At 41.9% G+C, this 72,089-nt stretch overlaps 1 protein-coding gene and 1 gene segment (V, D, J or C); one reads left to right on the top strand and one right to left on the bottom strand.

The window, feature by feature from the left end:
- Nucleotides 1-2,697, top strand: part of LOC115457791 (dolichyl-diphosphooligosaccharide--protein glycosyltransferase subunit DAD1) — a 5,576-nt gene extending 2,879 nt beyond the window's left edge. The window contains exons 2-3 of one of the 2 annotated variants that reach the window (XM_030187390.1): nt 1-66; nt 2,536-2,697. The exon at nt 1-66 is cut by the window's left edge and continues 104 nt beyond it. In XM_030187390.1, coding sequence (XP_030043250.1) covers nt 1-27 — 27 coding nt within the window. In that variant the 3' untranslated portion in view covers nt 28-66; nt 2,536-2,697. The remainder of the gene's footprint in view (nt 67-2,535) is intronic. The other variant, XM_030187389.1, reaches the window with a different exon arrangement.
- Nucleotides 2,698-28,620: 25,923 nt separating this feature from the next.
- LOC115457316 lies at nt 28,621-57,589 on the bottom strand. The segment is given in 6 exon segments: nt 28,621-28,678; nt 30,074-30,181; nt 33,262-33,315; nt 35,169-35,435; nt 55,539-55,650; nt 57,536-57,589. Coding segments are annotated over 5 exon segments (594 nt in total).
- Nucleotides 57,590-72,089: the final 14,500 nt, after the last annotated feature.

Genomic DNA, 72,089 nt, shown 5'->3' with positions numbered 1-72,089 from the left:
CTTGTCGTCGTCAACTTCGTTGGTTGAGTAACAGGGAAAAGGCAAAGCTGCAAGAGACACAGGTAGGGGAACGGGGAAAGATGAGAGAGGGGTGTACAATGGAAAAGAGCTGCAAAAATAAATTACCTGCTTCTAGGTCTTATATTTGTACGTCTAGCCTGTTCCCATTTTTTGCCTTCTGATTAGCAATGCCACAGTAGCCTTTTGATACCTGATTTCACCCTTGCTTCTTCTGTTGCTGTGGATCTTTTATGCTTGTTCTGGGCATTTGTTAAGTCTCACAATAGAAATTGTGAAGGCACATAAAGGTTAGAAAACATGTGTCTGTGGAGTGGCATTTTAGAAAGGATGTCTTCTGTTCCAACACCAGCAACCTCTCTGTGCCACAAGGTCAACAGTCCAGGGAGGGGAGGGAACCCGGAGTCCTGGATATGCCCTAGCTGGTAGATGAGGGACCCAGGGTCACTGAGTATCATCAGAAATTACCCACGACAGGGCTACCAGCACACCCCTGGCTCCACTGTTCTCCAGAACAGACTGGGACAGGAGCTAATAATCAGTCACTAAGAAGAGCTGCACGATCTCTCCACCATCCGCTAAGAGACAGAGAAAATACTGAACATGCCAGGCTGCACGATACCCTTAAGGGGGGGCGGATTACTTGGGACTATTTTCTCTGTCTCCTTCCGCTGGTGGATGGACATAACCCATTGGGTCTGGACTGGTCTGGTGTGATTAAAGGAAAGAAAATTATCAGGTAAGAACATAGTTTTTCCATGTGGCGTGGCATTTTAGAAAGGATGTCTTATGTTCTGCTAATATTTTAGAACAGGGTCTGCTAATGTAGATCTCCTAAAATCCCCGGAGAAATGGCTCATAAATGTTTATATCCAGGCCCAAACGTGCATTTCTGCTCGACCTGTCCTCACACAGCCTGGTGAAATTTGGGGGCAGTGGTTGACATCAAACACTTGGGGGATTGAGTGGGTGACTTCCCCTAATCCCTGTCCCGGATTGTTGCTTAATAGGAGCATGTGTTGAAACTAGATGAGTGTTTCCCCAAGTCCAGTCCTGGAGGTACCCCTTGCCAGTCAGGTTTTCAGGATATCCACAATGAATATGCATGAACCTGATTAGCATACACTGCCTCCATTATATGCAAATCTCTTTCATGCATGTTCGTTGTGGATATCCTGAAAACCTGTTTGGCAAGGGGTACTCCAGGACCGGACTTGGGGGAAATGCTGACGTAGATGTCCACTATCGCTCTTTTAGGACATAAGTGTTCTGCACTTGTCTCGCTCAGACCTCACCCCCTTGCTAATTTGCACATGCTTCGGTTTTAGATATGTATATCCTGGCTTTCTTAAGTGGGAAGTTAAACTTTTATCTTGTATAAACATCTGAAAGTGCCAGTTTATACTACTACTACTACTTATCATTTCTAAAGCGCTGTACACTTGAACATGAAGAGACAGTCCCTGCTCGACAGAGCTTACAATCTAATTAGGACAGACAAACAGGACAAATAAGGGATAAGGACAAAGGGTAGCAAAATTCTGGAATCCCAAAGAGTAGCAACATTCCGGAATCCCAAAGATTATCAAGATTCTGGAACTCCAAAGTAAAGAATCCGGAACCCCAAAAAGTAGCAAGATTCCGAGCAGAATCCCAAAGAGTAGCAACATTCCGGAATGCCAAAGATTATCAAGATTCTGGAACTCCAAAGTAAAGAATCCGGAACCCCAAAAAGTAGCAAGATTCCGAGCAGAATCCCAAAGAGTAGCAACATTCCGGAATCCCAAAGATTATCAAGATTCTGGAACTCCAAAGTAAAGAATCCGGAACCCCAAAAAGTAGCACGATTCCGAGCAGAATCCCAAAGAGTAGCAACATTCCGGAATCCCAAAGATTATCAAGATTCTGGAACTCCAAAGTAAAGAATCCGGAACCCCAAAAAGTAGCAAGATTCCGTGCAGAATCCCAAAGACTACTACTACTGATCATTTCTATAGTGCTACTAGACGTACGCAGTGCTGTACACTTGAACATGAAGACACAGTTCCTGCTCGACAGAGCTTACAATCTAATTAGGACAGACAAACAGGACAAATAAGGGATAAGGACAAAGAGTAGCAAGATTCCGGAATCCCAAAGAGTAGCAAGATTCCGTGCAGAATCCCAAAGAGCAGCAAGATTCTGGAACCCCAAAAAGTAGCAAGACTCCATGCAGAATCCCAAAGACTACTACTACTTATCATTTCTAAAGCGCTACTAGACGTACGCAGCACTGTACACTTGAACATGAAGAGACAGTCCCTGCTCGACAGAGCTTACAATCTAATTAGGACAGACAAGCAGGACAAACAAGAGATAAGGGAATATTAAAGTTTATGCATCTTATTGTACAATTTTAAGCACATTTGTATCAGTATCTACAAAGGAAATCGGGGGTGGGGGGAGAGAATTATCTAATAATATTTTAGTGTGTTCTTTCACAGTTCTGGTTTCTCTTTTCTTTTTTTTTGTTGTTCTAGCCGGTTTCCAGTTTAATGACTTCTCTAATGGAAATGTTGCAGGCCGTGATCTCAGACTACGCGCAAATCTTTTGAAACAACTGCCGGCACTGTTCAACTGTCTGACACTGTTGACTGCCAACACGTTTTTTTTTCTAAATAAAATATCATTTTTATGCTGCTGGAGTCTCCCTCTTGTTTTCCGTTCTGATTCACTTAAGAGTTCTTCTAGGAGTGGTCACAGTATCGGAAGGGTCACAGATAATGTCACATGCATAGGCCTGCCTGCAGCTGCTTGCGATGGAAGTGAGGACTAGGACATCTGTGTACAGACCTGGAAAATGCTGCAATCTGGAGCACTCCAGCACCCAGGAACCGTGATCTCTGTAGATGCCTGTAATCTTACTATAATAAAACGCAACCTCAACGTTCTGAGGACACTGACGTCACTGAAGTCAGTCAGTCTCCCAGAACGGTTCGTGGATTCATGGTGGTGAAGCCACCCCACTGACCCGTGCCCCGCCCTCGCGTCAAACGTCATGACGTCGAGGGCAGGAAAAAAAACTCAACTAAATGGTTCGCACCCACGCAGGGGGAGGAGGAGTAGTTTCCCTACTCCTCCCCCTGCCAACCCACCCGCGGAAAGGCACCAAACCTCAAAAAATACAAGCCCCGCCCACAGATACGTACACCCCCCCCCCCAAAGCTGCAGCTGAAAACAAGGACCTCCAACACCCCCCTCCCCCCCCCCCCCCCGGAACAACCCCCTCCTGAGACACCCACCTTCACGTTGCTTTGCCGGCGGGGGACCCGAAACCCCGCCAGCACAAGCCCTGTCTGCTCACTACGGCGACATCTTCGGCGTTCCTAGCCTGTGGAGGCAGGGCTTCTGTGCGTCGGACGTCCTGCACGTGCATGACGTCAGACGCACAGAACTCCGCCCTGCACAGCTACCAACGCCAAAGATGACGCTGTAGTCAGCACACAGGACTTGTGGTGGCGGGGTTCCGGGTCCCCCGCCGCCAAACCAACGCGAAGGTGGGTGCGGTGGGTCGGATGGCTGCGGCCGGCTGCATCGCCGTGGGTGGGTGGGATGGCGCCGGGAGGGGGGGCATCGCACCTCACAGGCAACAGCAAAATGAGGAAAACCTTGCTAGCACCCGTTTCATTTGTGTCAGAAACGGGCCTTTTTTACTAGTTGTTAATAAGAAAGCCTTCAGAACTTTAAAGAGACGGGACAATGCTTTTCTGTACAGCTTCTCTGCTCCAATTTTAGTAGTACCCCTCTGTCCTACCCTGCAGTCGATTCTAGATCCAGTCCAGTTAGGAACATTTTATGTAACAACCATTTGAAACTATGGCCATCCTTCATACACTGTGAAAGATTTGAGTGAGTTAATGTTTTATTCATTAGATTAGCTGTTTTATCTCACACTTTCTTGTGCTTTAAATGAAAAAGCTAAGATTGTCTGGCTTCCTTGGTTCATTAAACACAGGGCACTATTGAAAGCCATTTCTACAGGTAACAGGTGTTTTTACAACTGTCCACCCTACATATAGAGAAAAGTATATCTTCATAGGTTCAGTAGACACAGACCTCTGCCCAGGAGAGAGGGCAGGGTTTGAAGCTAGGTGTATTCTGTAGCTTCTCGAACATGTATGCATTTTTTTTACTCAGATGTACATGTACCTGCACAAAAAGTGCATCGTGAAGAGTCTTCCCCCTCCCCAGGTAATCGTTAAAGAGAAAGGAAGTGCAAGCTTTCCCTTCGAAGGTGGTTAGTTGGTACTCTTTAAGCTGCCAATTCATATTTAGGGGATTGTTTACTAAAGCTTAGCTCGAGTTATCTTCAGCAGGGCCCGTTTTATTCCTACATAAGTATATAAGCACTACTACTAATGCATGGGATATGCATAAAGGAATCCTGTGCAGTAGGAATGGATCCTCAGAAGCTTAGCCGAAATTGGGTGGCGGAGCAGGTGGGGGAAGAGAGGTTGGTGGTTGGGAGGCGAGGATAGAGGAGGGCAGACTTATACGGTCTGTGCCAGAGCCGGTGATGAGAGGCGGGACTGGTGGTTGGGAGGCGGGAAATACTGCTGGGCAGACTTGTACGGTCTGTGCCCTGAAAAAGGCAGGTACAAATCAAGGTAAGGTATACACATACGAGTTTATCTTGCTGGGCAGACTGGCTGGACCATGCAGGTCTTTTTCTGCCGTCATCTACTATGTTAACATTTGTATAGCGCTACCAGGCATACACAGCGCTGAACATGAGACACAGAGACAGTCCCTGCTCAAAGAGCTTACAATCTAGGTAAAAACAGACAGCAAGACATTTACGGGCAAGGGAATTACTGGTAAAGAGGAACAGGAGAGAAGGAGGGCAAATGAGTAGGGTTAGGAGCCAAAGGCAGCAGTGAAAAGGTGGATTTTCAGCATAGATTTAAAAACAGGTAGAGATGGAGCTAGACGTATGGGCTCAGGAAGGCTGTTCCAGGCATAAGGTGCCGCAAGACAAAAAGAACGAAGTCTGGAGTTAGCGGTGGAGGAGAAGGGGGACGATAAGAGAAAAGGCCAAGGGTCCATCAAGCCCAGCTTCCTGTCTCCGACAGCGGCCAATCCAGGCTTCAAGAACCCAGCAACCCCCCCCCCCCCCCCAAAAAAAAAAAAAAAATAACGTTCAATGGACTTTTCCCTCAGGAATCTGTCCAAACCCCCTTTAAATCCCGTAAGGCCAGCTGCTGTCACTACATTCTCCGGCAACGAGTTCCAGAGTCTAACTACACACTGAGTAAAGAAAAACTTTCTCCTGGTTGTTTTAAATCTACCATATTCTAGCTTCATCTTGTTGCATATAACTCGAACTAAGCTTTAGTAAACAATGTCCTTAGTGTTTATGAAAGTTTATAAATAATGTAACCCCCCCCCCCCCCCTTCACTGAAAGAAGTTACCAGAGTAGAATGCATGTGTTATAATTTATACTTTTATAAAATTTGCTATACTGCTGGAGGAGTGGCCTAGTGGTTAGTGCAGTGGACTTTGATCCTGGGGAACTGAGTTCAATTCCCACTGCAGCTCCTTGTGACTCTGGGCAAGTCACTTAACCCTCCATTGCCCCTGGTACAAAATAAGTACCTGAATATATGTAAACCGCTTTGAATGTAGTTGCAAAAACCTCAAAAGGCGGTATATCAAGTCCCATTTCCCTAACTGACGGGCAGAGCGGAGTGGCCTACAAGTTCGTAAAAACAGAACAAGGAAAGGAACTACAATTTTTTGATAGGTCAACAAACCAATCTCACGGGAAGGGACAGAGTGGGGCAGAAGAAAGGGTGGGGGAAAGCCAAACTGTTTCCTGCGGACCCCCAATCAGGTGCCATTACCTTAGGCCTCTCTGAAGAGCCAGGATTGTAATTCACATTTAAATTTTTTGAGAGAGAGCCTGCTCCAGTTAAAATGTGTGAGCCTATGGTGGCCACCAGGTGGCGCTGCTTGACCAACATTAGGTGTTGAATGTCTGTGAATGATGGGGGGGGGGGGGGGGGGGAGAGAGAGAGGTAGCAGTTGCTCTGTGGAGTTCAGTCCTACATCCCAAAAGGCAGGGGGTAGATGACATCACGGGCCCATTTTGAAAGATTTGTCCAGGAGGTACAATAAGTTAGGCTCCACTTTTGGTTTGTTGAGAGATACTGAGTGTCTGTGTGGTGCTGAATGTTATACAGACGGACATATTTTTAATTTCAAGGGTGCTACCTGGTACGCACAGTGTTATATAGATACAGGAGAGAGAGTCCCTGCTTTGTAGTGTACACCATCTAAATAAAACCCAAAGATGTGTTTCGTGTTCTGCCCACATCTGTCCCTGTTCTCTGGTAACTCCTCCAGGATCACACGCGGTCACTGCCAGAAGCTGGGATTTGAACTCCCCAGGGTCACACACACAGTCAGTGACTGAGGACAGGATTAGCACTGAGGCAGAGGGAGATAAAGTGACTCCTCCAGGGTCATACACAGTCACTGCCAGAAGCTGGGATTAGAACTCCCCAGGGTCACACAAACAGTCAGTGACAGAGCATAGGATTAGCACCGAGGTAGAGGGAGATAAAGTGACTCCCCTGAGTCCCATACAGTCACTGCCAGGCTCACACACAGTTCTTGCTTCCAAAATGTGTTTGGTCGCTATGTTAGTCCACCGGAATTCACAGAAATAATTGTTGAATGAAAACAAAGAATATATTGGTCAATATTCAACTGGTGACTGTATTTGAGCACTTGTACCAAATATCCAGGTCTGATCTGAATGATCCTGGCCATCAGGGATTAGTAGGCCCTGGCTGATAGGATCTGCATAAGGGGATGTGCTATGTTCCCCCCCTCCCCCTCCCCCCCCAGGAACACTCCTAGTAGGCCTTTCCTGGGCCTAGCTTTCTATTCCCTGGTAGTCAAGTGGTCTTCAAGGCAGGAACAATGCCCAGTTGGGGCGGTCTGGGATGGCTCCAGCATTAAAATGGTCACTGTGACATCTGGTGGGAGTCTTGTGGTAGTACCTCAAGAGTGCCACTAGAGGGCAGGAGCGACAGCATCAATCCTGCCCCAAAGACCATTTGACCACCAGGGAATGGAAAGGAAGGCCTATGGGGTGGGGACTACTGGAAAAGGACATGGTTTGTTGGGGGAGAGAGGGGAGCTTTAATTTGTCAGTTTCTGGGAAACTATCGTCCAGTTTCCAGTTTACCATCAAGCTCATTTTCAAAGCACTTAGCCTCCCAAAGTTCCATAGAAACCTATGGAACTTAGCCTCCCAAAGTGCTTTGAAAATATGCCTCCATGTGTATCTAAAATATTGGAAACTGTTGTGTTTTTAAGCAACTGCAATCCTACGTGGAGATGAAAAATTTATTACATCCGAGACAATCAGGTTTTAGAAAAGGTTACAGCACAGAAACGATACTAACGTCATTTTTAAGTGAAATCCATTCTGGACTAGATCAAGGATATATTGTACTAGTTGTTTCACTTGATCTGTCCGCAGCTTTTGATCTGATAGATCATACTGTATTATTACAACGGCTAAAGGAAATTGGGATTTCGGGTACTATTTATGACTGGTTTGCCTCTGACCTTACAAATCATTTGTTCAAAGTTATTCAGAATCAATCTACTTCAAATTCATACTTCGGTTTTTGTGGGGTACCACAAGGATCGGTTTTATCGCCTATGTTATTTAATTTATACGTTAGTCAGCTTTCATTGCTCATCCAGTCTTTAGGTATTCGTTTTTATTCATATGCGGACGACTTCCTACTTCTACTACTACTACTACTTAACATTTCTAGAGCGCTACTAGGGTTACGCAGCGCTGTACAAATTAACAAAGAAGGACAGTCCCTGCTCAAAGGAGCTTACAATCTAAAGGACGAAATGTCAAGTTGGGGAAGTCAAGATTTCCTGAATAGAGGTGTAGTGGTTAGGTGCCGAAAGCGACATTGAAGAGGTGGGTTTTGAGCAAGGACTTGGGAGTTTGTTCCAAGCATGGGGTGAGGCGAGGCAGAAAGGGCGGAGCCTGGAGTTGGCAGTGGTGGTGAAGGGTACTGAAAGGAGGGCTTTGTCTTGGAAGCGGAGGTTACGGGTAGGGACGTAAGGGGAGATGAGGATAGAGAGGTAAGGAGGGGCTGCAGATCGAGTGCATTTGTAGGTTAGTAGGAGAAGCTTGAACTGTATGCGGTACCTAATTCACTATGTGAAGGCAATAAACATTGATCTAACGCCGATTCAAACCTGCGTTGAGAAGGTGGCCGAATGGCTAACGAAGCATAAATTAGTACTAAATCCAGAAAAAACGATAACCTCATGGGTAACGGGTCCAGGATCTATTCCATCTCTAACACCTATTTTGTTTGGTAAACAAATACCTACAGTTCAGTCATTTAGGTACCTTGGTATTACTGTTGATTCTTCCCTATCCTTTAATGAGAAAATATCCGATGTGATAAAGAAATCCTTCCATCAACTACGTAAATTACGCTCGATTAGAAACTTCATAGATAAATCCTCTTTGCGTACACTAACTTACGCCTATATTTTATCACTTTTAGATTATTGTAATATAGTGTACGTAGGTCTTTCAAAACTTACTCTAAAACGATTACAGATGATACAAAATACAGCAGCTCATATTATCTGTAGAGCTTCAAAACATGACAGGATCACTCCATTGTTATATCAATTGCACTGGCTTCCAGTAGAAGCAAGGATAAAATTCAGACACTGACACACAAAGCTTTTTATTCATCTTGTCCATCATATCTGTCTAACCTTACTATCCCCTATACACCAACTCGGACACTTCGGTCATTGACAGATAATAGACGTGTAATTCCATCCCCATCTAAAGCTAGATGGGAATCAACACGAACATCGGCATTTTTTTCCTTAGCTCCCTCACTTTGGAATTGTCTTCCTAAAGAACTTAGGCTTCAAGATTCTTATACTCATTTTCGTAAAGCTCTAAAAACACATTTCTTTTGGTAGTCATTTGAAAAAAAAAAAAAAAACGCTTAAAGTAGAAATAAAGGAAAAAAAAACTTTTAGTTTTTTGATTTTTATCAATGTTTTTATGATTATAGCTTGTGTAATCTGTATGTGTTGATTTTTTGCAGTGCTTTTCTATCATAAATGGATTTCAGAGTATGTTTATTTATTGTCTTAATGTCATTTTAGTGTTATTGCATATTGTAAACCGTTCTGATTTACCTTTGTAATAAGTGACGGTCTAGTAAATAAATAAACGATATGAATGCTGGAGAATTTTCAGTGCTTGCACTCTGATAGTTAGCCAGGCAAAGTTAGGACTGATTTCTTTGTAATCTTTATGTGCCTGATTAGCTCTGCGGGCAGCGACTCCTCCCTGTCCACCCCTCACCTGCCTACTTTCAAAATGACCCATTTGTGCCAATATTCAGCAGTCTTACTGCTGCTATATATTGCCGGTTTGTCTGCTGAGTGCAATTTAAGCAAGCGAGATCCTTTCCTACCCACTAAATTCATTTGTTCTATTGGGGCCCATAAAGTAATAACTTTTCATTGGACCAACAATGCATTTCACATTTCTTGAGCAGCTTTCAAGAGTAGACTGTTGGTTAGTAAAGTGGGCTGAGAACAGGCTGTGGATCCTTGTGACCCTGAGCAAGTCACTTAACCCTTCATTGCCCTAGGTGCAACAAAAATGTTAGATTGTGAGCCCCCCTAGAGATAAGAGAAATACCTGTATGTAATAGTAATCCACATTGTATCATAGAAAGGTGCATGACCCGTTAGATCAGTGGCTTCACAACCAGGGAAGCCTAAATCATCTCTCACTGTACATAAGTACAAAAGTATTGCCATACTGGGGACAGACCGAAGGTCCATCAAGCCCAGCATCCTGTTTCCAACAGCGGCCAATCCAGGTCACAAGTACCTGGCCAAAACAGTACAATACATTTTATGCTGCTTATCCTAGAAATAAGCAGTGGATTTTCCCCCAAGTCCATTTTAATAATGGCTTATGGACTTTTCTTTTAGGAAGCTATCCAAACCTTTTTTTAAAACCCTGCTAAGCTAACTGCTTTTACTACATTCTGATTGTCCTTATGATCCTGGGCAAATAACTTAACTCACCATTACCTTATGTAAAAACTTTAGATAGTAAGCTCTCCACAGGCAGGAACCTATTAGCTGTATCTTACTGCAACAGGCATGACCTAAAAATCCCTTCCTCAGCTCAGTAGAGAACAGAGACCTGACCAGAAAACTTCAAGACATGTAATAATGTTTTTTTTTTAGTTAGCAGGAATCACATTTACTTTTTATTTATTTCATCTCGCTTCTTTTTCACTGTTGAGAATATGTACTTTATTTTTAGTAAACATCTCTCGCTCTGCAAGTTTCCAGCTGTTGCAGAATCAATTACATCTTCATTGCAACAACCAAAAGCAGCAGGCCTTATCTTGCAGTGCTGTGGTGTGTTCGCACCCACATGTAGGGGAGGGGGGGATGGGACCAGCTCGTTCAAGTTTAACATCTTATGTGCAGCAACACTTCAAACAACCCACATCCGGGGACTATCTTCTGAACTGTGTGTGGGGGGGGGGGGGGGGGGGGGGGGACCTGGGTCTCTTAGCAAAACAAGAAAAAAATGCATGAGAAGAGGGAAAATAAAAATTCAAAGAGAAAAAGTATATGAGAACTACTTATGTATTTAAATAAAAGTAAATTTTTCCTTAATATAAAGTTATATGGTGTAACTCGTATATGGGACAGTGAGGGGAGGTTGGCATTTTTTTGTAAATATTAAGTTATGCATTGTAACTTGTATGGGGGATAGTGAGGGAAGGGGGTGTTTTAGCCTTAATAAAAAGTTATATGGTATAATTCGTATATGGGGGACAGTGAGGGGAGAAGCATTTTATCCTTAATATAAAGTTGTATGGTGGAACTTGTGTATAGGGGACAGTGAGGAGGAGGGGTTGTCCTTAAAATAAGAATAGCCATACTCGGTCAGACCAACGGTCAATGTAGCCCGGTATCCTGCTTCCATCAGTAACCAATCCAAGTCACAGGTACCTGGGAGAAACCCAGTTAGTAGCAAGATTCCATGCAATCAGTCCTGGGGCAAGCAGTAGCTTCCCCCATGTCCATCTCAGTAACAGACTATGGACTTTTCCTCCAGGAACTTGACCAAACCTTTTTAAAACCCAGATACACGAACCACTGTTACCACGTCCTCTGGCAATCAGTTTGTTTTTTTTAAAGTAATTTCCATGTAATTTCATTGAGTGTCCCCCTGATTTTCGTACTTTTTGAAAGAGTGAAAAATGGATTCGCTTTTACCCGTTGAAGGCCACTCAGGATTTTAAAGACCTCAATCATATCCCACCTCAGCTGTTTTCTTTTCCAAGCTGAAGAGCCCTAACCTCTTTAGCCTTTCCTCATATGAGAGGAGTTCCATCCCCTGTATCATTTTGGTTGCTCTTTTTTAAACCTTTTCTTTAAGTTTAAATATTCTTTATTAAAGTTTTAGAAGTAACAAAACAAAAGAACAAAGCCACGGCAACAATATTGGTACGTAAAAATACCAAAAGTTGTTCTGGCATACCTAGAAGTCATACAATTAGGAATTTTAAAGCTTATGTTTACAATATTTAAGTTTAAGGAAATGAGGAATATTATTCAACTTCTCCGCAATTTTAGCTTCATAAAACAGAGAGTATTCTACCAAAAATCAAACGAAACTTCGCCGTTATCTTTCCATTCTGATAATACTAGCCGTTAAACCCATAAAAACGGGCGGGATTTCCAGCTACCCTCCTCGCCGCCACTCCCTCCCCCCTCCGTGCCTGGCCCCCTGCACTGAGCTGACAGCACCTCTCAACTCCGTGTGAAAGCGCTGTAGGCAGCAGCAGATCGCTCTGCTGCTGCCTGCAGCGCTTCCACACGGAGGTGAGAGGCGCTATCAGGTTAGTGCAGGGGGCCCGATACGGAGAGGGGCAGGAGTGGCGGCAGGGATGGGGAGGGGTGGAGGTTGGTTTGCGCCATGCTCCTTTCCAGGCGGCAGTGGCGGCGTCCGACAATTCGACTCCGTTTCCCTCTCTGTTTCGCCCTCTGACGTCATGACGTCTTGACGCGAGGGCGGGACAGAGAGGGAAGTCTGTTCTGCGCATTTGCAGATGAGTACGGTCACTTGCCGTTTATATGTTTGATTGTTTTAAGGGCTATAGCCATAAGAATATCAAATCATTTCTTTTGTGTTGGTGATAGGTAACGTTGGCAAACAAGTGATCTGAAGATAATTGTATGGAAGTCTAGTTTGATCTGTAAATGAAGGTAGTGTAGAAATTCTATCCCAAACTAGAATCCAAAGTAATTGTAAGTTTATAGAGCATGTGGTCAAGAGGACCAGCACAGATTAGAAGTATTATTACTGAGGGGAGATATGGTAGAGGTCTATAAAATAATGAGTGCAGTGGAACGGGTAGACGTGGATCATTTGTTTACTCTTTCCAAAAATACTAGGACTAGGGGGCATGCGATGAAGCTACCATGTACTAAATTTAAAACGAATCGCAGAAAATGTTTCTTCACTCAACGTGTAATTAAACTGTGGTAAAGGCGGTTAGCTTAGCAGGGTTTAAAAAGGGTCTGGACAGCTTCCTAAAGGAAAAGTTCATAGACCATTATTAAATTGACTTGGGGAAAATCCATTGCTTATTTCTGGGATAAGCAGCATAAAATGTATTGAGCTTTTTTGGGATCTTGCCAGTTATTTGTGACCTGGATCGGCCACTGTTGGAAACAGGATGCTGGGCTCGATGGACCTTCGGTCTGTCCCGGTATGGCAATACTTATCTGGTTAGGCAGACTGGAGTCCAAATAGTTCTATGCATGAGAAAATATAAAGATTGTAAAATGAGTGCGGATGCAAATGATCTACTAACCTTCGTCCAGAAATCAAACCACTGTTGATCAGTTAAAACAGTAGAGGAAGAATCTGACCAATATTTTTGTAAGGAGGAAGAATTCTGGTCATGTAAAGATAAGAAACAAGAATAATATTTAGAAGCTGCATTACCTTTAAGTAGAGCATCAGAAAAGAGAGAATATATATATCTGGATTATCCACCATTAGATTAGAAAAGGATAAAAACTTAATGTAGAATGTAATTGCAAAAAATGATAAAATTCTGTATTGAGAAAGGATAATACACGTCGTCCATCAGTTAAATCACCTATGCAATGAACACCAAATGATGTCCAAGAACTCCAGAAAAGGTAAGATAGCAATTTTGATTTTAGAATGATTCCAGATAGACCTAGACTTAGACTGAAATACAGAGTTCTTTTGAGTAGAGTCTAACTTTTTAACATCAAGAATAGTGTTATGAAGTAGATTGGTATCCTCTAGTATATTACCAGAAGGAGTAATACTCATTCTAATTTTCAAGGGTAATGGAAAGGAAAGTTGTTTGATTGTAACCCAAAGGGGGGAATTGTCATCAGGAGTGTCCACCATCCGCCAAGCGGCTCCTCTTAATAAGAAGGCTTGAGTGTATGGTCTTTAAACCTTTTCTAATTCCGCTGTATCTTTTTTGAGATACGGCGACCAGAATTGAATGCAATTGAGGTCACACCATGGAGCGATACAGAGGCATTGTAATAGTCTTATGTTGCATCCCTTTCCTAATACGGTGATACCTCGGTTTTCGTCGATAATCCGTCCGAAAACAATCAGCGAAAACCGAGGCAATGTGTAGGGTCATGTGGGGAAGGCTCAAACCCTTCAAAAATCTCTCTACACGCACACATCCTGGGCAAAACCAACCCCACACTGAGCAGAAGAACGTGTGGGTTGCCCTTTGTTTTCGCAAAATTAGCAGCGAGGTCACGCCGATGAAATCCGAGACAAATTTTTCGCGAAAAAAATCGACGATAACCGAAGTCAACGAAAACTGAGGTATTACAGTAATTCCTAGCATCCTGTTTGCCCTTTTGGCCCCCGCCGCGTATTGTCTACAATGACACCTAGACCTTTTTCTTGAGTGCTGACTCCTACGGTGGACCCTAGCATCATCAGATAACTACGATTTGGATTATTCTTTCCAAAGTGAATCACTTAATATACGGTTATCTCAATTTACACCTTCCAAACTGCAAAGGTATTAAATACAAAACCTACTATGCATCCAGTTTCTCGTTTTTGGGTAGTCGACTTTGGAATGCTCTACCAAGACCCATCAGACCAATTAACAACTATTTACCATTCAGGAAAATGTTAAAGTCCCATTTTTACCCTAATGGACCGACTTAATTTTAATACCAGCCCACCTACAATACTCCTGCTATGACGACGACACTGACACCAATTATACCACCGACCTACTCAAATCCCCTTATACCCTATCTCCAATCTTTTCTTCAACATCCTTTTTACCTCATCCCTCCCTATCTCCTTCCCTTTTTACCTAGCCTATCCTATCCTTGTCTACCTTCCCTATCCCAATTGATATATTCTTGGGCACTGCTGCCAATGTGTCTTTCACAGTTTATATTACTGCCCTTACATGTCCTTAGTAATGCTTTTTACTATGTAAGCTGTATGTGGGAAATCTCTAAATGTGGGAAAGGGCGGGGTACAAATGTAATGAATAAATATAAATAAATTATACTATGTAACTTCTGTGTGGGGAACAATGAGTGGAAGATGCATTTTATTCTTAACATAAAGTTATATGCTGCAACTTGTGTATATGGGACAGTGGAAGGAGGAGGTGTTTTGCCCTTAATATAAAGTTGTATGGTGTATTACTGGAATGAGGTGCATGAGCAGAGCTTTACAAGCGGGACATGAGGGGTCTCAGCATATAAACAGAGCTTCTCCGTTTAGTCTTAGATCTTTGACTCTGTCAGTTTGTACTTAATAATATTTGTAAGTCAGGAAACGGGAGATATTTTTATGTTTTTTTTCTTTGTGCACGCAGCCGGAACATTTGTAAACAGACTAATTCTGATGTGGTCTCTGTCAGTTGCTGTGCTTTTCACTCTCCTGCTCTGACAGGAAAACCGCTCAGAGAGGATGAAAGGAAGTCGGAAGAGGTGGCGTGCAATCTTCGTGGCTTCTGCAGCCAGCCATCTCCTGGGACTGAAAAAACAACATTGTCATCTCACTTTTGGACTTCTAGTCAGCTCAAAAAAATGAGTCAGACGCTGCAGTGTGGGACACTGAAATGAGCAAGCTGATAATGGAATAAAAGCCCCTCTCTGTGGGGCTCAAAAGATGTCCTGCAGATATTTCCATCTGCTAATTCATTTCTTCTTCCTTGGATGGATGAGACTGGACCCATCTGTGGGAAGAGTACAGATTATCTGAATTACATTTCAGAGTTGCAGTTCAGTCACTCTGATCTCTGTAGTTACCTAAATTCAGTGCATTTTGCCTAGCAAAAAAGGTGCCGGTTCTCAGTGGCGTACCAAGGTGGAGGTGGTCCGCCCCGGGTGCACGCCGCTGGGGGGGGTGCCGTGTGCCTGTCGGCTCTTCGTTTTCATGCTCCCTTTGCCCCGTAACAGGTTACTTCCTGTTCCGGGGCAGAGGGAGCATGAAAACGATGAGCCGGCAGGCGCGCGGCACCCCCCCCCCAGCGGCGTGCACCCGGGGGGGAGTTCTTTCACTGGGGGATCGGGGGTTCTTTCGCCGGGGGGGGGGGGGCGCATTGGCGATCCGCCCCGGGTGTCAGCCCCCCTAGGAACGCCACTGCCAGTACTCAAATGCCAGGCCACCCTTCAGGGGTGGAGTAATAATTGAGAGACTCACCCCACAATAGCCAGGACCCCTGTAACCAGTCACAGAGTCTATGACAAGGCAGAATTTGTATTTAGAACCTGAGCTCTTTCATTAAAATACGAGAACCGTGAGTCAAGTTTAGCAGACAGTGGAAAAGGTGCCGGTACTCAATACCCCCAAGTACCCCCTCAAAAAAAGCCCTGCCTAAATTACAATGGGGCCAGTCCCTGGGGACATCTAACTAGTCAGATTTTCAGCGTATCACCGGTGAATATATCTGAGCTAAATCTTCGTGCACTACCTACATTGTATAAATCTATCTCATACATATTCATTGTGGATATTCTGAAAACCTTACTGGCTGGATTTTTCTCCAAGGTCTGGGTTCAGAACCACAGCTGTAGAAGGTTACAGGGAGAATCCATGATTTTGTCCCCCTCTACAAACATCATTCAAGGGAGCTGTATTGGTGAAATCTGGAGGGAGGAGGATGGGAAGGGGAGACTTTGCAGTGATGGTGGGGTTCGGGAGAGGGTTCAAAATTGGGGGGGGGGGGATGACTGACCCCTGCAGGGCCGCCGAGAGCCGAAGCCGGGCCTGGGACAAGGCTGCCCCAGGGCCCCCCCCCCACCCGAGATCGCCGGGCCCCGCCCACCCGAGGTCGCTGCCCATCTGAGATCGCCGGGCCCCCCCCCCCGCCCACCTACCCGAGGTCGCCGGGCCCCCCTCCACCCGCTATCGGGCCGGGCCCTCGGAACTAACCTTAAGCCTCCTTTCACTTCGCAGCAAGCAGGGCAGACCTCTCCTCCTTCCTTCCGTGCCCCGCCCTCGCGGACGTTACGTCAGGTGAGGGTGGGACATGGAAGGAAGGAGTGGCCTGACCTGCTGCTGCTTGCTATGAAGTGAAAGGAGGCTTAAGGTTAGTTCTGGGAGTGACGGAGGGCGGCGACAGAGGGCGGGACAGGCGGCGGCGCCGGGCCCATCTGGAGGCCCAGGCCCCGGGACTTTTGTCCCCCCATCCCCCCCTCTCGGCGGCCCTGGACCCCTGAATATGGGTCCTGGTGGATATTCAGCCAAGACCCTACATATTTATCTTATGGAGGTCCCAGCTGAATATCCACCAGGACCCCCAAAATCTAGGTGGCAAACTCTTGGCAGGTCAGCCTTGAATATTGAATGCTGATGCCCAGACATGACCTGGCATTGCATATTGGAGCCTAATTCTGCCCGCAACAGTCAGTGTTTAAAAAATTGCTGACCACAACCAGCCTAGCATTGACGGTTGGTTTCTTTTATGTCTCACTCATGACTCGATTCTAAGCTTCAAGGGACAGGGAACATGTGAAGCAGTGGGTTCACCTTGTAGTTTAATAATAATTATGATAATAGCCGCTCTGGGGCGGTGTGAAATGTTCTATTTGGTTTTATATTGCTCGCAGTTCAGGGGTTTAATTAATGTCCACGTGGCATCATTCAGAGCCGAACTAATCAGATCCAGCTCCGTATGAAGAAACCTATGACCCTGGTAAGTCCCAGAATCCCATGTGAAGAATGATGGAGAAATTCATAAAGAAAAGCAGCTTAAAATGTTTCTTTTATACAGGGCGACTGTAGGAACTGTCTCTCTGATTTTGAAAGAATGGGTTCACTCAGAACATTCACTTTGTATTTTTATCTTGTATTTTATGTTTTACAAGGAAAACAATACTTTGCAAGTTGTTGTTTTGTACTGTGTGCTATAGGGTACAAGGCACAGACAGTGTTTTTGGGGAGGGGAGGGCAGTGGACAAGCAGGGGACTTGGCTGAGGCTCTGATGCCACCAGGAGCCCCCTTGATGAAGCTGGGTAAGGACACTGAATTCAGTTGGGCCGCCTCATAGTGCAAAGTGATGCATGTAGGAAAGAGGAACCCAATCTCTAGCTAAGTGATGCAAGGTTCCACATGTGGAGTCACCGCCCAGGAAAAGGATCTAGGTGTCATCGTTGAAACCTTACGCTCTGTGTGCATCATTGGCTAAGAAAGCAAATAGAATGTTAGGAATAATTAGGAAAGGAATGGGAAAACAAAAATGAGGATGTTATAATGCCTTTGTATCGGTCCATGGTACAACCACACCTTGAATACTGTGTGCAATTCTGGTCACCGCATCTCAAAAAAAGATATAGTGGAATTAGAAAAGGTACAGAGCAGGGCGACAAAAATGATAAAGTGGACAGGATGAATTCCCTATGAGGAAAGGCTAAAGCTGCTAGGGCTCTTCAGCTTGGAGAAAAGACGACTGAGGGGAGATATGATAGAGGTTTATAAAATAATGAATGGGGTGGACCAGGTAGATGTGAATCACTTGTTTACTCTTTCCAAAAATACTAGGACTAGGGGGCATGCAATGAAGCTACAAAGTAGTAAATTTAAAGCAAATCGGAGAAAATATTTCTTCACTCGATGTGTATTAAACTCTGGAATTCGTTGCCAGATAATGTGGTAAAAGCAGTTAGTTTAGCAGGGTTTAAAAAAGGGTTGGGTAATTTCCTAAATGAAAATTCCATAAAACATTTTTAGGATGGACTTGGGCAAAATCCACTGCTTATTTCTAGGATAAGCAACATAAAATCAGTTTTACTCTTTTGGGATCTAGCCAGGTACTTGTGACCCAGATTGTCCACTGTTGGAAACATGATACTGAACTTGATAGACCTTCGGTCTTTCCCAGTATGGCAACACTTACAGTTTCTGCCCTAGATCGTAATATACATAAGATGGGTCCCAGTATGGGAAGATTAAGTGACCCATCCAATATCACACAGAGTCAGTGACAAAGCTGCAGATTAGAGCTGAGGCATAGGAAGATAAAGTGATTCCCCCAGGGTCACACAGAGAGTCAGTTGTTACAGAGCCAGGGATTACAACTGAGGCACAAAGGAGATAAAATGACTTCCTCAGGGTCAGACACAGAGATATATTCATAAGCCATTCTCCATTAAATTGAATTTCAGGGCTTGATTTTGGATTTGGCAGAACATAGTGGAAGTTAAGGATAGGTGATGTTGTCAAGGAAATGAACAGCAACCCTTCCCTTCCCCAGGCTGCCAGAATAAAGAATGATCTTTAACATTTGCAGCTGAAAATACTGCTGCACTTCTATCCATTGATAAGACTAGGGCTCCCTCTGGTGGAGAGGTTATGCTATTAAAATATTGCTTGGCTTTAATTTTTATTGTATAATTTGTGTCTTAGATGTATCACCCATCAGTTCAGTCCCCATTCCCAATTTATTAAAGATAATAATTTATAACCCAGACCTCTTTTTTGTTTTTCTTTCCTTTCTTATCCTTATTTTAATCTTATTTTAGGTACTTTTATTTGCATTGTATTAAATAACATTGAAATGTGATTGCAAGTCTAATGTAGGATCATGTAGTTTGCTTGTGGGGAGGGGGAGTGACTGGTGGAAGGTGCAAAATATAAGGAAGTCATATTGGAAGTGGGGGGGGGGGGGGTGGAGGAGTAAGACCAGTTCAGCCTTTGCACCTACAATATTCAATGTGTGTATGTGTGTGTGGGTACTACCCCTTATGCCTGCCCCAAACTATGCTTATGTCTTTAATTACCTTATTAAGAATGAAAATAGACTTGGGCTACTCTGGGGAGGCTTTAGGGTCTCCCTTATGGATATTTCCTGCATTGTGAGGATTTTCCAAGAATTTCCCCACCAGTCCCTTATCTGTAAAACGTTTCTGCAGAATTGAAACCTGTCAAGTGCTCTCATGAAATGGAGAAAATCCCCAGTGGCTATGACACTTGGAAGTGCACAGGATAAACTGAAAGTCCCCTCATGGTGTAAAATCATGCGGAATGGAGTTACCCTTTTACAGTTCACCTTCGTGGTTAAAGCCAAAACATCAATACATTTTGGAAGGTCGGATTTTTTTTTCACAAGGTGCAGCTTAATCCTGGGATCTGTGGGAATTATTATGAAGGTTGGAAAGAAGACACTGGAGGGAATTTGGATGTTTGCTTGTTGCATAACCTACTACTACTACTTATCATTTCTAAAGCGCTACTAGACGTACGCAGCGCTGTACACTTGAACATGAAGAGACAGTCCCTGCTCGACAGAGCTTACAATCTAATTAGGCCAGACAAACAGGACAAACAAGAGATAAGGGAATATTAAAGTGAGGATGATAAAATAAGGGTTCTGAACAAGTGAGTAAGGGGTTAGGAGTTAAAAGCAGCATCAAAAGGTGGGCTTTTAGCTTAGATTTGAAGACGGCCAGAGATGGAGCTTGACGTACCGGTTCAGGAAGTCTATTCCAGGCATATGGTGCAGCAAGATAAAAGGAACGGAGTCTGGAGTTAGCAGTGGAGGAGAAGGGTGCAGATAAGAGAGATTTACCCAGTGAACGGAGTTCCCGGGGAGGAATGTAGGGAGAGATGAGAGTGGAGAGGTACTGAGGAGCTGCAGAGTGAATGCACTTCTAGGTCAATAAGAGGAGTTTGAACTGTATGTGGAAACGGATAGGAAGCCAGTGAAGTGACTTGAGGAGAGGGCTAATAGTGGTGCTAAGCTGAATAGGCAAGACCTGAAATGGCCTATTTGCAGAAATATTAGATGTCATCAGCGGGACAGGTTATGGGCATGCCTGGGGAGGATATGGAGGGCAGTGGTGGGAAAAGGGTTCAGTAAATGAGGTGGGGGAGGGGATGTTGCTGAATTGCATATGTGCACGTTCCCAAAGTGGAGGAATACAAACAGAGTAGGCTAGATTTTGGTCTTTGTTTCACATCATTTATTATCTTACAGTTGCTGACGTATTACATCTTAAGGGATTTATTGATGAACGATTTGGTTTTTTTTTTTTTTGGTTTCCCCAAACTTGTGTCATTTCTTCCCCTGTCAACAGTTCCACATCTTGGGGGATAGAGGGCGCTGGTGTGTAAGAAATATCCCTCTCAGCCCTGTAACCATAACTCCACTGCTTCCTCTCTGGGGGATGACCCTGAGCTCTGCTTAATAATGATAGACGAATTTAACCACAAAACCTCTTTGATTATGGGATGGACAATTTTAAAAACCATTTTCATGAATGAAACTGCTTTAAGCATAGGGGAAAAAAAACCTTTTATAAACTGTCCTTCCAATATGCAGGAAAGCTGATGCTCTTACAGCCTGTAATGGGAACAAGGACTGGCGAAGGGTTAGCTTTTACCTGTGCATTTTATAAAATATTCATACATGCATGCAAATTAACTCAGTAAATCTGCGCCTGCCAAAATGAGGATGTCCATGTAACAGCGGAAATTCCCTGGGTGAATTTTATTTTCCCAACAGAGGTTTGTCCATAGAATTACATTTTGAAAATTCGTTGGTACCCATCAAATTGAGGTTCCAAAGAGCCTGGCAGGCACCATCTGCAAATCTGTAGTTTCTTGGCTACCAAAATCTCAGTATTTGCTTTCCGTGTGAGAAGCTCGAGCCAAAGTTTAAATGGATACTTGAGAAAACCTAGCTAACAGTTGAAGGGTCTGGACAGATTCCTGAAGGAAAAGTCCATTGATCGTTATTAAATTTTGGGATTTTGCCAGGTTCTTGGGGCCTGGATTGGCCGCTGTCAGAGACGGAGTGCTGGGCTTGATGGACCTTTGGTCTTTTCCCAGCGTGGCAGTGCTTATGTACTTATGTACTTAACAGCCCTAGCCATGGAGTCACCCTGATATATTGTCAAAACACACAGTGATGCCTCACTTTTGCATGTCCAGATTATAGAGCCTTGACGTAAAGTGTACCAAGAGCATGGGCATAGTTTGCCGATTATTTTGTGGGGGCAAAGATTAAGGAAGCCTATTGGCAGTGGAAGCAAGGGGAACATTAGCACCCACAGCATTGGGGGGGTGCTGTCCCCTACACCCACCCCAAACTATGCCTACGGACATGAAACTTAGTTCAGCCTAGAGGTACTACAACATCCTAAAACATTCCTGGGCCTAATCTCACATGGACTCATGGATATTGCTCCGGAGATGCTCTGGTCTGAAATCAGCCACCAGAATCCCTTTCTCCTTCCCTGAGTTTTGCTTCTCCCACTCCTTTCGACGATGGGTAAAGATATTCTAAATGGATACCTCAGGCAGTGGGAGATGTTGTTGTAAGCTCTTTGGGGAAGGGACTTTTTTGCACCTACATTTTAATAGTGCTTTAAACTACCTTGAACAACAGCTGGAAAGATGTGCCCCCCCCCCCCCCAAAAAAAACCCCCCATGAATTCTAAAATTATGAAGTGTGGGTCCGAACCTGTGAAATTCTTGGTCCTCGCACGTTATTAAATTATTCAGGGCTGATACTATTTTTGTTTCTAAAAACTGTTACAACATGTTCTCCGTGTTTAAACTCCGCAAGCAGCGCAAGGTGAGAGTTTTGTGATCCCTGCCAGTAAAGGCCTTATCTTTGGCCAGCACCTCCTAGGCGTGACCCTCGCTACCAGGCAGGGAAGGGTTAATGATCATACTAAATGCACCCTTGACTGCAATGAACATGTTATGCTCTCTCTTTGCACTGAACCTCCTTTTGATCTTGCAGTAGCATCGGCTGCACGGCAATTGCGGTTGGAAGGTTGAGCTAGGCCTGCACAGCTGTCACATGAAAGCCTCGGTGACGCGTTTCCCCCTGCCCGCGAGGAGACCAGTTCTGCATTTCTTGTTCTATTTCTAGTTCTTGTTTCCAAAGGAAGTGGAGAGTCAAGACCAGGGAGGGGGGGATGAGGCTTCAAAGGCGACCTAGATTTTTTTTGGTCTCCCTGCGCCGGCTCAGCGTGGAAACACTTGCAGGTCATTTCCTGCTTTGCACCTGTGCAGCGTTATTTCCACTGTACCCCTCCCTTCTTCCTGTTCTAGATTTTATTTTTAAACCCACCGCAGAAAGTGAAAAATGTGACGCTGGAGTTCCTCCACCTGGGAACTGGGAGTTTGGGGGGGGGGGGGGGGGTTGTGGCTATAGTGTATATTAATAGGTTTTATACTCTGTTTGGCTTAGTGTGGGGGAAGGGTAAAATATCTATGCAACAAATGATGAAACTGGAGAAGCCTTCAGATGGGAGTTCTATTCCCCGGCTCTGTCACTGATTAGCAATTGCACGCTATCTCCCTGTTCCTCAGTTCTAATCCCCGGCTCTGTCATTTATCTCCCTGTTCTTCAGTTCTAATCCCCGGCTCTGTCACTGACTGTGTGTGATCCTGGGAGAGTCACTTGATCTCCCTGTGTCTCAGCTCTAATCCCCGGCTCCATCACTGGCTCTGTGTGTGACCCCAGAGGAGTCACTTTATCTCACTGTTCCTCAGTTCTAATCCCCGGCTCGGTCACTGACTGTGTATGATACTGGGAGGGGGTCACTTTATTTCCCTGTTCCTCAGTTCTAATCCCCGGCTCCATCATTGACTCTGTGTCTGACCCCAGAGGAGTCACTTCATCTCCCTGTTCCTCAGTTCTAATCCCCGGCTCTGTCACTGACTGTGTGTCTGTATCTGATACTGGGAAGAGGTAACTTTATTTCCTTGTTCCTCAGTTCTAATCCCCGACTCTGTCATTTATCTCTCTGTGCCTCAGCTCTAAACCCTAGCTCTGTCACTGACTCTATCTCTCTGTGATCCTGGGGCGGGGGGGGGGGTCATTTTCTTTTCTCTCATGCTTCAGTTCTAATCCTCAAATTTACCACTGACTCTGCGTGTGACCCTGGGAGAATCATCTTATGTCTGTGTCTCAGTTCTAATCTCCAGCTCTGTCACACTCTATCTCTGAATCATTCCCCCCCCCCCCCCCCCCCCCCCCCCCCCCCCCCCCCCCCTTATGCTTCAGATCTGTTCCATGGCTCTTTCACTAATTTTCTCTGTGTTACTTTTTGGGAGTCCATTAAGAGGCATATTTTCAAAGCACTTTGGGAGGCTAAGTTCCATAGGTTTCTATGGAACTTTGGGAGGCTAAGTGCTTTGAAAATAAGCCTCTAAGTAGATCACATATCCTAGACTGAGCAAGTTCTAGGGTGCCTGCGGACATACAGCTCGAAACTTTCTAAGGCAGAACAGATTGAAGGCCCACGGAGATGGTTCAGCTCCATCATAAGACTGGACCCACTGAAGTTCCTTTATCGAGAAGACCCTGCCCAATCACCCTTTATCTCCGTTGAAAATATTAAGTAAACAGGAGGGGAAGGGAAAGGAGGAAGACTCTCATTTTTCTTGTGTGTGCAACGTTTAACCACATGTTAGGTAATAATATTGAAGAACCGTTTAGTCAGTGGGGACAGTTTTCAAACAAAACATGTATGTGTAAAGTCTTCAGTTGTGCTAGATTTCTAAGAGATAATGTAAAATTTCCCTTTTAATTAATGCAAGAAAAGTGTCTGCACAGATTTGCACTGGCCTAACGAGTGGGTACATATAAGGTTTTGGAAATGCAGAAGCATGCTTGTAAAATCTCCATTTCTGTGCATAAACCTTGATTTTATGCATAGAAATGTTTTTTCAACATGACTTTCGTAGGCATGTTTAACGTTATTCGGGTACAGGAATGTCAGGCACCTTCCCCTAATGCAGGGATTCTCAACCCAGCCCTTTGGGACACACCTAGCCAGCCAGGTTTTCAGGATACCAGCAATGACTATACCTGAGATCAATTTGCGTGCTTTACCTCCATTGTATGCAAATCTATCTCATGCATATTCATTGTGGGTACCTGAAAACCTGGCTGGCCAATTGAGTCCTGAGGACTGGGTTGTGAACCCAAGGCCTAAACTGATGGGCTCATTCCAGCCATACTAGAACTGGCTAACAGTTGGTGTTTGAAGTGTTAAATTATACAACTCCTTGGGATTCTATAACATCAAAGAATATCAGTGATATTTATGATGGATAATTGGGCTTCTGTGTACCAGTGAGTACAGGATCTGTTGGGTGATAGAGGTCAGCTAGGCAATGACCAGTAAATATGAGTATGTTACACTCTTACTTAAACTGCCCGCTGGCAGAATCACCTACAAGTTACTAATATTATCTTTTGGCAAACCACCTATCTATCTCAACTTTCTAATCCATTATCCTCCCTCTTATCTCCTTTGGTCCCTTGGCCAAAATCGGCTCATTGTAGCTACATATAAAGAAACGATTCATGAACATACCAGAACGTCTATTTGACAGGCCAAGGCCTGCAGCTATGGAAATCATTAGCAACCTATGTACGATTGCAATCATCTCTGACCCCAGTTCAAAACTGATCTAAAAACATTCCTATGTAATTTATTTATTTAAACGTTTCTATTCTGCCTACAACTAAGTGGAACGCACAAGGAAAATACATTAATAAAATCACAGATAGACAGAAAACATCTGTTAGCAAGTCCATGGCAAAAGTATCAACCCCATGCCTTCACAAATAATGCATGTGGCTAATTCTCCCCCCCCCCCCCCCAATGTGCCGGACTTTCCCCTGGAAGATATTAGAACTTATCTACTGTGCATACCCCCCCCCCCCCCCACTCACTTTCCTATCTATAATGGAGTTCTTCCTCCTTCCCCCACTCATTTCTCAGTCTTGTTGTTTTGTTTTTCTGATCCCACTTTAAGAAGATTGTAAGCCACCGAGATGATTCCCCTGTAAGGCGGGATGGTAAATATTAATAAAACGTGAAACTTGAATGGAAATCCCATTAATGGCTTTTGGGACAGCACTTGGCTCTTACAGGCAGACTTTGGATCATGAGCTCATTCAGGACTATCGATTGATTTTTTTTTTTAATGTTGTTTGTGGTTTGAAATTGTAATGAGTGTGTTTTGTTATGCATGTTATTTTGTACTCCACCATGGATAAAGGAGGCTTGTAAAGTGGAATAAATGAAATGAAACAATAGCAAGGGTTACCTGCTACGGATCCGCCGGACTCTCCAGGATTGTGTGTCTCAGAGTGAGGCAGTAGGAATGTATTTACCCGCTGAAAACTTTTGTCTGTACCAAAGTGCCTCTAACTTCCATCCCTGGGTGGTGAGAGGAAGACCTGCCAGGCAGATCTTCTACCTCTTGACCAAGGGAAGGCACTGATGTTTTTGGATGCTTGGTGACCTGGTTACAGTCAGCTCTGGCATGCTTCCGGATGCTTCTTTTGTCTGCAATTAGCCCAGTCATTCTCGGCTTTCATCCTTGTAGTTCCAGTCAGTTCTGGTTTTCAGGATATCCATGGTAAATGATACAAAAAAAACCAGATTAATTGGCATACTGTGGTTAACCTGAAAACCAGACCTGTAAACCAGAAAGAGTAGTGTATTAGAAAAACGGCAGGAAGAGCAGGTGCTTAATTTATTTATTTTTTTCACAAAAGGCAATCCAGTCCTATTTTTATACGATTGCAAGTGTCTATGTTTAATACAAGCCCATGCCTGCAGGAAAAGACATAAGAACATAAGTGTTGCCGAACTGGGACAGACTGAAGGTCCATCAAGCCCAGCATCCTGTTTCCAACAGTGGCTAATCCAGGTCACAAGTACCTGGCAGAAACCCAAAGAGTTGCAACATTCTAGAATTCTAAAGAACAACAAGATTCCATGCAGAATTTCAAAGTGTAGCAACATTCCATGTAGAACCCCCAAAGAGTAGCAACATTCTAGAATTCTAAAGAACAACAAGATTCCATGCAGAATTTGAAAGAGTAGCAACATTCCATACAGAACCCCAAAGAGTAGCAAGATTCCATTCAGAATCCCAAGTACACAAGTGTTGCCATACTGGGATAGACCGAAGGTCCATCAAGCCCAGCATCCTGTTTCCAGCAGTGGCCAATCCAGGTCATAGGTACCCAGCAAGATCCCAAAACAGTACCATACATTTATGCTGCTTATCCTAGAAATAAGCAGTGGGTTTTCCTCAAGTCCATCATAATAATGGCGTAGGGACTTTTCTTTTAGGAAGTTATCCAAACCTTTTTTTAAACCCCACTAAGCTAACTGCTTTTATCACATTATCTGGCAGTGAATTCCAGAGTTGGGTAGAGAGCAGGACCAGGATTGCAGAGCTGTTAGGGCAGGCAGGCTTGTGTCAGTGTTGAATTTTGGCTGCTTTGTGTGTTTTTCTCAGGTTTGCTTGGTGCCATCCTTCACTCTAAGGGCTTTGGGAATCCCCACTCACATTCCTACTGTGGTGGGTGGGGCATCACATTGCCAATCACAAGGGGCAAGGAGGTTCAGCTGGACTCCCAGGAGATGACTTCCTGCACCTCGTGATTGAAACTGTGATATTGAGTCCCTCTCCTCAAGCGAAGGACTCCCAACATTTCTTTCAGAGAATGTTACTTGATGTATAGTTGTGATTAAGTCTTTCTCTCTGCATCCCTTTACAATTATCCATTTTTTTATGGTAATCCTGTATTTTATCCAGAGGCCTTTCTCAGGAATAGAACGTAAGAGTAGCCATACTGGGTCAGACCAATGGTCCATCTAACCCAGTATCCTATTTCCACCCAGTGGCCAAGCCAGGTCACAAGTACCTGGCAGAAACTTCTATTGCCAGTGTTTGGAAAGAGTGACTGAAAGCATAGCAGAAATTAACATGTAGAAACAGAGCCTTCCTGTTTCTCATATGTAGGCGCAGATATGAACTGTGTCTGGAAGACCATGATAATGTTGTCCTTCCGTTACCAGCATCAAAAGAATCCTAGAAAGGTCAACCTGGAAGGAACATCGATAAGCCTTCTCCCCATTTCCCTGTACCATCATTCAGTACTAGATCATCCCAGAGAGATGTTTATCTAATTTACATCAGTGCATAAGTATTGCCACCACTGGGACAGACCAAAGGTCCATCAAGCCCAGCATCCTGTTTCCAACAGTGGTCAATCCAGGTGACAAATACCTGGCAAGGTCCGGAAAAAGTTCAATACAATTTAATAATGTTCTATGGAATTTTCCTTTTGGAAGCCGTCCAGACCTTTTTTTTTAAACCCCGCTAAGCTAACCGCCTTCGCCACATAGAAACCTACAGTGATGCATATTCTCCCTAGGAAGGTTGTTCCATCACTTGGTTACCATTCCAGTGAGAGGTTTTCCCTACTCAGGTTAAGGCCATCACTCCTTGTCTCTGTCCCCCAGTCAAGATGTTGAGAGAATTAAAAACAACACCGGGGGGGATTTTTTTGCTCAATTTCTTTATTAAAGCTTTGAATATAACAATACAAAGTCATTTTTATTAATAATACAAATCTGTTGTTCTAGTGGCACACTTAGATATAAAATTCTTCAAAGTACAGCAGTCTTAAAACAACCAAAACAGAACGCAATGAAACTATTTACATTTGTCCTAAAAACCTCTCATTGAAAATCGAGCCTAGGTACACTGCTATTTATAAAATATACTTATTTTACATTTTCCATAGAGTTTTATGAAAGAGGAAGAAAAGGACGTAGCATAGAACAGTTCAGCAAGATGTGGCCGAGGGTCCTGTTATCCAAAACCAGGATTAAAGGTGGTCCCTCCCTCAGGGGGGTACATTCAGTCGATAAGCCACAGATTTAACAGAAAATGGTGAAGGGAAAAAAAACCCCATTTCATGCTGCTTATGGGTTTTTTTTAATGCCAAAACCAACTACAGTACAGACAAACAAAAGATGACAAATATTTGAACAATGGTAGAATTTGGAGGGAGGGGAAGACTAAAGGAGCTTTTGATTTTACAGGGACACACATAACGAGAGCACAGATGATTTAATGGAAGTATAACTAGTTTTAAGAAAATAAAATAATAAAAAAATCAAAACATTCGTGCAGATTCTAAAGCAGTTCTTTGCTGGATGCAATCCTTTGCAGTGCAGTCCTGAAAAGAAGAAAAAGATTTGTTAGCTGACTGCCGGGGGCAGATGGTTATCCTCTAGTGGTAAAATGGTAAGCAGAATGCCTATACTGTGATTGGCTGCCCGAAGGTTTCACCCCATGCTATCTCCCAGCAGAAGACTGCAGGAGTACAATAATTTTGTCCTAGCAGTAATGCAGTCTGGGAAAGACAGACCGAACTATTTGCTTTGTTTGCAAATTTTTTTAAAAAATTTGTCCTTTATTGGCACGTCAGAATTTACAAAAAAAACCGTAAGATTGCATAATTCAGTGTGCAAACAGTTGAATCCTCTGTGAATTCATAAGTGTACATTTACCCCCAAATTCTGTTTATGGTTACACATGAGTTACACATGCGAAATGTAATTGAGTAACTAACGAAGCAGCACTGATAATTGGGTGATAGCAACCAATTATCAGCACTAATTGACCCGAATTAAGATTTACGTGCACATTGAGATGTACGACAATCTGCACCTAAATCCTAATACGTGTAACACTTTGGGGGGCACAGCTAGGGGCATTCCCAAATTTTATACCTGTAGAATTGCACCTAACTGTCGGCGTCTACAACTAGGCCTGTGCAGGCGTTGACAGTTAGACGCAGTTAAGTGCTAAACGTGATTCTATAAAGGACGCATACCCCTTATAGAATCGCACTGTGTGTGTAGGGGAGGGGTTAAGGCGTATTTACAGATGCCATATATAAATTCCCGCCTTGGTTCATTATAGTGCTCTTCAAAATTTACCAGGTAATATTCGACACACGGCGGTCAGTGTTTTAATAAATGCTGACTGCCGCAGGCTGATTGTGCCCTGATATTCAGTGCCGTCCTCTAGCCAGATACCAACACTGATTATTTGGGCGCTCAGTGGCTCCCAGAAGGTATCGGTGTACTTGGACTATTCTGTGCCGTTACCCGAATAGCTCTCCGGGGAGTTAAGCCTGATATTTATGCGATGTTACTTCCCCTGGTACTTATCCGGGCACTGGTGCTAAATATTACTGGTGCCTGGATAAATTCAGGGACCCACACAGACTCCGCCCCGGACCACCCCAATGCTAAGGGGAGAATTCTATGAAAGGCACCCAAAGTTAGACACTGGTAAGGTCCACACTAGAGAGCTGCACGGGAACGGGGTTTGCGGGAATCCCGCGGAACCCGCAGGATTCCCGCGGGGACGGAAGCAGTTCTGCGGGGTTCCCTTGGAAGTGTAAGCTACACCTGCACCAACCTCTCATCTACCGAGTGGATTCCACACTAAACTGGTATTCTGTGCGGAGCTTCCTACCTAGAAGACGTATTATATAATACTGCCCTCAGTGGGTTTCCTGTTTAACATCAGGCAGAGCCGTTCTAAATAGTATTTCTCTCACCTTAGCTTCTGCACAGCCGCATCGTCATTAACACATTAATTAAAATGGTCTTTGCGAAAATGATTCTCAGCCCCAAGACTGTGACGGAAAGGAAGTTGAGTTTCTCATCTGTGTTTAGGAAGAAGAGGGTGCTGATATTAGTAGATTGATTCGTTGATTTATAAAATGTTATAGTCTGCATTATCATATCATTCTAAGAGGATCGCAAATATATATATATATTTTTTTTTTGTTACATTTGTACCCCGCACTTTCCCACTCATGGCAGGCTCAATGCGGCTTACATGGGGCAATGGAGGGTTAAGTGACTTGCCCAGAGTCACAAGGAGCTGCCTGTGCCTGAAGTGGGAATCGAACTCAGTTCCCCAGGACCAAAGTCCACCACCCTAACCACTAGGCCACTCCTCCGCTGTTGCTACTATTTAAGATTCTACATGGAATGTTGCTATTCCACTAGCAACATTCCATGTAGAAGTCGGCCCTTGCAGATCACCAATGTGACTGCGCAGGCTTCTGCTTCTGTGAGTCTGACGTCCTGCACATACGTGCAGGACGTCAGACTCACAGAAACAGAAGCCTGCGCAGCCTTCTACATGGAATGTTGCTAGTGGAATAGCAACATTCCATATAGAATCTCCAATAGTAGCAACATTCCATGTAGAATCTCCAATAGTAGCAACATTCCACGTAGAATCTCCAGTAGTAGCAACATTCCATGTAGAATCTCCAATAGTAGCAACATTCCATGTAGAATCTCCAATAGTATCTATTTTATTTTTGTTACATTTGTACCCTGCGCTTCCCCACTCATGGCAGGCTCAATGCGGCTTACATGGGGCAATGGAGGGTTAAGTGACTTGCCCAGAGTCACAAGGAGCTGCCTGTGCCTGAAGTGGGAATCGAACTCAGTCCACCACCCTAACCACTAGGCCACTCCTCCACTATTCTGCATTATCACATTATTCTAAGAGGATCGCAAGTATTAGAACCATAGCATTCCCCTGTCTCGTCTTTGCAGTACAATGAAACACTAGCTTAAAAATCCCACTGCTGGGAAGAAAGACAATATGGCCTTGAATGACACTGGGACTTCCACAATTTTGCTGTTAAAAATGTTTACATTGCTTCAGTGGCGTACCAAGGTGGGGGCGGTCTGCCCCGGGTGCACGCCGCTGGGGGCGGTCTGCTCCAGGTGCACGCCGCTGGGGGGTGCCGCGGCGCGCGCCTGTCGGCTGCGACTTTGAATTGCTACGCTGAATTCTCTCGTTCGCTGCAGCTCCCTCCCTCTGCCCCGGAACAGGTTACTTCCTGTTCCGGGGCAGAGGGAGGGAGCTGCAGCGAACGAGAGAATTTAGCGTAGCGATTCGAACTTGCAGCCGACAGGCGCGCGCCGCGGCACCCCCCTAGCGCCGTGCACCCGGGGGGGTGTCATTTCGCCGGGGGGGGGGCGCATCGGCGATCCGCCCCGGGTGTCGTCAACGCTAGGAACGCCACTGCATTGCTTGCAACCTCCTTTTCCAAAAATTAAAATCGCACTCTGATCCCTTGATTTGCTTTCACTGTTGACACCTCTTTTCCCCCTTTGAAATAAAAGGGAGAGAATGTGTATCTTAAGTATGGAGATTGAGGGAAATTTTCTATGGAGACCGAGTATGAGGAAGGAAGCAGGAGATTAGTATTTGGAAACAGGTCGACACTTAGCTTCGGCATGAGAAAGCCAACTGTATAATCTAGGCATGCACATTTTACATATGTGTTGCAGGCATAAATGTTTAGAATGCCAGCAGGGTGTCTAAGTGATATTCATGTTATTACATAGAAACCCTTTTACTGAACTGCGGTAAAACGTGGCTTTAGTGCATCCTTACGCAGGACACTGCTTGTCTCTGGGATTGGTAGCATGGAATGTTGTTACTCTTTGGAGGTTCCGGAATCTTGTTTTTCTTTGGGGTTCCGGAATCTTGTTACTCTTTGAGGTTCTGGAATGTTGCTACTAATTGGGATTCTGCCAGGTACTTGTTACCTGGATTGACCACTGTTGGAAGCAGGATACTGGGATACATGGACCATTGGTCTGACCTAATAGGGGGCTTCTTATGTTCTTAAGTAATTAGATACAACATTTCTGGCTGTAAAATAGCGTCTTACACATAGAAATTGGTGGATTTATAAAACTGCCAGGGATTCCTATCTCTAAACGTCATTTAATTTAATTTAGAGGCGAATTTTCAAATTACTTAGACTTACAAAGTTACATGGAGGTGTATTTTCAAAGCGCTTAGAGTTACAAAGTTCCATAGTAACCTATTACCGTGTTTCCCCGAAAATAAGACACTGTCTTATATTAATTTTTGCCCCCAAAAATGCGCTAGGTCTTATTTTCAGGGGCTGTCTTATTTTTCGGGAAAACATCGGGGTTGGATCGGGGTTGGCCCGCCCACCCTCCATCGCTCCTGGAACTAACCTTAAATGCCTCCTTTCACCTTCGCAGCAACGTCCGCAAGGGCAGGGCACGGAAGGAAGGAAGGAGAGGTCTGCCCTGCTGCTGCTTGCTGCGAAGGTGAAAGGAGGCGTTTAAGGTTAGTTCCGGGAGCGACGGAGGGTGGTTGGAGGGGGGGCCAGGCGACCAAGGGTGGGGAGGGGGCGGCCCGGGGGCGGCCCTGCTTTCAAACAAAAATTTGCTAGGTCTTACTTTCGGGGGAGGCCTTATATCTACCAATTCAGGAAAACCTCTACTAGGTCTTATTTTCGGGGGATGTCTTACTTTCAGGGAAACAGGGTAGTAAGTCTAAGTGCTTTGAAAATGAGCCCCATAATTTAATACAAAGTCTTATAACTTGCTTTTTCAGCTGAAGGCAGTAGAACACGGAGCACAAATATATATATATATATATATAAAAATTGCAAGATAAAATGCAATATCATTCAACCTTATGAGCATACACCCTATAGAGGTATAAGTTTCTCTGATTTGAGAGGAGGGGTTCTCAGGGGCAGGGTTTATCTCAAAATATGCATATAACTGAGTAAACTAGATCAATCAAGTTGTGCCTGAATTTCAGGAGGTAGAACTATATGTGCGTAAATTCCCTTTAGAAAATGCTTTTAACTTACGCACATATCTGGAAAGTAGTTAGGTTATGTAACCTATTACAGTATAAAAATGACTGGACCGAGGCGGTATTTACCTGTTTCAAAATATTCGTTGATACTCATGGAAGAGCAGGTGTCCTGAGCACCATCTGAGATTAAACATAAAAACAGAATATTGTTAGTCATAACTGGCCCATTAATAATACACTTAGCTCTTTCTCTTTCCTCGTCTCTCGCTTCTTCATCTTTTATATAAGTCCTTCACGCGCAGGTTTACACAAGGCTTTAACCCATTTTCCCCAGGATTCAATATATCGCGTTGAGATTTCCGTGCAAAAATTGAAGCGTATTTTATAACAATGCACATAACGTAATTAGTTAAGAAGCTAACCAGCACTGCTAATTGGATGTTAACAAGCAGTTATCAGCACTAATTGGCATTAATTAGAATTTACGCGCACTACTTGCTAAAGGGCCCTTTTACAGAGTGACGGTAAGAGTTCTCTTAGCGCAGGGCCTTTTTTCCGACAGCTTGGTAAAAGGACCCCTGGATATTCTGTAACATGGTGCGTGTAAAATCTAAGTTGCACAGTTGGAAAGTGGGAGTGGATATGGGCGTGGAATGGGCGGGGCATGTTGTTATAGAATACACCCAATCCGCACCTAATTTAGGCGTTGGGATTGACACCAGATTTTAGTTGGTGTAATTGACTGCAACTGAATTTAGTCAGATGGACCGGCGCTCAATGTATTCTATAACCACATGGAAATTTAGGATTATTCTATAAAGTACGCCTAAATTAAAGCATACTTTATAGAACACGCCTAAGCGAATTTCATTTAAGTGTCAAATGTTTAGGAATGATGTATAGAATCTAGGGCCAGATGCACTAAGGTCCTCGGAAGAGCCCTTCTCTTACCGATTTCATAGCGAATCGGTAGGGAACGGCCATGCATCAAGGGAAATGGAATGCAAATGAGCTGCTCATTGTAGCTCACTTGCATTCTCTTCCCTCGGAAGCCAGTCGGCTGGTCGAGCATGCGCAGAGCAGCCAAGCATTATGCTGGCTGCTCTGCGCATGCCAAATACGTCCAAAAAGGACGTCTCTGATGATGTCCGCCTTTTCCGCTTTGCCTGTGGCCGTCCCTGCGACTCCCTGTGCCGCCCAGGAGAGGAAGACGCCGCGCCGCACACCCCCTCCATGGCCTGCTGCAGGAAGGCTCCGATGCGGCTCAGGTTCCTCCCTTCCGTGATCCTAGCAGGAGAACGCAGTTGAGGACATCCATCGTCCACGTCTTCGACACCCATCCATCTTCCGCCCCTAGGTCTCTCTCAGCCAATCACAGCGCGTTTAGCTCAGCTAAATGCGCTGTGATTGGCTGAGAGACCTCCAGGTCTCTCTCAGCTGAGCTAAACGGGATCACGCAGTGAAGGATGTCCAAAAAGAACGTCTTTTTGGAGTGGGGTGGGGTTTTTTTTTTGTTACAGGTGAAGGACATCCAAAAAGGATGTCTTTTTAGAGGGGTTTTTTTTTTGAGTGAAGGATGTCCAGAAAGGACGTTCCTGACGACATTTTTTTTCTTCCGATTCTTTCCTTTGCCCCAGCGAGAGGTGTAGACCTCCCATTAGGTTTTCCACGGTAAGGGATCGGAAAATGGTAGTGCATCTCATTATAATAGCCTTTGGATCATTTGCATTCCATTTTCGTTAGCTGCTACCGTGACAGGAAAATGCTTTTTTGTGCATGTCCCCGGTTTACTACTTGTGCGCTAAACTGGCTAGAACCAGTTTAAAACCCACGTTGCTGGCTCATTAGGTTTAGTGTATCTGGCCCCTAGTCCGTTGTGTCTAGGTAAAATGCTTTAGTGCATCCAGCTCAAACTCGTGCTTTATTTTTTTGAGAAAACAAGGTGTAATCTTTCCAAAATGCAGTGGGAGAATTTTTGTTTTTAATTCAGAAACTGTTTTGTAGTGAATAAGTTTCAGATCTATTTTTCTCACCTTTAGGCATGCCCGAACTGTACATTTTGCCTCCGTACTCTGCTTTACACTCAGACTCCTCAGTAGAACTCCATGCCACAATGCCGTAACTCCATTCCTTGTCGGTTTTCACCAGCATAGCCGAATTATTCAGTGTTATATTGTTGACAACTGCCCTGGTCTCGTTGGCCGGAGAGAAGTCAGTCAGCAGACAGATAGGGCTCACATTTGACTCTGCGCTCATGGGGGGCTGAAGGACGTAGACCGAAGGTTCAGAATCACGAATGTCTGTGGAAGCAATGAACAGCAGAGAAAAAGCTGCAATAAGTTGTCTGTCCTTCCAGATGAGATTCAACACCATTTACTTCCCTAGTTGTAACGAAAATAACAATGTTCTGCATTTTTATACCATCATTATTGCATATAATACAGTGATAGAGATTCAAATGAAGGGCCTTCCCAATTCAATGTCATGAAGAGTCCCAAGAGCAGGAGTTGGTCTACTTCAGAAGATACTGGAACACTTATAAATCAGGCCCCATCTTCCCTGGGCCTCCCTGCAACGCAGGTGCTTCTTGGGTGGAATTTGCATTACTACCAGAATATAATCAAGGTGCACAGAAATCAATATTTGGGGGCCCCTTTACTAAGCCACGCTAAAAATTGGCCTCAGTAGTTTTAGCGCATGGCTTTGCCGTGTGCTAAGGCCTCTTTTAGCGTGGCCTTGTTCTCTGCTAATGGCCACGCTCTAATTTCTCAACTAGTGTGTGGCCATTACTGCGAGAAGCCCTTACCACCACCTACTTACTAGGTGGTAAGGACTTCTGCGCTAATCCCCTGCTAATCAGGCAGTGATTGGCAATGTACCCCCCCCCCCCCAATTAGCGGAGGGCACGCCTACTTTCCGACCATAGACACACCTTTTTTAGTGCAGGCTTAGTGTGCACTGATAGGTACGTTACTATGGGACGCCTCAGTGCATCCCACGGCAGTACCTTTTCCTGTGCGGTTGGCGCGCTCTAGTCCCCTGCATGAAGAAAAGTGAGAACAAAGACCACAGGTTCCAGAATGTCGTTTTTGATTTTCAATAAACCTCGTTTTAGTTCATGATGTTGTGGGCTCCAGTCTCTGGAACCCATGGTCTTTGTTCCCACTTTTCTTCTCGCTGTGAGTTACTCCGTGGGACCTTTTCAGTTCTCCACATACGTGGATTCTCTTTGGACGCTATAGTCCCTACCATGGCTTAGTAAAAGGACCCCCTTAATTTATTTATTTTGCCACAGTTATAGTCCATCAGGTCCAGGAGAATACATAAAGCAGTTCTATAATCTGGTGCACACCTTTGTAAAAGGATCCCTAGATTAATTAAAGGAAAAAAATGCATTCCCCTACCCCAGGCACAACCAAGTCTACCTCAACAGAAAGCTAACTAATGCGGCTTTGATCATAACTCAGTGTGGTCCTAGTTCCAGTTTATGCCATGTGGTGAAAGATCCCTGCTGAAGAGGGAAAGCATGCATCAGGGTTAATATTCTCCCACCATCTTTCATTTATTATTGAAGAATACTGACAAATTTAAATCTCTAGGGTACAGCAAACTGATCCCTAGCTCACCAGCAGTTTGAAAGGGCCAGTGTTGAATGTGGATGATTAATTCTCATAGACTGAAAAACCTTCTTGTATGTATGTTCCCCTGGGGCTTTTTAAAGGACGTGATACACCAACCTAAATCAGAAGTATGTAGAGTGTTAGATATTGAACGTGCCATTCTTGTGTGGGGGGAAAAAGTTGATTTGCTTGTTCTGTAGCTCAGCATGAAAATTATCCATGTGATGGTTGTATGGGAGCTTTTCAGACTAGACCGGCCTCTTCTTCATATGTATTAGGATAACATTTCTCCTGAATCTATAGGTCCTATCACCATTGTACCCTAGGGACGGATTAACCGTGCTCCATGGCCAAGGGTACTAGATGAGAATGCTGGGGGATAATAATTTCAGTGGGTCAGAACCGGGACTGGCTCTGCTTGGTCTCTGAACCTGAAGCTCTATGGTCACCCTATCTTGACAGCCTACTTGCAACACCATTTTTAAATCAAGCTTAGGTTGACTCAATAAAAGAAAACATAACCCTCAAGAGTTATAGGATTGGACTTTATAATCCAACCTGAGTAAATGATGGACAAAGAACCCATTATTTGCTTATTCTTCCTTCCTACTGCAAGATTATGAACACTACTTGACCACTTAATTTACGTTCTTGCTCCCCTGCCGCTCCCACAGTATAGAGAAATTACATGAGGAATTCATGCATACAGAAGAGATTGTTAGACATGTAATTAAAATTCACCGGAATTCACCTGACTGAAAAACAGAACAAAATCTTAAAATTCACCAAATGCTGTGGAATAAAAATAACCATCCAAGACATGGAAAATATGCATCGTGAATCAAAAGGTCTCCTCAAAGGTTCTCAAGAATCTGCCACCCATGTACCTACCATCAGGGTGGTGCAGCAATATCACGGTTTCAATTGACAGGGACAGGCAAGTTCTTCAGGACTCCTTGAGGATCTGGCTTCTCCTCACAATTGAAACTGTAATATTGGTTCACCACCCCTTATGGCTGGAGCACCAACAGTGGATTGGTAAGACATTGAGACTAACTGCTGGGAGAAATCCCTGTACAGATTAACTTGGAATCTCTCTTAAAACCAGTTTTAGTTTTAATCACCAGTTGGTGATTATTGAAGACGAGTAAAAAAGGCCCATTTCTGACACAAATGAAATGGGCACTAGCAAGGTTTTCCTTCGCTCCCATACAGCCACCCATGTCCAGCGACCCTCCTCTCTCCCCTGCCCCCCTCCATCCACCCATGTCCAGCGACCCTCCTCTCTCCCCTGTCCCCCTCCAGCCACCCATGTCCAGCGACCCTCCTCTCTCCCCTGCCCCCCCACCAGCCACCCATGTCCAGCGACCCTCCCCTGGACATGGATCAGCTGTGAGGCATGTTTCCCCCCCCCACCCCCGGGCTCTGAAGTTGACATTATAATGGCTACGGTGATGCCAGCCTGAACTACAGAGCCTAGCAGACCAACTCGGAATGAGCCACGGTCCCAGGCAGCAAGTCAGAACGTTGGAGGTGAGAATTATTATATAGGATAGTTCTATCAGTATAAAAACATACTTGTTACATTATATTTCACTTACATACATTTTCCTGGAGCAAAACCTAAACCCACTGAGCAAGAAATTTAAACCTGCAAGATCAGCATTCCTTTTAGGGTTTGTGGGAATCTGCTAATGGATTACATAGTTACTTACTGGGTTCTATTGTCAGTTTGGTCCCAGTTCCAAAAATCAGCTTCCAGTTGCCATCACTCACACAGTAAGACACCCTCATACATAAAAAAAACTCCTGCAACCTCCGAAACAGCCGTCATCCCTTATACAACCTTTCATCTCCCTATCATGGCATGACATTAAGGAGAAATCACTGTTCCTCATCATGCAGAACCCCTGTTTGTAAGAAAGTAAACTCACCCCTTGTCTCACCACCACATCCCTTTCCCAAAATAATCTGATACAGGAGTTCAATGCACCAGTGTCAAGGAGTCCAATTCCTGAAGGGTAGATTTTAGTTCATTCTCGGCTTTTAGATAACTGTCCTAACTCTTTATCCTCCTTCTCATCATTCCATCGTTCAGTGCCTTCTGGGACCTCTGTTTCTGACTTCAAAGGGAATAAGCAGGGACCGCAATACACTGGTGTGGAACTATAGGACTAGACCTTCACCCTCCATGGCTTGGGTCACTGGGACAACTCTGCACAAAGCTGATGATGAAACCCTATTGAACACACTGAGCATCTTCCACTATGTTCCACTAGAGAAAGTACTTAATTGAGCAACGTTAAATTGGGACTGACTCACCCTCCTATCCTATAGTCTTAATCTAATCTTGGTGATTGTCTAAGAAAGGTCATGGCCAAGGTCATCTTAGCTATTAAAGGGGAGATGGGCAAAATTCATTCTTTGATGTTACTTTGTCACACTATAGTACCGTAAACCAAGATGGTTTACAACAAATTACAACGCAATTGGGCTCATTTTCAAAGCACTTAGACTTACAAAGTTCCATAGGTTACTATGAAACTTTGTAAGTCTAAGTGCTTTGAAAATACACCTCAATGTGACCTAGTCCAATTCCATAAAACAACATTCGGCTGTATTGCTCCAACATTATGGAACTCCCTTCCAACAACTCTTCAACTTGAATCTTGTTATCAGAAGTTTAAGATTGGCTTGAAAACTTGGTTATTCCAACAAGAATATAACGTAGCATGAATACAAAATTTTTAAACTAAATATATATGGAAATTATACAATGGGTTTTATTAGATAAACATTTTTATTCAGGGAAACTGAAAGTTAGGTTTTATTACCCTTGTGTGTACTGCTATCATTTGGATAATAATTGTTGTGCTATTTATTCCTCTACCTTTTTAATCTGTCATTTTTGTGAACTGTCTTTGTTAATTCTGTTTCAGCACACTAAACTTTTTCTGTAAACCATTTGGTTGTGAAGTTGAAGAGAGGTATAGCAAAGAAACCAGTATAAAATAAATTAATAAATCACGCTCTGCAACAAGCCTGAGGTATCGGGGCATATTTATTAATTGAGGGGTCCTTTTACAAAGGTGCGATAGCGTTTTTAGCACACGCTAAAAATATGCATACGCTAAACATTAGAGATGCCAATATATTCCTCTGGGCATCTCTAGCATTTAGCGACCCCCTGATTGATCTGTCCTTTAGGCACATTCCTTATTTTCCTTTTATAAATTGTCATATGAACAGAATGATTCGGTGGGTTTTCTGTTGTGAGTTTGATGCTCACCATGTTTAGTCGTTGCAAATTTAAATTTAATGTAATTTTCAAGGACTTATAATCCGCTTCTACAGAATAAATCGATCAAAGCAGATTATGATTTTAAAAATGTCAATATACATCAAAATAATCGTTATTGAACATTAACTGTTATAAATTAATTACTACTGCTGATTTTTGTGTGTTTACTTACCAGGGAGGATCTGCAATGTGGTACCAGACCCAAAGATAAATTCATAGTTGTTCCTATTCTCACAGTAGTGGATTCCATTACATAAAATGCTTTCAGACTAATCCTTGGTCAGGGGTACGAGATAATGTGAGCTTCAGTGGGTCAGAACTGGGACTGGCTCAGCTTGATCTCTGGACCCTACGCTGACAGCCTACGTGCAACACCATTTTTTGATCAAGCTTAGGTTGCTTTAATAAAAGGAAACATAACCCTCAAGAGTTATAAGCTTGGACTTTATATAGTCTATCCTGAGTAAATGATGGACAAAGACATCAAAACAGATCCATTCTTTGCCTTTTCTTCCTTCCTACTGCAAGATGGTCTCTGAAATTTACCTTCTTGCTCCCTTGCTGCTCCCCCCACTATATGGGAATTACACGAGGAGTACAGGCATATGGAAAAGAATATCGGACATGCAACCAAAATTCACCTGACTAAAATCCAGGATATGGAAAAATTGAAACTTGAATCAACAGGTTCCCTCGAAGGTGCTCTGGAGTCTGCCACCCGTGTTCCTACCGTCAGTAATACATTTTTGAATTGTAAAAGGCAGGAGGGTTCTTCAGAACTCCCAGGGGATCTGGCTGCCTCTCAGAATTGAAACCACAGTATTGATTCAACACGCCTCATAGAAGGAACATCGATAGTGGTCTCCTGCACCTTAGTCCTTTGAGATGCATGGCAGAGAGAAATCTCCGTACAGCTTAACTTGCTTGGAATCTCTCTTAAAACTAGTTTTAGATGTGTTTGGTAATAATTCAATATATTTCTCCTATTAGTTTAAACCTACACTTAAATATCATCTCCCTGGAACAAAACTTTGACCCACTGAGCAGGAAAATCAAACCAGCATGAACAGTGTTCTCTCTAAGGTGTATGGGAATCCAATACTGGGTTACATGGTTACTTACTAGGTTGTACTTTCAATCTTGTCCCAGTTCCAAATATCAGCTTCCAGGTACCATCATTCACACAGTAAGACACCCCCATACATAAACAACTCCCATGACCTCCCAGAACAGCCACCATCGCCTACACATCCTTCCATTTCCCTATCTATAAAGAAATCATTGTTCCTCATATACAGAACTCTTACTTGTCCTTCTTAAATAATCGGGCACAGGAGTTTCAGTGCACCAGTGTCGAAGGATCTGATTCCTGAAGGGTAGATTTTATCTCATTCTCAGCTTTTGATCATCTCTCCTGTCCTCCTCCTCCTCATTCCATCTTACAAGGATCCTTTTACTAAGCTGTAGGAAAAAAGGCCCTGAGGTAGCAGTGTGGGTTGTTTTTCCAACATACCAGGGCCCTCTTTGCCACAGTGGGTAAAAATCCCCCCCCAATCTTACTGTGTGGTCATTCAGCGGGGAGCTCTTACCACCACCCATTGAGGTGGCAGTAAAGGCTCTCGCAGAAACCCAGCGGTAACCAGGCAGTGTGTGGCGATGTCCGATTACTACCTGGTTAGTACTGTGCTATAAAACTTTTTTTCCAGCATGACTGAAATGGCGCATGCTCAAGCCAGAGCTACCGCCAGCAGCCACGTTGGGCAGGCAGTAGTCCTGAGTTAGCATGCAGTATGCCCGCATTGGCCTTACCGATGCTTTGTAAAAGGGCCCCTCAGTGACTTCTGGGACATCTGCATCTGATTTCAAAGGGAATAAGAGGGGACTCCAATATACCATAGTACAGTGGGATGGAACTGTAAGACTAGACCTTCCCCCCCCCCCCAAGACCGGGTCAATGGGCCAACCTTATTGAGAGGAACAAATGAATCTTACACCGTATTCCACTAGAGAATGTTCGAGTTAATGGAGTATCCTTAATCTGCTCTTGGTGATCGTCTAAGAAAGGTCATGGCCAAGAGTATCTTAGCTATTAAAATGGGGTCAGCAAAATTCATTCTTTGGTATTATTTTGTTGCTCTATAATGTCTTAAACCAAGACACCTTATAGCAAATTACACACAGAGGCAATGATTGCTGCACCAGACCCAGTCCAACTCCGTAATCTGCACTCTACAATCAATTGATCTCTTCTTTAGGCTCAATAATTATTTCCCATGTTTAAATTGTTATCTGAACCGAATGATCCAGTGGCCTTCTGTTGTCAATTGATGTCCACCACATTTGGTCATTACAAATTTGAATGTAATATAATTTCAAAGACATATTCCACCTTTACAGAATAAATTGATCAAAATGTCTACCAGGGCTTAGTAAAAGGGATCCTAAATGTTGTACAACAAATGCCTCTCCCTGTCTAAAAAATGATTTAATGATGACGCTATTGACCCGTTAAAGAGATAGATGAGAAAAAAACACTTACTTGGACAAACTGCTAACCTTGTGCCACTTCCAAATATGAGCTTTGCCAAAGCACCTGACCCAAAATCCCCACAGTCTTACAGAGCCTTACAGATATTGTCAGCTAGAGGGATACCACCACACCATGACTGGAGAGAAAGAACCTTGGTGTATCTTGCCAAAGATACATTCCAAGGGGAATCCTTCTTAAATCAGACCATTATTTATGTGCTTTTCATTACATTGAATCAAATTCTCCTGCATACTTTAGTGAGAACACTGTTTAAGTTTTCCCAAAACATATTTATCACAACCACTACCTAATAACGATGCCAATAGCATTCAAGAATTTGCTGCTAATGTTTATTATTCCTTATATTTGTACAAGTTTGCTTGATTAATTTGTTTCTTTATTGCAAACTTCTGATATCGTTAAGTTTCTGGAGAAAAAAACTTCTATTTCCTTTAACCAAAAATATAATTTATTAATTTGTTTCCATTTTCTCTACTCTTGCCCTCCTTGAATATTCATGGAATCATTTGACTTTAACTGGAAGATATGTGTTGTTCCGTGGCAAAAGTTGATGTGCCCAAATTTGACGTGCAATTCCGTTATATTAGACACTGTATGGAAAACTGTGTCACAAATATCTAATTATCAAAACATTTATTACGTACCAGGTACTACTCTTAGTCTGGATCCTTTGCCAAATACCAGCTTAGAATTAGCTCCATAATTCTCACTCTGAAACAAGCCACTACAAAAATTACAGCCCTCCTGTTCCATCCTCACTTTGATCCTCCCTTCATTCAACGCAAATCTTCTTTAACCCAAAGGAGTGCAATAGTTTGCAAATTAATCTTTTTCTTTTTTTTTCCATAACTTGATTAACCCCTTCAAGGCAAAATAATCAATAACTACCATCCTATCTATGGATTCTTAAAGTTTGGCTCTGGGACCAACACGTGGTCTATTTTTCACCCAATCTTTTCCCATTGATGAGCCAGTTGGATTTGGTCGTTTTTGAAATGGGCGTCCTCGGTTTCCATTATCGCCGAAAACCGGGGACGACTATCTCTAAGGTCGACCTAAATGTTGAGATTTGGGCGTCCCCGACCGTATTATCGAAACGAAAGATGGCGACCCATTTGATTATGCCCCTCCAAGTCATCAAGGTTTTCCATGCATGGAGATAAAACGGAGAAAAATGTTAGTGAATCAGACCCTCAGTTTATACCCACCCATGCAAGTTTTCTTTATATTTCGGACAAAAGTATAGCTACATTAGAATATATAAAACCTTAACATTGCTCCAACCTATTTTGTTTTCATGGAAAAATATGTGTTGATTGTACAGACTTACTTGGTTCTATGAAAAGTTGCGTCCCACTTCCAAAAATCAGCTTCCCATAGGCTGAGCCTCCATAATTCACACAGTACTAGGTGTTATTACATAAACTCTCTGCCTCCTTCATTCCCTCTTTTCAGTCATTTCTCCCTCTGTCACTCTCTCTCCATCTCGCTTTGCGTTTTCAATGTTTCCCAAATTCCCTAATTATATCTACTAGGAACTGAACAATCAGCTTCCAATATAGAGATTTTAACAATATGAAACAACCACTTCTCATTATTGTAATTATCTTCTCTCCCCTCCATCCCTCCCACCACCACCACCAATATTTCCTAGATGGAAAGTCTTTTCTTTTCCTCATTTTATGTCCTACTTACTTGGCCTTATAATCACTCTTGTCCCTTTCCCGAAAATGAGTTTATCTGAACCTCCTCCATACATCACACAGTGTTTGAAAGCATAGCAGAAAGCCTTCCCATAGGAGACTTCACTCAGCCAGACCTATTTGGACTTCTGGACTGCATCGTTTGCGGCACAAACAGAACTTAACCTTATGAACCAACCTTCTGAACAAACCGGGAGACATCTGATGAAGGATCCATAAGGTTAACGTGCAATAATATTTGTGGAGCTAGATTATTTACATACCACACTTCCAAAATACCCAATGGTTTACTAACTACCACGCCAACATAGGTTTTAGCTATTCATGAAGAAGACACCTTATTTGAATTCTTTACCAACAGAGTTTTTCCCACATATTTGCAGGCTCAATGTGTCTTACATAGTACTGTAACTTAGTTGGTAGTAAGGGCTCCCGCAGTAACCGTTCAGCACACAGTGATGCCTGATTACCGCCGGGTTACCACTGCACTAGAACATTTTTTTAACGGCGCGCTGGAAAAGGCGTTAAAAATAATGAGTGGAGTTGAACGGGTAGATGTGAAGCATCTGTTCATGCTTTCCAAAAATACTAGGACTAGGGGGCATATGATGAAGCTACAATGTAGCAAATTTAAAATGAATCGGAGAAATTTTTTCTTCACGCAACGTGTAATTAAACTCTGGAATTCGTTGCCAGAGAATGTGGTAAAGGTGGTTAGCTTAGCGGAGTTTTAAAAAGGTTTGGACGGCTTCCTAAAGGAAAAGTCCATAGACCATTTATTAAATGGACTTGGGGAAAATCCACTATGGATAAGCAGTATAAAATGTTTTGTACATTTTTGGGATCTTGCCAGGTATTTGTGACCTGGATTGGCCACTGTTGGAAACAGGATGCTGGGCTCGATGGACCTTTGGTCTTTCCCAGTATGGCAATACTTATGTACTTATGTACCGCTGGCGGGCCACATTGGGCTACTGGTAGTTCTGATTTAGGCTTACCAATGCTTTGTAAAAGGGCCCCTCAGGATCCTAAAGGAGTACAGGTGAAGGGCAAGTCTATAACTAGGTGGTTGAGGTTAGACACCCTTTATCTGCAAATATGTGGCCAATTTTTAGAATAGTATAAGTTATGTGCACCCTTGCTTCATGTAGGCACACTCAGTTACGCAAACTCTATGGCTGGTGTAACCGTGAACATCTAAATTTTAGGTGCACCAATGCTGTTTTTCATTAATATTTTATAATAAGTACATAAGTAATGCCACACTGGGAAAAGACCAAGGGTCCATCGAGCCCAGCATCCTGTCCATGACAGCGGCCAATCCAGGCCAAGGGCACCTGGCAAGCTTTCCAAACGTACAAACATTCTATACATGTTATTCCCGGAATTGTGGATTTTTCCCAAGTCCATTTAGTAGTGGTTTATGGACTTGTCCTTTAGGAAACCATCTAACCCCTGATGTCATTATGGAATGGTCAACAAAACGTTCACTGTATTTTTCACTTTAACCCTGGTTTATGGAAAGATGGGGGGGGGGGGGGAAAGTCTCATTGATCACCAGGTCATGTGGAGACCTTCATGGTGACAAGTCTAATCATCGACAACCCCCCCCCTCCACCCAATTTACACTGACTTAAGTGATTCCAAATGTGTGGAAGTTTTTTTTACAATATCAACATTTCAATAACTTTAATGATAGCATAACACAGTCTAGCAGGGCTGCGCTGATCTTTGTCTTGAAGTGTACTGACGGACATCCATTTCGCCGTCTGCTTTTTCAAGGGACCAAGCCGTATAGCAGCTTTTCTCTTGACCTGCGCAATCCCCCGCTAAAACCATAATCGCCAAAACCAACTGTCACCACAGTTCCCAAAGAACAGTCTATCAATCATTTAACAGGATCTACCTAAAAAAATTCTTAATATTATGCTTAGAGAGAGGAACGAATTGAACATAGCACAGACGACAGTAAGAGGGATTCAAGTGATGAAACTTACTTGGATTGATCGATAATTTAGTTCCAGATCCAAATATCACCTTCGTATACCCTGCTCCACCAGTCCCACAGCAATTGATGCCTTTACGAAATGATGCATCGGACACAGACAGACTTGAATAACTCACTCACCACATGAAATACCCTTAGGAGTAATATTGAATTAGAAAAGAAGCATTTATTTACTTCCAATCAACTTTTTTTTTAGTGGGAAGGAACAATTCCTACTGGAACACTGTGCAAAGTTAAATCTTTGGAAGATACCTACTAGGTGCTACTTCCAAATATTAACTTTCCAGTTGATACTATATAAGGGGCACAAAGGTAGCTACCTTTATAACAACCTCTCTCTCCAATACATATCGTAGCATGCTGGAAACAGAATGGTGAACTTTTCAACTCTGGGATATAGATGACTAGGTTACTGATAGATGAACAATCCACGTTATTTTCCTATCCAGTTATCACCAATGAAACTTTTTATAATTCTTCCTTGACGCTCTCTCTACAAATCACCAAACACTCAGTCTTTCCCATCCATGTGTCCTTTGTCTTACAGATCCACATGCTGTTTCATTCACCATCATAATAAATCCATCCATAATATCTATCATTTCTATGAGCATCTCTGGTCATCTATCAATCAATCAATCAATCAATCAAAGGGTTGGAAAGAGGCAAGGACTGGATTGCTGAAGGATATGTGGGTAGCTGAGTGTCAGTCCAACGACCTGTTAGTTCTGGACTGATTAATATGTAATTCAGAATCTATTGCAAATAAAGGTGGGATGAGCACCGAGATTCCAAGGGTGGAAACCCGGTTTGTTTGTTTGTTTGTATTTAAGGATATTCATCATCTGAAATCCCCAAAAAATGAGGGTGCAAAAAATAGTGACTCAGTCTCAGACTATACTAAGAAACTATCATAAGTGCATAGGTACATATTGCCATACTGGGGCAGACCAAAGGTCCATCAAGCCCAGCCTCCTGTTACCAACAGTGGCCAATCCAGGTCACAAGTACATGGTAGAAAAACATGCAGAGGCAAACATTTAGAGTCTAAAAAGCAGAAGCATTTTTAGAATGTTCTCTGAAAGGTATTAATCCACAAATGAACCTTTTCCGGAGACGGGAAGGCAGTAGAACTAGAGGACATGAATTGAGGTTGAAGGGGGGCAGACTCAGGAGTAGTCAGGAAATATTTTTTTCACAGAGAGGGTGGTGGATACGTGGAATGCCCTCCCGCGGGAGGTGGTGGAGATGAAAACGGTAATGGAATTCAAACATGCATGAGATAAACACAAAGGAATCCTATTTAGAAGGAATGGATCCACGGAATCTTAGCGGAGATTGCGTGGTGACGCCAGTAATTGGGAAGCAAAACCAGTGCTGGGCAGACTTCTACGATTTATGACCTGATCGTGAATGAATAGATATGGATGGGCTTGAGTGTAAATTTTAAGGGGCTTCGACGTTAGCTTCAGAACTTTTAGCACAAGAACAGTGCTGGGCAAACTTTTACTGTCTGTGCCCTGAGAATGGCAAGGACAAATCAAACTCAGGTATAAAGTATCACATCCCATATAAAATGAGTTTATCTTGTTGGGCAGACTGGATGGACCATTCAGGTCTTTATCTGCCGTCATTTACTATGTTACTCTGAATCTCATTTACTTGAAGAGAAAATTGCTTCTTTGAAGTACTGTTATTCTAAGTACCTGCACTGGAGATTTACCAAATGCTTCACTATCCCTACAAGACATTTACGTGACAAATAAGAAATCACACAGTTGAACACTTGCTTACACAGTTATGATCGACACCAAATACATTTGCATGCGGACTGGATGTAAGTGTTGCATAAATGTTACAGAAAGTCTACAATGGAGCCAAAAAGTGACATAAGTGAGCAATGGGTTTTCACATAAGAATATTCTAGCTACAGTATTGTTATATGTTTACTTCTTAGGAAAACTTACCGGGCTGCACTGTCACAAGTGTTCCCTTTCCAAAGATAAGTTTCCGGGAGTCAGTTGTCACACAGTGCTATGCATCTCTACAATAAAGTCTCATTTTAAACCTTATCTATCTTCACATTCATTTACTCTTTTTTTAAATAATTTTGTTTCATTCTCTTTTATAACTTCTTTCTTTCCTCCATTGTCTCCCACTTTCCACTCATTGCTATAATGATTGTATCGATAATAATAATATAGTACAATCATTATCTTCAGGCAAGTGTGGTGGTGAGGATTGGGGAAGTGTGTTGGACCAACACTGGAGGTTCATCACACCAAGGATGGTAGAAAACCAAAGAGAAAGACATTAAAATTTGACTTGGAGAATTTACTGGTTTCTTGGATATATCTTTGAAGTGTAGATAAGAATAACTGTGCAGGATTGATGGGTTAATTGGTCATATTCTTCCATGACTGACTATGTTACTAGAGCTCTGGTGAACATATTAGAGCTCTGGTGAACATCATTAATATGAAGTGATATCATTAAAGAACCTAAATAAAATAAGAAGCAGACATATGTTTCTTCTAAGATGTTAAAGATCCTTCCAACGTTCCATTTAAAGTATGCAGGAGTGGACGTGAAGAAACATAGAATCTTTGTAGAATGTGATACCTTTATTGGATTCAGAAGAAAGATACAACATTTCCTCTAAAAAGTGTGGGAGTCTTCCACTTGTGTTCTTACTATTGAGGTGTTGCATCAATAATGCAATTTCAATCATGAGAGCCCTGCAGGCCCCCTGGGAATCCAAAAGAATTATGCTTGACCCAAACCACAATATTGATGAACCATCCAAGATAGTAGGAACATGGGTGAAGATTCCTGCATACTTTAGATGGAAGGTTGGAAGGATCTTTAACATCTTCGAAGAAACATACGTCTGCTCCTTATTTTATGTAGGCTCTTCAATGATATCACTTCATATTAATGATCATAATAACAGTAGGACAGAAGAACATTAGAACTTACTTAATATTTAACCATGTCTCTGACATCATGTGCGACTTTCTTTAAATCACTCACCTTACTTTCTAACTCTTCCTACTTTCTTACCTATCCATATGTTACATCTTTGCTTTACCCTCTACTACCAATTATAATGTTCTATTACGTATTGTGTTGACATTGTAAGTAGTGTACTATGCCATACTTTGTATTGTTATTTGAATATTTTTTACTGCTGTAACTGCCTATTGCTCATGTACACTGCCTTGAGTGAATTCCGTAAAAAAAGGCATTACATAACTCCTACTAAAGCAATAAAATAAATCAACTTACTGGGATGCACTGATATCAAAGTCCCACTTCCAAAAATGAACTTCCGTCCAGCAACATTCACACAGTGTTACCCCTTCCTACAATATATCACCCCCCTTTTCTTCAGTTCTTTTTCTTTTGTTTTCTCTCATTTCTTCCTTGATTCTTTTTCTTTTCCTTTCAGTTTTCCCTCCTTCTTGCATTCTTTTTCATTTCCTCATCTCTGTTTTTCTCACTGTTTCTTATTTTTGTCCTTTTGCTCATTTACTATCATTGTCACTTTCATTAATTCTTCCTTTCTCTTTAATGTTTTCCCTTTCTGCTGTTTAATCTTCTGCTATCCTTTTTCATTGAAAACACTACTTCGGAAATAATAATTTCAATATAGTATTGTTGTTAGTCTTCATACAGATACAACTTGCTATTATTAAGAGGAGAAACTTTTCTTTTTCCTTTGTCAGATGTCTCATCTCTCATATTTCGTAAGTCAGAACGTTGGTATCAGATCCTGCTTCTCTACAATTCATGCAATGAGACATTTATTAGGTGTTAAGGTGATGAAACTTACTTGGCGTGATCCAAAGCTTAGTTCCAGCACCAAAAATGAGCTTCCCATATGACCCTCCATGATTCACACAGTGTTCAGTGCCTTTACAAAATGGCGCACCAGACAGACCCTCACCACATACCATTCTGAGAAAACACTCCGGCGTTACAAACTATTATTCGCTTCTAAGGAAACATTTCTTTTTTAGGGGAGGGGGGATTCTAAACCAACTTTTTATATGACATTATGCAAAGATAAATCTCCAGAATGTAGCTACTGGTGCCCCTCTGAGCCATGTTACCTGGATTGGCTGCTGTTGGAAACAAGATACTGGTCTTCATAGTCTGTCCCATTATGGCGATACTTACGACTTAAATACTTGTTCAACTTCCAAATATTGTCTTTCCAGTTAATATTTCATATAAAGCACAGAGATAAATTATCCTAAGGGGGGAGTGATGTCCCCTAAATGAATGTTGAAGGTAGACTTTTAATTTAATTTAACAGTGAACTTTCAGCTCTGACATATGAATCATTGTATTAATTTGTGAGACCTACAATAATTAGATTATTGGTAAGAACATAAGAGTAGCCATACTGGGTCAGACCAATGGTCCTTCTAGCCCGGTATCCTGTTTCCAACAGTGGTCAAACCAGGTCACAAGTACCTGGCAGAAACCCCCAAACCATGGCAACATTCTATGCTACGAATCCCAGGGCAAGTAGCTGTTTAATGCATGTTGCCACTACCCTTATCAGTTACCATCAGTCAAAGTTATTTATCAATCTCTTTTGCCATCCATATACAGACCATCAAATGCTCATGTGCTTGCATCCCTCCTATAGCTAGACATTCATTCATTCATTCATTCATATACCTCTCTTTCGTTATATTTTCAGCTAGTAGACTGTTTCATTCATCCTTCTTCATCTGAAGTACTTCTCTTACTTCATGCAATCCACCACTGAATATTTCGGATCATCTGTCTGTCTGTCTATTCAGGTCAAAGGGTTAGAAAGACATAAGATCTGAGAACATTTGGCCATCTGAGTGACAGTTTGATGACAAGTAAGTTCTGGATGAAAAGACTGATAAACCACACACCTTTAAATCTATAAATTGTAAGAGATGGACAATCTTCTAGAACATGTGTGTATTTTATGGGGGAGACTTTTTTTAATTATTTAAATCATAATCCAAAATTAGATTTTAAGTAGACTGATTAAACTATATTAGGGACTTCTACTGAAAAACAAATGTCTACTACCTTCAGAAAATTTCCAAATTATCCACCACTTTTTGAGGAGACATTAGCCCAACTTAAATAATAACACAGTTAGAATTAAATTGATTACACTTGTATGAAATATTATTTACGTTATATCAATTTCATGAGCAATGTTCCCTCTACCCCCAACATTCTTACTGTTGGGGATGCCTCAACAATATTGCAATTTTTAATAAAAGGAGCAAGAAAGCTCTTTGGGACGCCCAGGGGACCTGCCTACTCCTCAAGATTGAAAATGAAATATTGTGCGCCATCCCCAATAATAGGAACGTGGATGGCAAACTCCCACGCACCCTAGAGGGAATGCTGGCTTCTCGCGTGAGGCTTTGGTGACCAATAATCATTTGAGTTAGTTTCCAATTTTGAAGTAGAAAACCAGTTTGTAAAGTAATAATCATTACCAGTAAATCTTTCTGGTACAAAGGAGATAAGTATTGCACAATTCATAAGAAAATTTTCAGTGGACTCCAAAAGTACCATAACCTGATGCCCTGTGTATAAAAATGTACTAAATGTAACAGAGTTTATTTCTTTAAACAAAACTTACTGGGGTTCACTGACACGCGGGTTCCCTTTCCGAAGATCAACTTCCATCCATCAGTAGTCACACAATGAGGCATATTTTCAAAGCACTTTGGGAGGCTAAGTTCCATAGGTTTCTATGGAACTTTGGGAGGCTAAGTGCTTTGAAAATGAGCCTCAATGTGACACAGCCCTACAATATATCACCCGTGCAAACCCCTTTCTTCATTCCTTTCTTTCTCCCCTGTTTTCTAATTTCTCTATTGTCTCTTTATTTATTTTTTTCTTTTTCCCATTCTCCATTTTACTTTCCTTTTTCTCCATTTTTTACTTTCCTTCAGTATCTTTCTTTGCCTTTGATTATTATAGAACCAAAGCAAAACAAAACTTACTGGGGTTCACTGACACGCGGGTTCCCTTTCCGAAGATCAACTTCCATCCATCAGTACTCACACAATGTGACACAGCCCTACAATATATCACCCGTGCAAAGCCCTTTCTTCATTCCTTTCTTTCTCCCCTGTTTTCTAATTTCTCTATTGTCTCTTTATTTATTTTTTTCTTTTTCCCATTCTCCATTTTACTTTCCTTTTTCTCCATTTTTTACTTTCCTTCAGTATCTTTCTTTGCCTTTGATTATTATAGAACCAAAGCAAAACAAAACTTACTGGGATTCACCGATAAGAGGGTTCCTGCTCCAAATATTAACTTCCGTCCAGAACCATCCACACAGTGTTACACTTCCTTACACTTTCTCACTGGTACCGTTCTTCTCTTTCTGCTCGTCTTTCTTTTCTCCTCTATGATTATCTGTCTTTTTATTCCTTTCCTTTCATGCCTTTTTGGGTTTTTTTTTCCTTTTTCTATCTGTTTCTTTCCTTTTCCCTTCTCTTCCTTGTTACTTCATAGAATTAGAGACTAAAATAGCAGATAAGGACCACAACATCTAGTTAAATTTGCCCAATTTGGACATTTGCTTATTTCCGATCTGAGGAAGAAGGGCAACCTTCGAAAGCTAATCAAGAAATGTATTAAGTTATGTCCAATAAAAAAGGTATCATCTTATTTTCTTTTCCATGTTTTATTTTGTTTGATTTCTATTGATAACCTTTAAGAGTGGACTAACACGGCTACCACACCTCTCTACATGTAGAACCCCAAAGAATAGCAAGATTCCAGAATGCTAAAGAGTGACAAGATTCCACGCAGAATCTCAAAGAGTAGCAACGTTCCATGTAGAACCCCAAAGAACAGCAAGATTCCGGAATGCTAAAGAGTGACAAGATTCCACGCAAAATCTAAAAGAGTAGCAACATTCCATGTAGAACCCCAAAGAACAGCAAGATTCCGGAATGCTAAAGAGTGACAAGATTCCACGCAGAATCTCAAAGAGTAGCAACATTCCATGTAGAACCCGATCTGGAAGAAGGGCAACCTTCGAAAGCTAATCAAGAAATGTATTAAGTTATGTCCAATAAAAAAGGTATCATCTTATTTTCTTTTCCTTGTTTTATTTTGTTTGATTTCTATAGATTCTACATGGAATGTTGCTATTCCACTAGCAACATTCCATGTAGAAGTCGGCCCTTGTAGATCACCAATGTGGCCGCGCAGGCTTCTGCTTCTGTGAGTCTGACGTCCTGCACGTACGTGCAGGACGTCAGACTCACAGAAACAGAAGCCTGCGCAGCCTTCTACATGGAATGTTGCTAGTGGAATAGCAACATTCCATGTAGAATCTCCAATAGTAGCAACATTCCATGTAGAATCTCCAATAGTATCTATTTTACTGTCATAGTAATGCTTGAATGTTTTCACTTATATACACTGTCAGCCAGCACATTTGCTTATTTCCGATCTGAGGAAGAAGGGCAACCTTCGAAAGCTAATCAAGAAATGTATTAAGTTATGTCCAATAAAAAAGGTATCATCTTATTTTCTTTTCCATGTTTTATTTTGTTTGATTTCTATTGATAACCCAATTTGGACTAAATTCTATATTTCATGCCTACAAATTCGGCAAAATACGCCTAAGAATATTCTATAAATAATGGCTAAATTTAGGCAAACTTTATATAATAAGTCTAAATTTCCATGCCAAGTGTCCATATGTACATAAGTACGTAAGTATTGCTATACTGGGAAAGACCAAAGGTCCATCGAGCCCAGCATCCTGTTTCCAACAGTGGCCAATCCAGGTCACAAATACCCGGCAAGATCCCAAAAATGTACAAAACATTTTATACTGCTTACTCCAAAAATAGTGGATTTTCCCCAAGTCCATTTAATAACGGTCTATGGACTTTTCCTTTAGGAAGCCGTCCAAACCTTTTTTAAACTCCGCTAAGCTAACCACCTTTACCACATTCTCTGGCAACGAACTCCAGAGTTTAATTACACGTTGAGTGAAGAAAACTTTTCTCCAATTTGTTTTAAATTTACTACATTGTAGCTTCATCGCATGCCCCCTAGTCCCAGTATTTTTGGAAAGCATGAACAGACGCTTCACATCTACCCGTTCAACTCCACTCATTATTTTATAGACCTACATGCACGACTAAATTTAGTTTTGGGCAGTTACGCCAAGTAAACCTCGGTGTAAATGCTGACGCCTAAATTACGTGCGAACTGGGTGTATTCTATAACAACGCACAGAGATTCTAGAAATGCCCACAACCCACCCATTCCACACCCATGGTCATAGCACCTTTTCAACTATGCAACTTAGAATTTACGCACATCACATTATAGAATATGCTTAGATAGTTGTGCCTGCAAATTCTAATTAATGCCAATTAGTGTCAATAATTGCTTGTTAAGTGGCAATTATCAGTAATGATTGGTCTGCTAACTAATTAAGTTGCACATGCAAATATAGAATACAAGTGGATTTGTGTGAGCAAATTATGTCATAGTAGATAGAATCTGGGGGCTAATGTCTGCTTTAGACCCCAGTTAACTCCAGCTTTACCAAGGTCCATCAAGCCCAGTATCCTGTTTCCAACAGTGGCTAGTCTAGGTCACAAGCACCCGGCAAGATCCCAGAACAGCGAAACAGATTTTATGCTGCTTATCATAGACTATGCAGTGGATTTTCCCAAGTCCATCTTAATAATGCCTTATGGACTTTTCTTTTAGAAAATTATCCAAACCTTTTTTAAACCCTGCTAAGTTAACTGCTTTTACTACAGTCTCTGGCAAAGAATTCCAGAGTTTAATTACTCGTCGAGCAAAGAAATATTTTCCCTGATTCATTTTAAATTTACTACTTAGTAGCTCCTTTGCATGCCCTCCAGTCCTAGTGTGCTTGGAAAGAGTAAACAAGTGATTTTGATTAGGTTATCAATAAAAATATTCCCCCTAAACTCAAAACTGGTGATTAAAGTCCTTGGATAAACATTTTTCCCAAGAGAATAAATAGATTATCACACCCATCAATATTGCAATTCTTCCAGGCTGGCAACAGTGGAATACTGAATACATCTCACGAATTCTCCATCCACAAAGAAGTTTCCAATGGAACATCTTTGTGGATGGAGAATACCTTACATAACCTTGATTCAAATATCTTTCAGAGCAGAGGTCAACCACTTACCAAGTGCCACAGTCAATGCAGTCCCCATTCCAAATATCAGTTTTCTTGCTGAGCTTCCATAACCCACACAGCTGTAACTCCCTTTACACAAACAGGTTCTACCTTTGCAGACCTAAGTTACACATGTACAGACGTTCAAAAATTTGAAAGGTATTAATCCGCAAATGAACCTTTTCCGGAGACGGGAAGGCAGTAGAACTAGAGGACATGCATTGAGGTTGAAGAGGGGGCAGACTCAGGACTAATGTCAGGAAGTATTTTTTCACAGAGAGAGTGGTGGACACTTGGAATGCCCTCCCACGGGAGGTGGTGGAGATGAAAACGATATTGGAATTCAAACATGCGTGGGATGAACACAAAGGAATCCTGTTTAGAAGGAATGGTTCAGTGGAATCTTAGCGGAGATTGGAAACAAAACGGGAGCTGGGCAAACTTCTACGGTCTACGCCCTGATCGTGACTGAATAGATAGGGATGGGCTGGAGTGTAAATTTTAAGGGGCTTCGATGTTAGCTTCAGAACTTAGTATAAGAACAGTACAGGGCAGACTTCTACGGTCTATGCCCTGAGATAGGTAAGGACAAATTAATCTCAGGTATACATATAAAGTATCACATACCATGTAAAATGAGTTTATCTTTTTGGGCAGACTGGATGTACAGTACAGGTCTTTATCTGCCGTCATTTACTGTGTTACCTTCTGCCTAATCTAACATTGGAGCATAGGATCGGTCATTCAATTCACTGGTAATCAGATAATGCGTGCGAAAGAGTAGTTTCAGACTATATCTGCTCCATGAACCCATTAAAATCTCCGACAATGCATACAAACTGTGGAAACATCGGCAAAGAGATGTGAAAACCCCATAGTTCCAAAGTGCTTCTGCATTTCAGCATTGCCACATTTGCAAAGGTTTTACAACATTCGCCATTCGAAATAGCTCATTTTCAGGTTTAATTTGGCATATGCATAACTTTATTTAAATTCAGAGTTAAGAAACTGCCATGGCGCAGAAGTATGGAAAACAGCTTAACTCTGAATTTGATAAAAACCAGCAAGTGCAAATGTCCACACACACTGATTTTCACATTTTTTGCTACAGGAAACCAGGCTGCTAATCCCCAGAAAATCTGCCAATTTGAAATCAGAAAGAGTCTTCGTTGCTGACACCCTCTGTGTTTCACAATTCACTAGAACTTATTGTGAGGTGTAATTGACTTACATTAAAGTGCAAACAAGCCAAAAAAAATCCTTCAAAAATGTTTGAATAAAGACTATTTAAAAACCCTATTGAGGCCAGATAAAATGGCTTTTATAATAAAAAGTTGGCAAGAGAAATGGAAGAATAGATGGAGCTGTTTAATACTGCTCTGTATAATCAAGAGAGTCAAGAATACATAAGAACATAAGAGTAGGCATACTGGGCAAGACCAATGCTCCATCTAGCCCAGTATCCTGTTCTCCAAACAGTGGCCAAGCCAGGTCACAAGTACCTGGCAGAAACCCAAATTGTGGCAACACTCTTTACTACAAATCCCATGGTAAGCAGTTGCTTCCCATGTCTGTCTCAATAGTAGACTATGGACTTTTCCTCCAGGAATTTGTCCAAACCTTTTTAAAATCCAGATATGCTAACCGCTGTTACTACATCCTCTGGCAAAGAGTTCCAGAGCTTAACTATTTGTTGAGTGAAAAAATATTTCCTCCTATTTGTTTTAAAAGTATTCATGTAACTGTTAGCCCAGCAAAAAATGGAAACGACCAAAGGCGACCAGGAAGCTACTAATTGCTAATAATCAGGTAAAGAAGCAAGCTTTCATGACTAGTGAGGTTTGTAATTATGTTGCTTGATGGACTGACTTTATCAGTCATTAAAGCTTGACTTATGAAACATTCTTTCACCTTACGGAGGTATGCTTTATGAATTTCCTTATAAATAATGTTCTTTTGTTTTTGATTAATACGTTTCCGTCTATAACCTGGTAAGGGTTACTTACCGGGATGTACTGTGAGTTTTGTTCCCATTCCAAATATAAGCTTTCTGGTGCCATCATTCACACAGTGGTGTGGGTTCTTACAAATACTTTGACTCCCCTGGCAGACCCTAGCCTTAACTTATATTACGACAGTATGAAGTTGACTTCCTCAAGTCAACTATCGTTACACATCTATTTGTGCACATCATCAATTTTGCGTACATGCAATTGACTGAATAATGGGGCTTATCCACTGCCGTGTTCACGCTCTTTTGAGTGACCCAGGCTCTCATTATTTACATTGACATAGGGTGCCCAGTGATGATATCATCCATCTGTCAAAATAATTGTTAGATCTCTCAATGGTCTTCGAATATAAAAATGTTCCTCCTTATTTTACAATATGATCTCTTTGATCAGTTACAACTTTTGACCCCTAGTGCTATCACTTATAACAGGACAATCTAGGTGGGTGCTTATTTTAAGCCTATTCTATAAAGAAAAGTTGATGTCTACTTTTCTTTATAGTCTTACTAGCAAACGTGACAGATAACGCACCTAGGTGTAAAGCAATATCACTTACCCTAGCCCTGTAGCTGTTATAAATTCTTGTGCCCAGACGTTAGGCAGAAAACACTTAAAAAGTGTTGTTCTATAAATGGCACCAAACTTTGAGCATGGTTTAACGAATTTAGTCCTTAGTGTAGAAAGGAATCATTTTCATTAACAATGACCAATTCCTTTTTGTCTGGAGTTGGGTTGACCATGACTCATGTACAGTTGACTTACTTGGCAGGACTTTTAGTCTGGTTCCAGCCCCAAATGTGAGCTTGGTTCCTGCTCCTCCATAATTCACACAGTGTTTGAAGGCATTACCTAAACCTCCTTCACACCATCCAGTTCTATTATCTGCATGTGTTGGAAAATACGACTCCAGCACGTGAGGTCAGATGAACTTCCTGATTCATTGCCTTCCAAGGAAAATCCAATCTACTGGAAACAAGGATCTGGAATTAGATGTAATTTCATTATGTGGAGGAATCTTGGGATTTGGGGAGACACCCAGAGGAATATATGGGCATCTCTAGTGTTGAGCGCGTGCATATTTGTAACGTGTGCTAAAAATGCTAGCGTGCCTTTGTAAAAGGACCCCTTAGTTGGGAAAGGACTGCAAAATGACTCCGGACTTACCACATTTTAGACTACATTCAGTAAACGGTGCCCAAATTTGGGTCTGAAAAAATTTCACGTAGAACACTACTCTATAAACGGAGCTCCGAGTTGCACACCTTGTATGGAATAATGCTTAGAGCCGATTTCCATGCCAAATTTTGGGTGTGAGGATTTACACTAACTGAAACCTGGTGTGAATTCTGGCGCATAAGTTAGGTGCAGATCCCCCAAATTCTATAATACTGCGTGCATCTTTAATGACCTGCCCCTCCCATGGTCATGTCCCCTTTTGAGTTGTGTACTAAAAGATTTGTGTGCATATCTTTATAGAATAGCACTTAGCAAGATGCACGTGCAAATTTATTTATTTATTTGTTGCATTTGTATCCCACATTTTCCCACCTATTTGCAGGCTCAATGTGGCTTACATTGTTCCGTCATGGCGATCGCAATTTCCGGAGAGATACAAGTGGTATTACATTAGAGATCATGATTGGCATAGTACATTAGAGATCATGATTGGCATAGTACATTAAACAGTCAAGTATAAAGAGTTCATATTTGGAATTAGAGATAGAGTGGTATTGTGTTAAAGTTCGTTCATGGTAGAGTAGACTTTGGTAGTCAAGTATAGAGAGTTGGGTTTTATCTAGTGCAAATCCTAAGTGCACCCAATTATCTGCAATAATTCATTGTTAGCACACGATTATTGCTAGTTAATGGCTCGTTGCTCAACTAAGATGCGTGTGTAACTTGGGCACACACCCAAACGCGGGCGCACAATTTGGGGTGCCATATATAGATTCCAGGGGTTAATACAGATTTATCGGACAAAGACATTAATGTAGAGGGTTACGATACATTTAGGGCTTCTTTTACAAAGTCGTGGTAGTGATTCCCGTGTGACAAATGTGACGAAGCCCATAGGAATTGAATGGGCTTCATCGCATTTGCCAAGTCGGGAATTACTACCATGGCTATGCAAAAGGAACCCTTAGTTTTTGGGGGGTTTTTCCCTAGGATGTCTGAATTCAGACCTGGATTTACCTTATTGCATGTGGACTTTTCTTAGGAAAGCCAAAATTAGAAATCATGTGCCTTGAGGGTTCGAATTGCTAAAGTACATGATTGCACCGATGCCATTAGTGCTTGTCGTGTAAAGCACATATTAATGTGTTAGTGTCTTTAGCAAATCTAATTTTGAACGAGGTCCGCCCTGATCAAAAACAAACAAAAAAACAACAACAGTCACTTCATAACCCACACAGTAGTGATTGGTCTGGTACATGCTGGTAGGAATGGACCCGAGAAAAAGAAACGGGAAATAGAGAACTCTGAGGAGACTTGCTCCGGGTTCAGATGGTACCCTGAAATCTAGAAGGGGGTCTCTAATCTCCATTGCAATTCTAGGATCCTGGAACTCATACAGAAAAATCTCAAACCACCAGAATTTGACATTCTGAAACTATATTGGTTTGATGGAATGTGCTACATATACGCACAGCGGCATTCCGACTCCGTCAAAGTTAGAAGACTCATTTCAGTTCACTTTTTGGCATTTAAAATACAGGAAAGCCAGCTCCAATATTTGCTACAGTAATCATACATTAGTATACTTACTGGGAGTCACTGACAGTGAGGTTCCCTTTCCAAAGATAATCTTGTAGCCTGTATCATACCACAGTGAAATATATCCTAACAAATATCCCTACACCTCACCCTTCTGTCGGCCATGTTCCCTGTATCATTCAATTCAAAAAACGCAGCTTTAAATTCCAGATGTCAATTTCAAGCTCCAATTTTTAACTGAATTTTAAATATTCTAAAATAATATTTATTTAAGTCTCTCATTCTTTTTCTCTCACTTTTACTCTTTCCTTTGTTTTTATCTCCTTGATCCCCCCTCCCCCTAAACGGTCGCATGGCAAGTGGTTCACTTACTGCACGTCTATAATCAAACAAATGGCCATCTTTCACCAGATGGTGCATCAGAGGCATGAAAAAACAGTCTCGTTCCACCAAAACTGATAAAGAAAGTTTCTTAGCCTGGGTTTGTTTCCTGACTCTTCCAAATGAACCCAGGCTGAGGAACTGTTTTTATCAATTTTGGTGGAACCTGAGACTTTACACTTTTTTCTTGCCCTGACTCAGTCACCTGGCAAAACATGAGTATGTTGGGCACCACTGTTTGAAACCTGGGTGTTTTAAAGGGTTAATAAAGACTATTTTCTTATAAGGTCTGCTTCTTTTCTGTTGCGAAATTTGTGGTGCCCCCACCCCAATGTATCTATGTGGAACTACCTTGAGAATGAGCTCATAATTTGCATCAGAAGGGACTGAAATACCGTCAATACTTTTCCATGTGATTAGGTGATACAAAACATAACGTTAATTCATATGGTGGACAGAATGTGCCAGGGATGTAAGGAATAAAGCTTTTCTGCTCTTATGGATAAAGTTACGTATCAATATATCTAAGATGACTAACACAGCAGCCACACAACTTCATTCAAGATGGAAACACTACGTGAAGCTGTATAACAAAGAACATGACCAAAATATCACAAAATGACTCATTCTTCACGGACCTGAGAAAAGGGACAGAGCTGTGCCTACCTAGTCATAAGTATTTTACTCCGATAAAAAGATCTCACCAAGAATTCACCCTCATGGATGACTGTCCATGGTGTAGATGGAGCCACCAGTAAAATGATCTAATAATGTAGCAGATCAACAGCCCTTCAATATTATTTCAAAATCTGCATTTGATTTAAGTGCACATTAGCTTACTTGGTTTCACTACGAGCTTTGTCCCATCTCCAAATATTAGCTTTTCAAATCTTGTTCCATAATTCACACTGCTCAACATAACTTTACAAAAACATGTCTCTTCATATGCAACCTCATCTCTCCATATTTCTCTTTCTCAGGGTCTTTCTTCAAATACCCCTCTTTTCTCTCTCTGTCTTCCCATTCTTCTGTTTCTCTGATTCTCTCTTTCTGTCTTCTCTGTATTGCATTTTCTGTCTCTGTCTTTCGCTATTTCTCTGTCCTGCTCTCTCTCTCGTCTTCTTCCTCCCTCTCTCATTTTTCTGTCTGGTTCTTTATCCCTCTATTTGGTGTCATTGAGCTGGAATGACGTCAACAGTGGGAATAATGAAATAATTCCAAGGCAATAAAAGATATATGATGCGTCAGGAATCACATGACTTCTAGCAGAAGACAAACTTGTTTGGCAATCAATATTTTTTTAAGTCATAAATACTTACTTGGCTGTACTTTCAGCTGTGTCCCCTGTCCAAATATAAGCTTATAATTCCCAGTAGACACACACTGCTCTCTGCCCTGACAAAAACATCTCTACACATACAGCAGGCTTTGAGTACAGGAACTTTGGGCTCCTCTACTGTAAGGCTGCTCAGCCATTAGAAGACTTTCAAATAAACTGGGAATGGACCTGACAATTAATAATTGGTCACTGGTTTGTTATTAATAATTACAGTTGGGTCCATTATTCTGTTTGAATTAAGGTTTTCAAATTTCACCATTCTTTTCTCTTTTTCTGTCTTTGTTTTGATTTCTTTTTGTCTCCTCAATCTTTACCTTGTCTCTTTTCCTTTCACTTTCTTCTTTTCCTTCATCTTTCCATCTTAACTTCCATTTCCTTTAATTTCGCATTAAATTAAGTGGTGTAACTCCAAGTTATGTTACTGACGTATTTGGTACTTACTGGGGATCACAGATGAGCTTATTGCCGGCATCATAACCACTCTGGAATACCTCTCATCACCACGAACTGCCCTGGCACATTATTCACACTTCATCACTGTCTAAATTGTCCACCCTTACACTCCAATCAAAGGTTCATCGAGGCAGACTTGGGAATGGGGAGCACAGTCAAGTGACTTGGGAGCCAAATACTAAAGCCACATAGGCTGTAAAGGAGCCTTTCCTCACTTTAGGTCTGTCCACCAGTGCCCCTTCAAGGAGGCTCAACCAGAGAACTCTAGCCCAACTCCCCCACCCCTGTTTTCCAGTTTCCAGGGACCCTCACTCCCCTCCGCCACAGCTCCCCAAGCTCTCAAGACAGGATCTCTATACTCACCCTTTAGTTCTGCTCAAGGGTGTCCTAATCTTATATCTGGACCTACCAAATTCAAAGTCTCTCTCTCTCTCTCTTTGCCCTGTCATCCTTTCTGTTCATGTATCCCTATTCTGTCTCTTTCGCTGATATTCTTTCATCTCTCTTAGATGTCTTCCTTGTCTCTCAGCCTGACTTCTTTTTCTGTCTCTCCCCCAGTTTGTCTTCTTCTTCCTCGTTCCCTGATCTGCGTTCTCTCTGCATGTCTGTTCCTTCCTCTGGTCCTATCTCCATTTCTTCCTAGCTCTTCCAGAAACAAGTGAAATATTAATCATTAATCCTGCTAAAAATACACCAGAAGCTGATTGACACATTGTGTATTTAGAATGTTCTTCCCCCCCCCCCCCCCCCCCCAGAATTTGACCCATTCAGCCTTCTACAAAGGCTCAATTCAGTTTATTCTGCAGATAATAGACTTTGTAGTTAAAAAGTTAAATATGTAGCCTACCTGGCTGTACAATCAACTTAGTTCCAGTGCCAAAGATCAGCTTCCCCCAGTCAGATCCAGAAAGAGCACAATGGTATCTTTCTTTACAGAAACCTAGGTCTACTTGTGTCCCTCTTTGGGGTTTTCTCACTCTATTTGCTTTCCTTAATGCATGTTCCTAATTTCACACAATATCTGTATTATATTCTCCTCAAACACTGGTAATGTGTGTTTATTTTTAATTTAGTAATATTATAATTAACTTGTAAATTTGAATATAATCGTAGTTGTAATTTTCCTTTTGTCTTTCTCTGATCTTTGTATTTTTGGTTATTTTCCCCCCTTTTTTGTTGAAACCGTAAACTACTTAGATGTACTAATGACTACGATATATTAAATAAAGTTGATAATGATGATGATTTCCTTGTCTCTAGAATCGAACAAAGCCTAACCCAACAAACTGACAGAATAAGAATTGTCGGGTCTTTTTCTATTTTTATCTATGTTTGTCTCTCTTGATCCCCTGTTCCTATATCACAAATGTATCTACTGTAAGTTACAATAATAAAAATATGTCCAAGCATCCACTTGTATGTAGAGTTTTATTGTCTTAGTATATTGATTTGACGTTCTCCACTTAGACATCTTTCTCTAAACTAGTCCCTTATTTTCTAACTCCTCTTACTCTACCAATCTGTATGTTCTATCTTTGCTTATATCCTACTCTGCCTATTAAAATGTTCTATTACGTATTGTGTGGACATTGTAAGTAGTATACTGTGCTATACTTTGTATTGTTATTTGAATATTTTTACTGCTGTAATTGTCTATTGCTTATGTTTGATGTATTCTCACTGTACATCGCCTTGAGTGAATTCCTTCAAAAAGGTGGTAAATAAATCCTAATAAATAAATAATCAAACATCAAATAAACCTATACTTAAACTATTTATCCTTGTCCATCAACTAGTTTATCTGTAGTCATCCATCCATCCATCCAGTCTCAGATTAATAGCTTATTAAATCGAAGAACTTGTATTTGCCCTGTAAAGGTGTAATGCAGTTTGACAAATGGGTTGAGTACTTACTCAGCTCTACTAGTAGTTTTGTTCCCTTCCCAAAAATCAGCTTGTTACCACCATAATTCACACTGTGCTTCATCTCTGAGCAAAAACACCCTATCCATAGCAGATACTCACTTACACATGCTGATGCCAGTGCAGGCCCCCTTTTTGCCACTGCTTGGTAAAAGGGGCCCTTAGTGTGGATCTTGTGCCTGATTTTGGACACTGCTAAAACCTCAAATATTGTGTTCAATTCTGGTCACCGTATCTCAAAAAAAACATATAATGGAATTAGAAAAGGTGCAGAGAAGGGTGACGAAAATGGTAAAGGCTTCCCTATGAGGAAAGGCTAAAGCGGCTAGAGCTCTTCAGCTTGGAGAAAAGGCGGCTGAGGGGAGATATGATAGAGGTCTATAAAATAATGAGTGGAGTTGAACGGGTAGATGTGAAGCGTCTGTTCATGCTTTCCAAAAATACTAGGACTAGGGGGCATGCGATGAAGCTACAATGTAGTAAATTTAAAACAAATCGGAGAAAATTTTTCTTCACTCAATGTGTAATTAAACTCTGGAATTCGTTGCCAGAGAATGTGGTAAAGGCGGTTAGCTTAGCGGAGTTTTAAAAAGGTTTGGATGGCTTCCTAAAGGAAAAGTCCATAGACCATTATTAAATGGATTTGGGGAAAATCCACTATTTCTGGGATAAACAGTATAAAATGTTTGTACATTTTTGGGATCTTGCCAGGTATTTGTGACCTGGATTGGCCACTGTTGGAAACAGGATGCGGGGCTTGATGGACCTGGTCTTTCCCAGTATGGCAATACTTATGTACTTATGTACTAACCACAGAGATTAAGAAAACTTTGGGAGAGCATGGAGTATCCTTTGTCGTGCGGTAGTGAGGCTGTAAAACCTGGAGTAAACATGGTGGATCTTTAGGTGAAGGGTAAGGAGGTAAGTTTTAAGATAGGGGATGCTCTGAGTTATTCCATCTGTTACGGGTAGACTTGTGGAGGGGCATTTTCAATACGACGTCTAAATCCAACTTTTGACGTTCTGCTCAAAATGTCCAAAATTCAAGTGGGGGATATAGCTAATTTTGAAACAGAAAAACGTCTCTCTTCTTTTTTTTTTTTTGGAAAATGGCTATTTGCTAGATGTTTTTGTGCTCTGTGAGTTTATCTTTTTGGTCTATTAAAAAAAAACATCCAAGTGAAAGACATACAAAATCAAGCCATTGGGATTAGTCGGAGCCAGCATTCTTAGTAAACTGGTTGCACAGACATACTACTACTACTTACTATTTCTAAAATGCTACTAGATGTACGCAGCGCTGTACACTTGAACATGAAGAGACAGTCCCTGCTCAAAAGAGCTTAAATTATAATCAGGACAAAGAGGACAATTAAGGGATAAGGACAAAGAGTAGCAAGATTCCGGAATCCCAAAGACTACTACTACTACTTATCATTTCTATAGCGTTACTAGATGTATGGAACGCTGTACACTTGAACATGAAGAGACAGTCCCTGCTCGACAGAGCTACATCCTAGCAAAGCAGTGGGACACCCTAGGGGGCACTGCAGTGGACTTCACATAAAAGGTTCCAGGTACACATCTCACCGTTGCTCGCTCATTACAGCAATCTCCCACCTCTACTGCTACTGCTAAACCATGACCTCTGGCCAAATCACCTAAAGCCACTTCAAGTTAAAATAAAAATCACCAGATTTTAACCCAGAAGAGCCATGTTTTCAGCATCTAACCAAAATGATATGTAGTTCAACTCTAACCTGAATTCTCTAAGGGCCCCTTTTACGAAGGTGGGCTAGCGTTTTTAACGTGTGCTAACCGTGTAGACGCCCATAGGAATATTATCGGCATCTATATGTTTAGCGCACGCTAAAAAATGCTAGCCCACCTTTGTTAAAGACCCCTTAAGGGCACAACATGTATTAACCTTCCCTGTTTAAATGTCCGGCACCCTCCCATATCCATTCATTTCGCCACTTTCTAAGAAATCTCAACAGTAGCCATTTATCATCTGTCATATTTATCCAGCTATAGTGTCTACCTGTCCATCTGTCTTTCTAGTTATCCATGGCTTATTCAAATGTTTAGTCCCAAAGGTACAATGAGATCTGGAGACTACTTACTTGGCATCACCATCAATTTTGTTCCTTTCCCAAAATGAAGTTTGTTTGCATAACTCACACTGTGCTATACACTGTACCAAAAACATTACTTATATTCACTGCTGCCAAACCTGGAAGGACTCTGATTTTGGAGTCTGGATAAAGCTCTCATGTTGTTTCATGCAATGTTTTATGTGGTATTTTATGTCATTATATTATTAATTGTATATGTATAAACCACTTTGAACAGTGGAATGAGTGGACTATGATTTAAAAAAAAAAATAAACCCACCTCTACAGGTCGCACACTGGCTTTTCCGGTGCATTCCTTCAGTGTCTGATGAAAATATACAGTAGTAAAATGTACAGCAGAGAGCTGAATGAGGCCCTTCTATGCTTCTTACATTCTGATATAGAGCTAAGATTGTCTCACCTATCCACATGTATTCGAGAGCTGTGATGGCTCAGACTGCAAGGAAATGCTTTTCCCAGGTAATAGCAGGTGTGAGATGAAGCAAGAAATTATGAACACTGGCCTTCTCTAACTTCCCTACTCACTCCCCTCCCAATCACTACACATTACTAACTGATCCTGATTTGTGATCCGAATGGACAATGTTATTAACCTATGTAAGCCACATTGAGCCTGCAAATAGGTGGGGGAATGTGGGATACAAATGCAATAAATAAATAAATAGGAAAAAAAACATAATTTCTGATAAAACAGAAACTTGATTTGGAAGTTAGGAGGGTTTTGAAGAATACTTTTTAAACTCACAAGTACTTACTAGGAAGCACATCCAGTAACGTCCCCTGTCCAAATATAAGCTTGTCTGTGCCTGTATACACACACTGCTCTGTACCCTATCAAAAACCACTGGGTACAGGAGTCATGAAGTTTTCTACCATAAGACTGCTCTGACCTTAGAAGATGTTGGAATCTTCCTAATTATTACTGAGCACATTATCAAGTTTGCTCTTTTCGTTTCTTTGCTCCTTAACAAAAATAGAACCTCATTTACCAGGCGGTTTTGCCAATAGACCAAAACAGTAAAATCTCTTTAGTCTTCCTGGCAAAACATAGTCTAGTTCACAGTTCTGTCACTTACTGGGGCTCACTGTCATAAGTACATAAGTAATGCCACACTGGGAAAAGACCATGGGTCCATCGAGCCCAGCATCCTGTCCACGACAGCGGCCAATCCAGGCCAAGGGCACCTGGCAAGCTTCCCAAATGTACAAACATTCTATATATGTTAATCCCGGAATTATGGATTTTTCCCAAGTCCATTTAGTAGTGATTTATGGACTTGTCCTTTAGGAAACCGTCTAACCTTTCCCAAAATTTGGTGCCTTTCCCAAAATTTGACTCATTTAGGGCAACCTGTACAAAAAACTCATCTTTTTTCCTTCAAGCACAAGTTGAGTAGATGAACAGGTCTTATATCACCTACCTGGATTTACAATCAGTTTTGTCCCAGCGCCAAAGACCAGTTTCCCCAGGGCAGATCCGGTAGTAACACAATAGTAACTTCCTTTACAGAAACAGGACCTCCTCATGCAATATACCCTCAACCCTCTCTTGCTCTCTCTCATGCTATTTCCCTGTCTTTAAAAAGAAAACAATACTAATTTAATTATCAATTGCCTTGGATAAGGAGTGAATTGGGCAGTCCACAGATAGACACATGCAGATGAAGACCTTTGGTCTCTTAAACTGTCCAGGGCAACCTAGAAGCTGAGATCTGTCAAAATGCTATGGAATGGGAGTTTTGAGAGATTTCCTGGTCTTAGCAGAAGTAATATGCTTTTTCTTTCTCCTAAGAAAGGATCATATTTTTTTTGTTACATTTGTACCCCGCACTTTCCCACTCATGGCAGGCTCAATGTGGCGGGCAATGGAGGGTTAATGCCAAACTATTGAAGACAGAATCTCTTGGATGAAAAAAAGACACTTACCCAGCCTAACAGTTAACCTTGTGCCTCCTCCAAAGGTGAGTTTGTAACCTAAGCCACCAGAATTCACACATCATTACTAATCTCTACAAAAACCCACAGAGCTCCCTGCCTGAAATACCCAGAGACATCTGGCCCCTTTCTCATAGACCCTGTCCTTCCACTCTCTACCTGTAACAACAGAAATGTCTTTTAGTTCATGCTTTTTTTAAAAGTTTCATATGCACAAGCAGTATTTGAAGAATTCATCCCTCTTCTTTCTCTCCAGTACTGTCTGTCACCTCCTCTGCCTCGCAGGATATTAATAATAAACTCAAGATTTTGTTCTACCCTTGTTCTATTCTATTCCGTGAGGTTCCATCGCATCTTGTTCCAGTCTGGTCTAGTCTACTCCAGATCACCACCTCATTCTAATTCATGTCCCCATTCCATTGTACACTGTTGCAGTCACCCTGAAAATTCTTTCATTCGTGTGGTTTTCCTTGGACTGATTCCACATTGATTCATTCAGCAAGAAACACGGTCTAACTAATGACCATCAGCTCATAAGACTTACTTGGCTTGACAGTAAGTCTTGTCCCAGCTCCAAACGTGAAACTGTAGCCATCAGTATTCACACAGCCATATCCCTCATAACAAAAACCCACATCCGGTCCAAATACCTGCCAGTTATCAAATGCTCATTCTCTTGCTTATAATAACACACGTTATTTTGCAAAGTTTTCCCACAGACAGACAGTAAAAGGAGAGCAATGGTGTGGTCAATCTATATTAGAATTATTAATGTGATCTAATACCTCAATCATGTGGTATCAGTAAAATGGGTTAATGGCAATTAGAACATTCTAGTAACACTAGCTGGTAAACAGTAATATTCATCCTCTGTTGTCTGAAAGAGTTAAAAGACAATAAATTAAAGAAATACTTTGAACCCATGATGGGATGGGGATTATTACTCTCACAAGCTCCAGAACATTATAAAAAAGGGGGGGGGGGGGGAGGGAAAAATTAAAAAATTTTTTTTTTTTTTTGGGGGGGGGGGGGGGGTTGCCAGGTTCTTGAAGCCTGGATTGGCCGCTGTCGGAAACAGGATTCTGGGCTTGATGGACCCTTGGTCTTTTCCCGGTATGGCGGTGCTTATGTGCCATGAAGTAAATAAACTGAAAATTGGGGGTTTTATGACTGTAGTAAAAATGGTCTTAACGTGGGAAGGACCTACACAAGGATATGCTGAGGTCAATTCTTGCTGCAGCTTGGTAAAAAGTCACTTTTCTGTGAATGCTAATGCAAATTCATATTTAATGAGGTGCAATTATGTAAAACTTCACAAAGCAGCTCATTAATTATAAATATATTTTTTAGACTGGCACACAAAAACATTAAAAAATACATTTATTATGTTTGTGCCATCTCTTATTCCTTTATTTCTTTCGTCCCCTTCTTCCTTTTACTAAGGACCTCTTTTACCAAACCTTGCTAGCTATTTCTCTGCTGCGCCGGGTTCGCTTGCGCAGTTTGATAAAAGAGGCCCTTAGTAAAAGGAATCATTGTGGATTAAGAATACACAACACAATCTCTAACGGTAACAAATCTTTTCATATAAGAAAGGAACTAAGACATATCTCCTCAAGAAACCCTATGACTATTCCATATACACTAATAATTATCTTGCCAACCACTGAATCATACAACCTTGTAAATGTAATTGAATCAACGTAATCTCTAACAACTGTTAAATATAAACCACATTGAACCGAAACTCATTTTGGGATAATTGTGGGATAACATAGTAACATAGTAGATGATGGCAGAAAAAGACCTGCACGGTCCATCCAGTCTGCCCAAGACAAACTCATATGTGTATACCTTACCTTGAATTTGTACCTGTCCTTTTCAGGGCACAGACCATATAAGTCTGCCCAGCAGTATTTCCCCGCCTCCCATCACCGGCTCTGGTACAGACCGTATAAGTCTGCCCTCCCCTATCCTTGCTTCCCAACCACCACCCCCTCTTCCCCCCACCTGCTCCGCCGCCCAATTTCAGCTAAGCTTCTGAGGATCCATTCCTACAAGTATGAATTTATTTATTTGTAGCATTTGTATCCCACATTTTCCCACCAATTTGCAGGCTCAATGTGGCTTACATTTGCCGTAATGGCGGTTGCCATTTCCGATTAACATGATTACAGATGGTAATGAACAAATTAATAAGAGAGTCCCTAAATGTATTCTGTATTGTACTATAATGTTCAACTGCAATCTCATTTCTCTTCATACAGACAAGTAAACAATTTTGGAAGGATTTAGTGGTAAATGTGTTCTAAGCATGTTCTCCTTATATAAAATTGAAACTAATTATAGCATATTAAATAAGCATCATACAGTTGTGATTCAGAATATCTGGGAGAAAGGTCTAACTCTAACCATAAGATCAGATAAGTTTGATTGGGAAGTGGAAAGGAATTCTTTCCTTTACAATTGCCTCCTAGTAACATTCTTAGAAGTACATAAGTATTGCCATACTGGGAAAGACCAAAAGTCCATTGAGCCCAGCATCCTGTTTCCAACAGTGGCCAATCCAGGTCACAAATACCTGGCAAGATCCCAAAGAGTAGCAACATTCCATGTAGAACTGCAAACAATAGCAATATTCTGGAATCCTAAAGAGTAACAAGATTCCATGTAGAACCCCAAAGAGTAGTAACATTCCATTCAGAATCCCAAGTACAAAAGTATTGCCATACTGGGACAGACCAAAGGTCCATCGAGCCCAGCATCCTGTTTCCAACAGTGGCCAATCCAGGTCACAAATACCTGGCAAGATCCCAAAAAAGTACAAAACATTTTATACTGCTTATCCCAGAAATAGTGGGTTTTCCCCAAGTCCATTTAATAACGGTCTATGGACTTTTCCTTTAGGAAGCCGTCCAAACCCTTTTTAAACTCCGCTAAAAAAAAAAAAACACGCCTTTACCACATTCTCTGGCAATGAATTCCATAGTTTAATTACTCGTTGAGTGAAGAAAACTTTTCTCCGACTGACTTCTTACCTGGCTTGACAACCAATTTTGTCCCCTCACCAAAGATTGTTTTTTCAGCGTTCCTATGCACACAGTGTTCAGTCTCACAACAAAAAGGGTAAATGTGTGTGTGGGGTGGGGGTGAGGGGTCTGTGTACTGCCCAAAGGTTTAAGCTTTAATTCCACTCTCAGATTCTTGAAAAGTGAGAGAACATTCTCTATAATCACTAATAAAGAAAATAAATTATGCAGCCCAATATATGGATTATTAAAGGGTTTCTTTTCTTTCTCTTCTTTATTCTCCTTTCCTTCATTTTATATTTTCTCTTTCATGCTCTCCTTTTTCCTTTTTTCTTTCTATTTTTTCTATTCTTTTTTCTTCTCATTTTTTCTTTCAATTTTTTAAAAGTCCCCCCCCCCCAAATACATCGTGAAATGTACAAGGTAAGCCTAATCTTTTGCTATTCTCTTGATTATTTTTACATCATTGTACCATTTCCTACACCTCACATTTCGTAAGGGACATATTATATTTTGAATTATTACGTAGGATTTCCAACCCTGCTTTCGTACTTACTGGGAATCACAGACAGAAAAGTTCCTTTTCCAAAGATGAGCTTAGTATTGCTTTGATACACACTGCGAAACACACCTCTGCA

The sequence above is a fragment of the Microcaecilia unicolor genome, chromosome 14, assembly GCF_901765095.1.
Source record: "Microcaecilia unicolor chromosome 14, aMicUni1.1, whole genome shotgun sequence".
Lineage (NCBI taxonomy): Eukaryota > Metazoa > Chordata > Amphibia > Gymnophiona > Siphonopidae > Microcaecilia > Microcaecilia unicolor.
The sequence above is the reverse complement of the archived record's forward strand: the minus strand, read 5'-3'. Positions and strand labels throughout refer to the sequence as shown.